The sequence below is a fragment of the Mesoplodon mirus genome (genome assembly GCF_964341445.2).
Source record: "Mesoplodon mirus genome assembly, chromosome: 19".
NCBI classification, from domain to species: Eukaryota; Metazoa; Chordata; class Mammalia; order Artiodactyla; family Ziphiidae; genus Mesoplodon; species Mesoplodon mirus.
In genome coordinates this window covers 218,000-285,574 of record NC_138995.1, presented here as the reverse complement: position 1 = coordinate 285,574, position 67,575 = coordinate 218,000, and the positions used below count along the sequence as shown (strand labels likewise).

Here is a 67,575-nt window from a genome sequence, read left to right as displayed (position 1 = left end):
TGACAGCTGCCCTGGACGGGCAGAAGGGGCCATGGGCTCATTAATGTGGTCACAGGGACCAGGCCTGCCCCGAGCATCTGCTCCGAGAGTCAGGGGTCACTGAGGGGAAGCAGGGCAGCGCGAGTCCCCCCATGAGCGTGGGGGCGTGGGGATCCTGTCCCGGGGCTTCCTTCTATGGCTGGACCCGCACTGATCACGCAGACGCAGGTTCATGCCCAGCTGCAGCCCCATGGGTGGGGGGCAGGGCAGAGGCAGCGGCCCGAGTGCTGGACAGTGGCGTCCGCAGAGATTTTTTCCTGCTTCAAGTGCAGTGGCCCTTGGGTTTGCTCATTACTTTTTATTCATTTTGCCTTAATTTCCTGAACTCTTGTTTGTTTTTAAAACTAATATCTGATCCTTTTTAACAGTGCAAAAGAGAGAGTGGTGGATTTGGGGGGGAGGGGGATCGTTTCTTCCTTTTCAACCGCTGCCCTTTGCAGTGACCAATGGAAGCAGTCTAGTGGTTCCTTCCGGTCTCCCTGCTCTGGAAAATCTCCAGAACCAAACTGGATGCACTCACAGCGTGTGTGGGAATTTGCCTGCCCCGGCGCCCAGCACCTGCCCTGTGGACAGGCAGGCAGGCGTTCCCTGGCCATTTTTGTTTCCAGCTTCCGTACTGGTTGTGGCCTCCTGGTGGAGGGAGAGCAAACTTTTCTCGCCCGTCACCAGCAGTAGCTGACTGGGGTGGGCAAGAGGGGCTGCTTCCCCTGCTCGGGGGCGGGCTGCCCGCTCGGGGGAGGGCCTGGCTGCGGGTGGGGATGGGAGTGGAAGTTATGGAGGGAGGTCAGGGCGATCGGGGCCAGGAGAGAGCACGGCTCTCCTGAGAGGTGACATGGCAGCATTTATGACTCGTGACAATGACCACTGCGTGTTGGGCGCTGCACCTCTCGAGGCTGCGGTGGAGTTGGGTGTCGCCCTTCCCCCAAGGATAAAAAAAAACGCCTGGGAGGGACAGGGCAGGAGTTTGAATCTAGGCCTGTGTGGACACATCAGGATGGGCAGGGAGACCCCAGCTCCCACAGTGGGGCGAAGAGTCTGGGGACCCCACCCTCCTCCCCTAGGGGGCAGGGCCGTCCTGGAGCCTTTGTCTGAGCCCAGCCTCTCGGCCGCTGGGCGGGGCCTCGGAAGGGCGGGCCCTGGCCATGACAGCCAATGAGAAGAGGAATTTCCTGGTTTCCGCACCCCACCCCCACCCCCACCCCCGCCCCTCCCAGTTGGGTCCTGTTGGTGCTCGCTGTGCACTGGCCAGGGAGGGGCATGGGGTCCTAGAGGGGCTTAACGCCCCCCCAGTCGGCCAGCCCTCCCTCCCGGGAACCACTGCACCCCTCTTGCTTTGGGCTCCTGCGCGCGCCCCGCCACCTCCCCCGCCCACGAGCGTAGGCGCCGCAAAGGTCAGCACTACGGACAGCGCCGCGGCGCATGCCCGCAGCTCGAGACAAAACCGTAGGGTCTGAAATAGGAGCCCTGGCCTGGACCCTGGGGTCCACGCGCCATCTGGCAGTTTTCTCATCTGTAGTGATGATCATAATTATTCTTTAATTTATAAAATAGTATTTTGTTATTTATTAAATGTTATATGATCTGTATATATAATCTACTAAGTTTTTATTTTAAATTACAATTCGTATTTGTTTTAACTACAAAAGCTAGTATTAACATATTCTCCTTCTAAAAAGTTGAAACATTGCAGATAAGGCTAAAGTGCCCATGTAAGCACCGCACCCCTCTCGGTCCCTCTCTTCAGGAGGACAAGTTATTTTCCACTATGGTAGTCCATCTTCTGTGCATATGCACCTATGTATAAAACATATAGCATCTGCTGTGAGATTTTTGCTTTTACTCTGTATATCATTGCAATGTGCCTTTTCCCCTAAGAGTGTGCCTTGGAGATCTGCTCATACCAGTGATGATCTTTTATTGCAACACAGTATTCCAAAGTGTATAGATTTTTTTCAAGTATCTTTTATTTTATTTATCAGTGAATATGACTTTACAAATTTAAGTAACATCTAAGGCCTTTTAATTTTGTGAGGCCAACATTTGCTGACTGCTTTTATGTGTCAGGCCTTGAGTCGACCACTTGAAGTGGGTGTCATATTATGTCCACTTTACAGATGAGAAAGCGGAGGTCCTGAGAGGTGGAGTCACTGGCGCACACTGCCCAGTGCTGGGGTCTGCACTCACTCTGGCCTGCCTCCTGGAAGCCTGTGCATGCCGCAGCGGGGTCCAGAGAACTTGGCATAGATGTGTTCGTGGCTCGGTGGCGGAGTCACTCTCTCCCCCTCCCACACTTGCCATCTCAAGCTCATCCCTTCTCTACAGGGGCTGTGGCTGTCTCTGAAGCCAGAGGTCTGGCGTGTCCCAGGGCTGTGGGAACCAAGGCCCCCGGCTCACACTCTCCTGAGGAGGGCATGGGGAACCAAGCAGTGGGAGGAAGCTCTGATCAGGCCCTGAATGCCTCAGTGACACCTCTAATTACAGCGTTAATACACACTTAAGGCAGAAAAAAAGAAGAAAACTTATTAATGACAAAAACACACAAAGGAGGAAGAAGTCCAGCCCCCACCCTTGCTGAGAGCTGACCTCTGATAACAGTCTCTCTGGGTGAAATGCCAAGATTCTTCTGTACATTTTATAATAATGACAGTTCATACTTTTCAGGTTTTAAAATTTTTTTAACTAATCTTTTTTTTTTTTTTTTTTTGAGAAGTTAACATGTGTGTGCACGTGACAAAAATTCCGAAAGAACCAAATGGTGTGCAGTGCCAAAGCCTCTCCCCCAACCCAGGACCACTCTCAGGCATGGCTGCCGGGAGCAGATTTTTGAATGTCTTGTCAGAGACATCTATATATAGATACGCACATGAAAACTGATTTCTAACTGCTTTTCTCACTGAGCAGTCTTTTCCCCAGCACATGACCCATATGTAGAGGCCCTTTGCTTCTTGGGGCCTTCACACCCGTTCTTCTGAGTCACCCCAACCCTGAAGGGCAAAGGGGAGGGGCACTGGTAAGTCACACGGTGTGTGACCACGATCTCCGGCCTGCATGGGCAGCTGTGCTCTGAGACAGCCTGGAAGTGCCCCTGGGGCGAGCACTGTGCAGCCTTCCCTTCACCCAGGGCGGGTGTCTTTGCTTGCTAATAATCCCACACGGCACTCACCACCCACAGGCTCTGTGCAGAGTAACTTGCTTTATTCTCACAACAACCTGGCTTCATCATCAGGCCCACTGAACAGATGAGGCCACTGAGGCACAGAGAACCTTCAGGACCTGCCCAAGGTCACGCAGCTGGGAAGGGGTGGTCCTGCCTTGCCCCAGTCCTGAGAGAAGCGCGGTAGGTTCCTGCCCAGGGCGAGCAGGGCAGGAGGCCGTGGGGAGAGTGAGCCCTTGAAGCTGGGGCTGTGCGATCTCAGCTTGGACAGGCTGGGTAACCCCAGGCAAGTGATTCCCCACTCAGGCTCCTGTGGTTCCTGTTGGCTGAGGCTGCTGATGTGCTGGACGCTGCCAGGCCCTGTCACTGGACGTCTTTGCCTCGACACTGAGGGGCACGCATATCCTGGACCCTACCTCCAGCACTTACCTTGTCTGTGCTTCAGCCTTCTCATCTGAAAGGAGGGAATTAAAAACGAAACACCCCAAGAGGGTGTTTATTACTCATGGAGAAGTGGACTGTCCAAGGCTCCCGGTCACCAAGTGCAGAGCTGGGTCTGGGGACCCGGGTCTGTGTCAGTTGAGCCCTGAACCACCCTGAAGGCTCTGGTCTCCATGGACATGTATACTTATTAGGACAATTTTCTTACAGATGACAGAGCTAGGGGCTCTTTTTCAAAGTCACTCAAAGGGACTCGTGCAGGCTTTGGGTCCAAGCCCCTAATTTTGTACCAGGGCTTCAAGGCTACGGGAGGGAAGGGGCCTGGTGGGGGTCACGACCACCTACTGACCCCTCCGTTCCCCCTGCAGTTCTGGGAGGTCATCAGCGACGAGCACGGGATAGACCCCAGTGGCAATTATGTGGGGGACTCGGACCTGCAGCTGGAGCGCATCAGCGTCTACTACAACGAGGCCTCTTGTGAGCCCCCATCCTGGACCGAGGGGTGGGGTGGGGGGACCTTGACTGCTGGGTCCCAGCGTCTCTGCCCTCCTTTCGGTTGGCTGGCAGGTGCAACCAGAGACTCACAGAATAAAGACAGGGGATCCTAATAACCCTAGCGAGATTCAAATGTGTTTAATGGCCGTGAGACATACACACAGTCTGGTGGAATGGCCAGGGCTGGGCAGGGTCCCAAAGGCCCCTTCAGGAGGCCCATGGGAGGGTCCAGAACAGGGGTTACCTGGAGAGGTCGGGCAGGGGCTACTCAGCAACTGGTGCGAAATGGTGTCTTTAGTGAACTGGCAGAATATTAACCTGCCCACGTAGACATGGGATTTGGTCCTGGCTGTCCGGATGTCAACCATGACTACCTTTTCACACATGGCTCCTGCCTCTCTGACCCCAGAGTCTGAGCTCTTAGGGTGAGAGCACGAGGCTGGCAGTCCGGGGCAGGACTTAGGGGGCAGGAGGGGCGCCTAGCTTCTGTGACCCACGTAACCCACCCCTCTGCCCTCAGCTCACAAGTATGTGCCTCGGGCCATCCTGGTGGACCTGGAGCCTGGAACCATGGACAGCGTCCGGTCTGGGGCCTTCGGGCACCTCTTCAGGCCTGACAACTTCATCTTCGGTAAGTTTCCCCTGCCCCAGCCTCTCCTGGTGGACCCCACTGCTGGCAAACCCAGATCAACAGAAACAAGGGCAGAGTCACCCCTGCCTGTGACCCTGCAGAGCAGACCTGATCTCCCCAATTTGCAGCTTGGGACAGAGTCCCAGAGAAAGGGTTCTGTGCAAGGAACAGAAAGCACTTGTGATTTCAAGCAGAACGATGTGTGAAACAGAGGCTTGAGCTCACAGGATCCTTAGAGAGACACCGGCTCACGAGCACGCAATGTTGCTGTGGTCAGGTCAGCTGTCCTCACGCCCTGAGTCTGGTGGCAGGGCCCTGGGTGCTCACACAGTGACAGGAGGAAGGCCACACCCCACTTCCACCCCCCAGCGCTCAGCACCCCAACTGATGGGCGTGCCCCTCCTCCCGACCCCGGGCTGTGAGGGATGCTGGGGGTTGCAGTTTACCCTTCCAGCACAGCCGGCCAGAAGGTGGGTGGACTGGAGGGGAGGGCTGATCGACTCCCCACACGGTGTGGCTGGTGCTAAGAGACAGGGAGGGGTTGAGAAGGTGCGGGCAACCCCACTTCATGGAGGGTAAACAGGCACAGGGCTGCGACCGCGGTTGCCCTCAGGCAGGTACTGGAGGTCTGACCCCGTCCGTGTCCCCCTGCCCCCGTCCCAGGTCAGAGTGGGGCCGGCAACAACTGGGCCAAGGGCCACTACACGGAGGGTGCCGAGCTGGTGGACTCGGTCCTGGACGTGGTGCGGAAGGAGTGTGAGAATTGCGACTGCCTGCAGGGCTTCCAGCTGACCCACTCGCTGGGGGGCGGCACGGGCTCGGGCATGGGCACCCTCCTCATCAGCAAGGTCCGCGAGGAGTACCCCGACCGCATCATGAACACCTTCAGCGTGGTGCCCTCGCCCAAGGTGTCGGACACGGTGGTGGAGCCCTACAACGCCACGCTGTCCATCCACCAGCTGGTGGAGAACACGGACGAGACCTACTGCATCGACAACGAGGCGCTGTATGACATCTGCTTCCGCACCCTCAAGCTGGCCACGCCCACCTACGGGGACCTCAACCACCTGGTGTCGGCCACCATGAGCGGGGTCACCACCTCCCTGCGCTTCCCGGGCCAGCTCAACGCCGACCTGCGCAAGCTGGCCGTGAACATGGTGCCCTTCCCGCGCCTGCACTTCTTCATGCCCGGCTTCGCCCCGCTCACCGCCCGCGGCAGCCAGCAGTACCGGGCGCTGACGGTGCCCGAGCTCACCCAGCAGATGTTTGACGCCAAGAACATGATGGCCGCCTGCGACCCGCGCCACGGCCGCTACCTGACCGTGGCCACCGTCTTCCGGGGCCGCATGTCCATGAAGGAGGTGGACGAGCAGATGCTGGCCATCCAGAGCAAGAACAGCAGCTACTTCGTGGAGTGGATCCCCAACAACGTGAAGGTGGCTGTGTGCGACATCCCGCCCCGCGGGCTCAAGATGTCCTCCACCTTCATCGGGAACAGCACGGCCATCCAGGAGCTGTTCAAGCGCATCTCGGAGCAGTTCACGGCCATGTTCCGCCGCAAGGCCTTCCTGCACTGGTACACGGGCGAGGGCATGGACGAGATGGAGTTCACGGAGGCCGAGAGCAACATGAACGACCTGGTGTCCGAGTACCAGCAGTACCAGGACGCCACGGCCGAGGAGGAGGGCGAGATGTATGAAGACGACGAGGAGGAATCCGAGGCCCAGGGCCCCAAGTGAAGCAGCCGAGGGGGTGGGACGCGGCCGCGGCCGGGACCGAGAGGCCTGTCCCCTGAGCCATGTAGCCACTGACACACCCCTGCCCTTTCCCCCACCAGGCCCGCTCATGTCACCCTAGGGCTCCCAAGTGTGTGTCCTTTAGTATTTACAGCATCCCCGCCCTGTGTGAGTCTTCTCAGCTGTCTTCCGCCATAGGTCAAATCCATTTTGTGTGGCCTCTTTGTCTCTCTGCTTTATTATCGGCTCCAGGCCTGATGTTTTATGGTTTGTTTTGTTTTTTTTTTACTGGTTTGTGTTTATATCTTGGGGGGGATACTTAATAAATTTATTGCTGTCAGATACCCGTGCCTGGTGCCGGAGATTTCTTCTTATTCTGGAATGTTGGGGCCAGAGGGGTGAGGAGGGGCAGACAGGGAGGCCCGGTGGCGGGGGCAGGACAGAGCATCATTGTCTCCGAGTGGGGGCCGAGATGGGCCTCTGCTTGGAAACTGCAGCTGTCCCAAGGTGCAGCCCCTGGCAGGGGAGCTCCTGGTGGCGGTGCAGGAGAAGGTGGCCATGGCTGCAGGAAGCCCAGGCGTGCTCTCAGGCGACCCGGGACAAGCCCCAGTCCCCTCCAGGGTGACTCGTGCTGCAGAGTTTTCCTCTGGCTTATCCAGGTGCTAGACGTTAGAGGCAGGCAGCCGAGACCCAAAGGGGAGTCAGGAAGGGGGGACCTTGAGGACTCCCCCGGAAAATGTGGTGTGTGGAGGGCTGGGACTTGAGCCCTGGGGAAGGGCGGGTCGGGTCAGTGAGTTGGCACAGCACCCCGCGCAGCCGGGCCGGGAGCGAAGTTCTGGCCCACGCGCCCCCTGGCGGTCGTTTCCTCTGGCCGCAGGGCGCCCAGGGTCGCGCTGGAAGGGGAAACCTGGCCGCCCCCTCCTCGTATAGGGAGAGAAGTAGAATCCCAGAGGCGCTGCCTGCCCGGGGCCCAGGTGAGCCTGCGCAAAGTTGGACGGGCCCAGACCCTCTGCCCTCGGCCTCCCCACACCCCACCCCTCGAAGCCAGGGTCTCATCAAGCCCAGCCCCCCCGGGACCCCCCTGCACCCCACCCTTCTGTGTGGATACCCGGGCAGAGAGAGGCCGAAGGGGCTGATCTGGACCAGGGAATGGAAGCCCCGAGAGGGCCGGCATCCAGGGCTCTGGCAAGAGCAGATGCTTCCAGGCGCCTGCTCCAGGCCAGGCCAGCTCTAAGCCCGTCGCGCGGCTGACCCTGAAGGGCTGTGCTCGCCCACCTCACACGCAAGGCGGCCAGGTTACAGTGAGTGTGACTGCTGTGTGTGAGGGTCTGGGCCCTGCACTGGGCCCTCCTCTCTGGGTGGCAAAGGCCCCGACTCCACGTCCACGGCAGCTTCAACAGGGCTGCGGCCTCCATGTACTGCGGGGGAGGGGTGTCCACAGCTCAGGTTCTCAAGGGGCTCAGTGACCCCCAAAGACTTGAGTCCCCCGCCAGGTGTTGACAAAGGTGCTCCCGATAGCCAGGTGCTCATGCTGGGTCCCCCGATCCACGGTCTTCCCGGGCTCTCTCCTGAGGGGTGGAAAGCTGGGCCTTGTTTAACCTTTACAGTGAGGCCACCAGGTTTCCAGGCAAGAAACGAGGCTCAGAGACGTGCCCGTTGGCAGGTGGCACAGCCGGGGTTCCGGCCCAGGCTGTGTATCTCTCCACTTTGCTTAAAGTGGCCACAGATCCACTTCCCTCCTGAGCACCTGCACCTGTGAGAACTTCTTCCTGGCTCGGGTCACTTAGATGAAGCTGGCCTCCTTGGGCCGCCCTGCCTTGTCCGCCTAGACTGCAGCCCCGCTCTAGCACTCACAGTGGCCTAGGACGCCTCTGTTGCTCCCCGGGGTTACCCTCCTGCGGGGGGGGGGGGGCTTGGCGCCACCTTCCTCCAGCCCTCCCTCCTCTCCACCTGCTGGGTCCCTCGGCCCCGTCCCTTGAGCCTCCGGCTCCCTTTCTTATGAGGGGCCACTTCGTTCTCTCCTGTTTCCCTCAGTCCTAGCCTCACTCCTGCCCCTACGTCGCAGACACTGTGGAGCAGAGACAAGCCAGCCCTGGGCTCTGCGTGCAGTCCCGACCCACAGCATCCCTGAGCGAGGTGAATGGCTGTGCTTTATGTCAGTGCATTTCAGAGCGGTTCGCTGTGCACCTGAAAACAGAAACACATGTGGAAAGTGGCTGGAACAGCATGTGGCCCATAACAAAAGCCCTAAGTGTTAGCTCTTACATGCCTGTTATTGGTGAGGCGAGATTATTTGCAGGGTTGCCTGGACAGGAGGGGGCAGGAGAAGCCCGCTCAGGGGCTACTCAGTCTCACCTGAACCTCCCAGAAGGGCTCTGATGGCCCAGTGCCATCCAGTATTGACACCACTATTGGATGGCCTTTGGGGCCACCTACCTCGTTGGCTGTTTTGCCTTCAGGTCCGCCTGTCCCTTTCAGCCTGGGTGATGGGGCCAGGGGCATCCAGACCTGGGCACACTCCCGGCCCTGGCCCTGCGCCCTCAGCCTGGCATGCAAGGATGCTCAGGGGCCAGGAGATGGCCTCACCCCCAGGGACAGGGCTGCCAAAGCAAATACAGGACGCCCTGTTACATTGGAATTTCAGATGAAGAACAAATAACATTCCACTTGGGGACATGTTTATACTAAGCGATTATTCCTCAGTTACAAAATCTCGTAATCTGAGACAGGGGTCCCTGGCAGCCCCACAGCTGGGCCCGTTCTGGGGGCCAGGCAGCCCTGAGCTTTTCACCCACTAGGTCACACATCCCGGCACACTTGTGAGGCAGATGCTTCAGAGGAAGAGGCCGAGGCCTGGAGACAGGCAAAGCTGCCCAAGACCCCAGCCTCCAGGGGCAGGGACACAATTTGAACGGAGGATGCTGGAGCCGAGTCATCATGGTTCCCACCACCCCTGGGGGACAACGACAGCTTGAGAAGGGGGGCAGTGAGTGTGGAATGGAGGTGACCGTCCACTCTGCCCCTCTCCCTGTGGCAGGGCGCTTCCCCTCTCTAGGGCACCTTCCCCAGCTGCAAAGAACACGTCCGCTCATATTTTAGGAGTTGGAACTCCATATAGATTCAACTGAAAGAAGACTTAGGCTCTTAAAATTCTTTGAAAACGACTTGCTTAGATAATAACAAATGAGTGGGTACACATACGAGTGCTATAAAGCTCCGCACATCGAGGCCACCACATGCAGGGGCTGCTGCCAGCACAAGTGTGGGGTCCTCCCCAAGAGAGGATGGGCCAGGGCACCAGGGCTTTGGGGGAAGGATGGAGCCAAGCAAAATTGAAGGGAATCAAGTCACCGTGGGCTGGGTGTGATGGCATCCACCTCAGACCAGGACTTCGAAGCTGACTAGGATCCCGTTTCCTGGGGAACTACAGAGTTCAAGTATTAATATACATGGGACATTGGTGTGGATGCTTCCATATGTTTTTCTATCTTCCTCTCTGAGGGTTTTAGAGGAGGACTGTATTCTCATCCATTTATAAGGCCAGCTGAGAGTCTCCCCAGGATTCCTCCACTTTCCAGCACCTGTCATACACCTAACATGCCTTCCAGCCGCCCTGGGGAATACAACGGCATGATTGTCAGAGGAAAACTAGAGAACAAAGATGAACACGGTTGTGCTAACACTAGAATCGAGCCAGCGTGTCCCAGATCAGGGGCTGCCTGGGGACAGAGGTGGGGACAGGGAGCGGGGATGGCAAGCGGGCAGGAGGAAGCCTTTCAGGAGGAGGATGGATAGGGTTACCGTCTTCATGATCGCCATAGTTTCTCAGGTGTATGCGATTGTCAAAACTGATCGGATGGTGCACTTAAACATGAAGCTTGTCGTATGTCCATCACACCTCCATAAAGCTGTTAAGAAAAGAAACTTCCAACAGCTGTCATCTCACCGCAAATCAAAGGCAGTGTGTTTACAAGGACCCGCAGCCCCTCGCCTCTCCTGTTTCCCTCCTCGCCCTTGGCCGTTCACCAGACTCCGGCCGCAGGAGCCTGCCCTCTGTTCCGCTGGCACGCAGCCTCTTCTGGCTCCTGGGGGCCTTCGCAGGTGCAGCTCCTGAGCGCTGTTTCCCAGCTGTCCGGCGGTTCTCTCCTTCTTACCCTGTGGGTCTGGAGCACGACGTCCTCCTCCCAGACCTTGTTTGCCACCTTGTCATCCTGTTTATTTTCTTACTGTGCTTCACATCTCTTATGGATTTGCATCTTTGCTTCTTGTCTGTCTGGCTCCTTGAGTTCCGGGGCCGTGTCTGTCTTCTCCCCGCTCTGTCCCAGGGGGAGTGGGCCCCTTGCCAGGTGGAACATTCTTCCTCTCAGGGCCAGTCTCACTCAGGACTGGCCCTTCCTCAGTCCCTGTAAGTAAGCACCTACGTGTCTAGGTACTGTTCTAGGCCCCAAAGAGTGAAGAAAGCAAACAAAACCCTTGCCTACAGCCTTTATTCAGTGTCTGGTGCGGGGCGGGGGGTGGAGGTGGGGTGGAGACAGACAAAAATCAAGTGAAAATGTACAAGACAGAGGACATCAGACAGTGGCACGAGTCATGGAGAGAAACCCAGCAGGGGCCCCGGAGAGCAGTAATTATACTGGTTCCCACAGACACAGACTTCTGCAGCTCCCGCCCCATCTCCACTGAGCAGCCCTTAGTCTCACTGTGCCTCAGTTTTATCCTCTGTGAAATGGGGTGGAATTGCATTGCTTCCCTCCCTCACCAGCTGTGAACATGGGTGGAAGGAAGCACAGCCATCTGCTGCTTGCAGTGATTCCCTCTTCCTTTTTTCCCCCTCAACCACTGGGGTTTCAAAGAAAATTAGGGGACTTCCCTGGTGGTGCAGTGGTTAAGAGTCCACCTGCCAATGCAGGGGACACGGGTTCGAGCCCTGGTCCGGGAGGATCCCACATGCCATGGAGCAACAAGGCCCGTGAGCCACAACTACTGAGCATGCGCGTCTGGAGCCTGTGCTCTGCAACGAGAGGCCGCGATAGTGAGAGGCCCGCGCACCGCGATGAAGAGTGGCCCCCGCTTGCCACAACTAGAGAAAGCCCTGGCACAGAAACGAAGACACAACACAGCAAAAATAAATAAATTAATTAATAAACTCCTACCCCCACTATCTTCTTAAAAAAAAAAAAAAAAAAAGAAGGGCTTCCCTGGTGGTGCAGTGATGGAGAGTCCGCCTGCCGATGCAGGGGACACGGAGCAGCTGGGCCCGTGAGCCATGGCCGCTGAGCCTGCACGTCTGGAGCCTGTGCTCCGCAACGGGAGAGGCTGAAACAGTGAGAGGCCCGCGTACCTCAAAAAAAAAAAAAAAAAAAAAAAGATTAAAAAATATTTATTTATTTATTTTGGCTGTGCCGGGTCTTTGTTGTGGTATGCGGACTCTTAGTTGAGGCATGTGGGATCTAGTTCCCTGACCAGGGATGGAACGGGAGCCCCCTGCATTGGGAGGGCAGAGTCTCATCCACTGGACCACCACGGAAATCCCGGAACCCTATCTTTTAAGCAGCTGTCGTGGATGCCAGAAGAATGTTGCTCCTTGTGGTTGAGCAGGCACTTCTGCCGATGGGGAGGTTTGATCGATGCATAAACGCAGATACAGATGCACAGCGGGGAGAGAGGAGGCCAAAGGGCAGAGAAAATTTTTATGTTTAAAATTTTCTTGTCTTGCCATAAAACATGAATTTTATTTCACACCGCCTTGAAAAGCTGGGATGAAGTGTCACCCGTTTCCTGGAGCGGGAGGTGGAGGCCTCCGGGCCGGGGGCGGGACGCGCAGACGCCGCCTGTGCTATGAGCCTCCCGGCCGCAGGAGGCAGCAGCGGGCGGGGCGGATACAATGTATCGAGGGCGGCGGTGGATACGATGTAACGAGGCCGGCCCGGCGCACACAATGTAGCGAGGGCTGCGGCGGTCAGGTGAGCGGCGGAGCGGGCGCGGGCGGGGGTCTGGGTGGAGCAGACGGGGACGCTCGGGCCGCCGCGCCCCGGAGCTCGGAGAGCCCCCTCTCCCGACGCGGACCCCGCGGCGCAGGGGGCGAGGGACCCGCCCGAGGCCCCGGCCCGGGCGCAGAGCAGGATTCAGACCCGCGGGTCCTCACCTGGGGGCAGAGGGGTTTGGAGACCTCAGCCGCGCCACCCACTCGAGCAGGGTTCAGCGGGGAAGGCGGCCCCCGGCAGATGACACTGTCACTGCTTCCGGCTGTCGACAGTCGCTGTCTGTAGGATCCGTGAGGCCCGAGGGGTCGCCGTGGCTGTGCCGCCCTGCGCTGGGGCTGGACCACTCCGAGCCTCAGTTTCCTCATCTATGAAACGGGCGGGCGTGGTGGAAGAGACCTGCCCCTGTGCGGAGCCAGTTAGCGAGGGTCCCCAGAGTGTATGTTGTTGTTGTTGTGGGTGAAGGTGGGGGAGGCCCGTTTTGGGGCGGCGTCTCCCAGACGCCGGGGTGGCTGCTGCTAAGCTTCAGCCGCGAACAGTCCTTCAAGGGACAGTAACCCTGCCCCTGCGGGGTCCTGGCGGGCCTCCTTCCAGGTGTGAGCAGTTAGGATGTACCATCGGCCCTACGCCCTCCGGGGAGAAGTCCAGGGGCCTCTGGTGGCAGCCGGGGTGATAACTAACAGGTCCTCTTGGTGGCCGTGCCTCCTCGAGAACAGGAGAGGCTATTTCGGGCACATCTGAGCTTCAGCCCCATGTTCCTCCGGACCGCGAGAGGTCCTGGGCTTTGTTCTGAGCTTTCCGTTCATTGCAAAGCCGTGGAGTCCGCAGCCCCCGTGAGAGGAGGCCTCTGGAGGAGGGTAGACAGTGGGGTAGCGGGTTTCCTGCATGCCTCTCAGCGCCCGCCTTCCTGCGTGCTCCTCTCTGAGGCCAAGCCTGAATTCCGGATGCAGAGCTCTCTGGGGGGTGAACCTGGTGGGGTGGTGAGGGTTGCTGTCGCTTTCCTCAAAGTCAGCTGCCGCGCACTGCATCTGCCAGGCCCCTGTGTCGGGACATCATCTGTCTGCCCTCGGCAGCTCCCCTCCCACACCCCCAGATACGCTCCTCCAACTTGGCCGGAGAGAAACTGGGGCTGAGAGAAGTCAGGCGAGCCCAGTCATTCACTCACCTGCAGCCTCTCTGCCAGGCCTGAGACTGGCACTGCCCATAAGGGGGTTAATGAGAGATGCTTTCTCCAGGAGAGCCTGTAGCCCAAGGAGGGCTGCTGGGAAGAGTGGAGGTGTTCCTGCCTTTGAGCTCCTCCGGCCATATTTTATTTTATTTTATTTATTTTTCTAGGTAGGGCCTGAGAACCTGTGCTTTTTATTTATTTATTTATTTATTTATTTTTTAAATTGAAGTACAGTTGAGTTACAACGTTCTGTTAGTTTCTGGTGTACAGCAAAGTGATTCGGTTAAATATATAGATGTAGATAGATATATTCTTCTTCATATTCTTGCCCATTATGGTTTATTACAGGATGTGGAATATAGTTCCCTGTGCTATACAGTAGGACCTTATTGTTTATCCATTCTGTATATAATAGTTTGCATCTGCTGACCCCAAACGCCCAATCCAACCCCCCATTCCTTCCCCCTTGGCAACCACAAGTCTGTTCTCTATGTTTGTGAGTCTGTTTCTGTTTCGTAGATAAGTTCATTTGTGTCATATTTTAGATTCCACATATAAGTGATATCATATGGTATTTGTCTTTCTCTTTCTGACTTATTTCACTTAGTATGATAATCTCTAGGTCCATCCATGTTGCTACAAATGGCATTATTTCATTCTTTTTTTTTTTGAGATTTAAAAGTGATTTCTTTATTTCCAGTTCTTGCTGAGTTCATTTCTCATGTACACTCTTTAGGAAATAAAGGACAAAGTAGGACATTAAAGTACATTAATGAAGACACAGCCGTGTTTACAACACACACCCATGTTGTCACATCCTCTTAAGTGCTGTATGTTTCCCATGCTCAGGCGTCACCAGACAAATTCCGTTTGAGTCTAAAAAAGTAAAATATCACCCTGTGGTCCAATAGATGGGTGAAAATAAAAATGCTTTTGCAATTCCCTGGGGACAGGACAGGGTTATCTACTGGTTGAGCCACAGCATCCAGGCTGCAGAGGTAAAGAGAGAAAGGGTGGGGTTGGGTGGGATGCCAGAAACCTGAGAGGTGAGGTGAAGGGGTTACAGGAAATACCTCCTGAGGGAGGGAGTCTCCACTTTCAGACTCTTTTTTTTTTCTTTTAATTGGAGTAAAATTGCTTTATAGTGTTGTGCTAGTTTCTGCTGTACAATGACGTGAATCAGCTCTATGTACACCTATATCCCCTCCCTCTCGGACCTCCCTTCCATCTCCCCCTCATCTAGGTCGTCACAGAGCACCGAACTGAGCTCCCTGTGCTATCCTGCAGGTTCCCACTAGCTATCTATTTTACACACAGTATTCATGTCAAACCTAATCTCCCAATTCATCCTACCATTCCCTTCCCCTCCCCGTGTCCACACATCCATTCTGTATGTCTGCATCTCTATTCCTGCCCTACAAAGGTTCATCTGTACCGTTTTTCTAGATTCCACGTATATGCGTTAGTGTACAGTATTTGTTTTTCTCTTTCTGGCTTCGCTCTGTATGACAGACTCTAGGTCCATCCACGTCTCTACAAATGACCTAATTTCATTCCTTTTTATGGCTGAGTAGTATTCCATTATATATATGTACCACATCTTCTTTATCCATTCGTCTGTCAGTGGATATTTAGGTTGTTTCCGTGTGTTAGCTACTGTGCATGGTGCTGCTGTGAACATAGGGATGCATGTATCTTTTTGAATTATGGTTTCCTCCAGATATATGCCCAGGAGTGGGATTGTAGGATCTTATGGCAACTCTATTTCTAGTTTTTTGAGGAACCTCCATACTGTGCTCCATAGTGGCTCTGACCATCTTTTAAAACGCTGGGAGGTTTTGGGGGAGAGACCCCTGGGGTGGCTCCTGACCCTCCAGTCTCTTGGGGGTGGGCTGATCATCAAGTGATGTCAGAGACAGTTTGCTCTGCAGCGACTGTGGGTTACAGGCTTAACTGCCATGCACAAGTGCTTAATCCTCACCCCCCTCCCACCCCGCCCCAGGAGGCAGGCGTGCTCCCTTATTTATGGGCAAGAAAATGCTCTTCACTGGGAGAGGCAGCATTAACTCAGGCCTGTCTGATTCTTAATGTAACGGTGCTAAGGATAAGTTGCAGCTGGTGTTTATTTCTGGCCAAGGTAGTCAGAACTTTGTATTCACTAATCTTTAACTCTACACAGTGGGTACTAGTATTATTCCCACTTGAAACATGAGAACTCAAAAGCACAGAAAGCTTTAGGCATTTGCCCGAGGTCACACAGCTGGAGCTGACAGAGCTGGGATTTGAATAGGGCCAATTTGTCTGCTGACCACAAGGCTGTTAGGGTGATCAGTCAGGATCTGTTTTGGCTGCAAGAGACAGAACTCCTCCCGGTAACCGTTGTTTAAACCGAAGTTTATTTCTGTCTCACCTGAATGAAGCCTGGGGGTGAACAGCTCAGGGCTTCCTCACCCCTCCGGAAGAAGGGGTTAGTGAATATGGATCTCACTTGTTAGTGAACAGCTGGATCTCCCCTGCGCTCCGGGGGCTTCCTAGGGCACTGTGGCCCTTGCCATCTGGGGTGGTGCTGGGCATCAGGGCCTGAGCACCCTGTGTGAGCTGCCCAGAGACATCAGGTCATAAGGGAGACTGTGACTTGGGCCCATGGCCTCTGTGTCCCGCCCTGTTTTGACCTAGGGGCAGCTAGTCAATGGGTGCCAGGTTCCACCAGGCTGGAACTTCCAACCCACATCCCACCACAGAGACCAGAGAGGCAGGTGAGGCCCCAGGGTGTGTGTGAGAGTCCCTGCCCAGGTACAGGGCAGCACTGGGTGGGGTGGCCCTGGGCCATCCACTCTGGCTCAGTTCTCCTTTCATGGGGTGGAGGGCAGATAGGAGTCATAGGATTGCCTTGTATAATAACAAATTATTTCAGATGGTAACCAGGTATAAGGAAAGCAGAACCAACATCCATGCCCTTACTACAAAGTTTTAACAAACATCTGTCCAACCTTCTGTGAACTCATTTGGCCCTGAAGCAGAGAGAGGCTGGGGGATGTGGACCCGCTAGTTAAGTGGGGGGACCTGGGAGGGAAACCCACCAAGGTCCCTTCCTCTGTCTCAGGAGCACCAGCCCCGTGTGTTCGCGGTTTGCTGAGCTCTGGGCAGGGGAAAGCAGTGCCAGGCTGTGAACCAGGCACTTCCTGCCTGTTTCCTTGGGTCCCGAGGTGTGGGGCTGGGCCGCATGGGGCATCGGTGCAGCGCCAGCCTGGCCCACACGGTGACTACACGGCGTTCGTGGGCCCTCCCCGTGGGGCACCGGGAGGTGGGCCCTGCCCAAGGCCACACTGCAGGGGGCAGAGCAGGCCTGAGCCCTGGCATCAGCACTGACCCTTCTGCTGGGGGGGGGGGGGCGGGGAGGGCGGGTTCTGGATGCTCTGACTGGAAAGGACCTTGGGTCCAGGGCCAGAAGGGAGGAACGGAGTCCTGGCAGGTGTGATCCTGGGCGCCGCACAACTTTGGCTCCTCGGTGGACAGGGAGGGCATGGCTCTACCAGGGCAAGTGAGGCAGGTGGGATCAAAGGGCCCGTGCTGGAGGTCTGGCTGGGCACGCCCTCCTGGCCCTGCCTGCCCCATCAGCGGCTTGGACATCACTGCTCTTTCTGAGGGGGTTCCAGCAGTGGGCGCCGGGGTGAGGGGGCTCGGCTGGTTTGGGGAGGGTCTGAAGGGGGAGGCCGTGGTGTGGGGATGTTTGGCCCGGACCCTCCTGGGGAAGGGGGAGGGGCCAGGCCTCCCCTCCGAAGCCCCAGGCACTCAGAAAGGGGAGGGGACCGCGGCAAGCCCGGGAGCCAGACGCCCACCTCTGCCCCGCCCGCCCGCAGGTGGGGTGCTATGGAAGATGACGAGAAGCTCGCCCGGTTCCGGCAGGTCCACCTCAATCCTTTCAACAAGCAGCTCGGGCCCTGGCAGCATGAGCAGGGGCCCGGCAGGGAGGCCCTGCAGGCCGCTCCTGAAGGTGGGTGCTGGGGGCTGCTGTGCGGGTGGTCTGAGCCCGTCACGCCGGCGCCCCCCTACAGGGTTCCTCCCGTGGACACGCGGGGGCCCCCTCTTCTCTGCAGCACAACCCGCTTAACCCCTGTTGCATCCCCTGGGGAATGAACACTCCCCAGGGCAGGGATGTGTGCCTGTCTTGTCACTGCTGTGTCCCAGGGCCCAGCGCACAGCGGGTGCTCACTTGGAGAACGCTTGGGGCGTGAACTCAGCGCCAAGATCTGGAGGGTGAGAGGTCAGCAGGATGTGAGCCCCGAGACTGCGGATGGAGCCAACGGGCTGCCGGGGGCCCCGGGGGCGTGTGTGCAGAGGTGGCCGGTGTCCACACGGGGTTTCACGTGTTATGGTGTGTAGCGCTCCAGCGGCCCTTCTCGAGCCCGCAGATGTACACACGAGGCATGGGCCTTAGAAATCGGCATGTTGCTGTGATATTTACTGTTTTTGCACGGCACTCTCCTGTCTGCACAGGTTCCTTTGCAAATGCAAACAGGGCTGATGCCAGGGCAGGGCCCTGCTTCCCTCGCCTCCCGTGGGCTCCACAGCTTCCTCCTGGGGGTGGCAGGCTGACTCGTCTCTCTGCCGCCCTCCCCAGAGGCCCTGCCCGAGCTGCCCCCGGGAGAGCCAGAGTTCCGCTGTCCTGAGCGCGTGATGGATCTAGGCCTATCCGAGGACCACTTCGCCCGCCCTGTGGTAAGGTTCAGGGTCTGCGGGCAGGGAGGGGGACGAGGTGAGCCCCCAAAGCACGAGGAGCCGGCCATGCCCACCTCAGCAGGGGCTCCTGGGCCTGGAATCTGAGGCCCATGTGACACCTGGCTCCCACCCCCAAAACGTGTTTGTGGGCCTGTGGGGCGGGCCGGACCTGGGGTTGGGAGCCTGGGCTGCTGTTCTCCTGAGCGCCGTTCCCTCCCCTCCGCACCCGGGTCCTTGAAGCAGATGTGAGAGTTAATTCCACCTGGAGTCCCACGAATCCTACAGTCACGCTGTAGGGTGAGGGAGAGGGCGGGAGAGGGGAAGCCCCCTGCCCACACCCGCTGCCCACTCAGCTAGGCAGGGCCGCTCTTGTCTGTGCTATATTTTGTTCCATGGAAACCTTGCTGTTTCTTGTTTGTTTTTTGTTTGTTTTTTAATAAAAGGGCTCTAATACTTTTTTTTTAAAGTTTGAAAATCTTCCCGTTTTATGCAAACTATCTCCAACTTTTGAGAGAAACGTTATAGTAACATTCAAATATGGTTTTTAAAAATTCACCTGGAGACCCCAGTTCTCTTTTGCTGTTCATTTTTGTTGTTCATGTGGCCTTTAAGCTTTGCACTTTGTTGCTACAGATACCTATTTCATTTATGTGTTTTGCATCTTTATTATAACATTTCTGAGCCCCTCCTACGGGCCACACACTGGTTTCCAAGAGAAGTGTCACCTCCTCTTTGCCTGGAGGCTCAGTGTATGGGGGGAGGAACATGGCTCCTGAGGGCAGTGACACTGCTCTCCTGGGGCGAGATCAGCCCCAGCTCTGAGACCTGGCCTGTCTCCCTGCCCCGGAGTCTAGGGGCTTTGTTGGGCCCCGCCCCCGGTCCACCTGTGAGGTGCTGGGGCCAGGGGCGGGTGGGTGCCCGGGGTGTCTCTGAGCTTGGTGACCGAACCAGAGGCCACTTCCTCTCCTTGTCGACAGACGAGTGTCATTTCCCTGCTTTCATCCAAGAGGAAGTTCTGTAGAAGTAAGCGAAATAGCATAGCCAGAAAAGCAATTGGATTTCTAAAAGAGGGAAGTTGTGTTTTGAAAAACATCCTGAATTAGGTCTCTAGAGGTCCATGGGTGGACAGGTCCAGAGAGGGGGCAGGTGGTGTGGTGTGGCTCCTGCCTCTGCTGCCCGGGTTCCCGGGTCTTGAGCAAGTCCTTGGCCACCTGGGCCACCCGGGCAAGCAGGGCTCAGGGAGGTCTTCTCTGGGCCTAGCTGCCTATGAGGCTGGGCCCGGCCAGAAGGGAGAGCACGCAGGGGGCATCTGACTGTCACTGTCCCCAAACCCGCCCCCCCCACCTCCACCCGAGCAGGGCCTGTTCCTGGCCTCTGACGTCCAGCAGCTGCGGCAGGCCATCCAGGAATGCAAGCGGGTCATCCTGGAGCTGCCGGAGCAGTCGGAGAAGCAGAAGGACGCCGTGGTGAGGCTCATCCACCTCCGGCTGAAGCTCCAGGAGCTGAAGGTGGGTGCCGGCCGCCCCCGACCAGGCGGCTGGAGCTGGGCTGGGGCACGCACGTCCGGAGGCCGGGCCGCCTCGGGGGCAGAGGGGCTGAGGTTCCACCCTCCGCACCTGACTGGCTGAAGCTACCCAGGCAGGCGGGACAGAGATGGGCCCTCACCCCAGGTGCAGCCTGTTTCTCTACTAGTCTGATGGTGACCGCAATCCTGGGTCATGTGTCCACCCACTGGAGCAAGTGGGTAAGTTAATCCCACCTTGAACCACATGACCCAGAGGAGGGGGTGGTCTGCCGAAGGTGACAGCAGAAGGGCTCGCGGATCCTGGAAGCCAGACGCCACAGGGGTCCGTCATGTAGTCCTTGAGACTATGCCCTGTTTGGCTGGGGCCCCACCGCATCCCTGCACCGGTTCCTGAGTCCCTGGAAATATAGAAAGTGGAATGTTCATTAGAATATAGGTAAGGCCATGGCACGAGCTAAGACGCCCCAAAGTACAGTGGCTTAAAGGAACTGGTTGTGTAATTTTACTCATATGGGAATGTTGTAGGTGGCCCAGGGCCCATCTGGCAGCTGTTGGTGTCGGAGACCCCAGGTCCTCCTTTCTCGGTGCTCTGCCAGCCCCTGGCAAGTCCATGACAGCCCCCCCCCGCCTCTGGGTCTGCACCCAGCCAGCAAACACAATGTGGGCAGGGCAGCAAAGGCCCTTTCACTCCTGCTCACGTGCCGCCGGGGCAGCACCTAGGTACAAAGGTGGTCTGTAACCTGGGTGGTCCTGGCCTGACCAGTCACTGTGTTCTGTTGTAAGGGAAGGGCTGTGGCACTGGGGTAAATTTCACAACCTCTGCTACACGTGGTACCTGGGGGGCGTAGTCAAGGGGCTCGTGTGACGGGAAAAGAGCTGCCACCTGGCTCACCTGTGACCCTCCCTGGCCCCCTCCCCAGGACCCCAGTGAGGATGAGCCCAACATCCGAGTCCTTCTCGAGCACCGCTTCTACAAGGAGAAGAGCAAGAGTGTGAAGCAAACCTGTGACAAGTGTCACACCGTCATCTGGGGGCTCATTCAGACCTGGTACACCTGCACAGGTGGGCCGAGACCGGACTGCTCCTTCTGGCCTGGCACTCCAGGCCCCAGGGGAGGGGGAATTCTCTGCGGTGTTTTTGGTATTTACTGAGCCCTGAGGCGTGGGGGGGATGGGAGGTAGAGCGAGGGATGAAAGACCCAGATGCCTGCCTTCACCAGGCTCACATCCACTAGCCATGCGTGGCTATTCGAATTTCAGTTAATCAAAGTAAATAACTAGTTGCTCAGTTGTACCATGCACATTCCAAGTACACAATAGCCACATGAGGCTGGTGGCCACCCGTTGGACAGTGCAGACAGGACGTTTCCATCACTGCAGAAAATTCCATTGGAGGTGCTGTTCTGGATGAAAAATCAAATAAATAAATGGTATGTTAGACATATAGTAAACAAGAATAAGGAAAGGGACTAGCATGTGTTGGGGAGGGGGATGGGTGCTACGTTAGGGTGAAATGAAAAGGCATCATGTGACATTTAATAAAAAACTTGGAGGTTGGGGGCACACCAGGAGTATATCTAGGAAGGAACATTTCTTCAGGGGAGCTGTCTGTGCAAAGGCCCTGTGGTCAGTGTGTGTCCGGTGTCTTCGAGGAGGAGCAGAGAGCAGTGTGGCTGGAGCACCGTGTCGGGGAGGGGGCATGGTAGAGGTGGGCTCAGAGGTGGCTAGAGCCTTTTGCGTAAGTGCACTGGGGCCACGGGTGAGTGCAGGACATACTTAGGTTTTAACTCCGGCTGCTGAGCTGAGCGTGGCCTGAAGGAGGGAAAGTGATGGACTGTGACTAGGGTGGGGCATTCGGATGAGAAGGGGCCAAGTGCAGCACTAGCTGAAGGACTGGGATGACGCCTCAGTAGGTGGAAAGATGGAGGCACTGAAACCTGAGCTGGGAAGACTGGGGCGGGATTGGTAAGGAAGAGCTGGATTCCACTCAGACAGCTTGGGTTTGAGCCCTTTAGGCACCCAGATGGGAATGGCAGGCAGGCCTCTGGCCCTTTGAGTATGGAGCTGGGGGGAAAGGTCTGCACGTACCTTCAGGGCAAGACTTGGGTGGGGACTGAAGGGACCTTTGACATTTGGGAACCTGCAGTGGTGCCTGGAGGGGCTCTTGCGTTGGTCTGGGAATTGGAGTGGAGGCCCCTGGGGGTCCCGGCAGCTGAAGGTCAGCCCGGGCTGCAGGGTGACCACCCTTCTAAGAGGCACGTTGTTGGGCCCCCAACCAGGGTGTTATTACCGCTGCCACAGCAAGTGTTTGAACCTCATCTCCAAGCCCTGTGTGCGGTCCAAAGTCAGCCACCAGGCCGAGTATGAGCTGAACATCTGCCCCGAGGCAGGGCTGGACAGCCAGGATTACCGCTGTGCTGAGTGCCGGGCACCCATCTCTCTGCGTGAGTGCCCCGGGGAGAGCAGGGCACAGGGCCGAGGGCAGCTGCCTGGGCCAGGAGCCCTGCCAACAGCTGTATGAGGAAGTTGGGTGCGTGCAATGGCTAAGGGTAGCGTGACGCCGGTGGAGCGAGTCCTGCTCCTTTCCTGGGGAAGCGACAAGGGGCTGCTATGGGTTCCTTTTCACTTCCCACCCGGGCAGGGTGAGGTTGCAACGTGGGTCCCCTAGGAGTCCCTGCAGGGCTGGGCTGCACTCAGCCTCCCAGGTGTGGCCCCATTGTCACAGAAAACCCACCTCGATGGGGAAATCCCGCAGCCGTCCTCCACAGGCTGTGTATCCGGCCTTCTTCCGAGAAACATACTGCCTCTGGCAGTCGCCTGGCGGGAGTTCTACTATTGTCCCATTTTACTGGCGAGAAACAGGGAAGCAGGGTGGCCTAGAAGACGATGAGTCGGGTGTGGAGGGTGGAACCCTTGGCCCCGCTGGTCCTCGTCCTGTGTGCCGTGGGCGGGGCTGGGGGAGGGACCTCGCAGGTCTCGCAGACTGTGTAACGCTTTCCCTCTCCACAGGGGGCGTGCCCAGCGAGGCCCGGCAGTGCGACTACACCGGCCAGTACTACTGCAGCCACTGCCACTGGAACGACCTGGCTGTCATCCCAGCGCGCGTGGTACACAACTGGGACTTCGAGCCGCGCAAGGTGGGCGGGGAGCGCAGCGAGGTGGAGCGAGGGGCACGGCCCTGGGGTACAGCCCTCGGCCGCTGGGGATTGGGGTGGGAGGGGGCGTGGCTGGGGCGTGGCTGGGGGCGGCGCGCCCGAGGTGCCGCCTTCCCGCCCCCCGCAGGTGTCCCGCGGCAGCATGCGCTACCTGGCGCTGATGGTGTCGAGGCCCGTGCTCCGGCTCCGGGAGATCAACCCTCTGCTGTTCAACTACGTGGAGGAGCTGGTGGAGATCCGGGTGAGGCTGGGGAGGGGGCGGGCGTGGGGCGGCGACCCTGCTCCGCCCGGGGGTGGTGGCGCGGAGAGATGCCGCCTGCTTAGCTGGGCCCCGCCCCTGCCCTTTAAGTTAAAGTCGCTGAAGCAACTGTCCAGCCACAATATGAGATACAACGCAAGGATCAGAGGCAATTTGAATTTTTCTAGTAGTCACATTAGAAAATGAGAAGCAGGTGAAGTTCATTTCAGTGATGTAGTTTATCTAACCCAGCCTATTGGAGGACATTATGGAGACAAACCGCACTGTTTCTCTTTCTTGCACTAGTCTTTGCGTCCCAGTGTGTATTCTCCACTTAACCACGTCTGTGTGCTCAGGTGCTGGACGCACCTGAGAGTGGTGGGGGCCACTCAGCAGGAGGCCGGGGTGGGGCACGGGCAGGTGAGGGTGCCTCAGGCTGGTGCTGAGAGGGGTGGGGCTCGAAGGGGAGCGGGCTGAGGCACGGCGGGCTGAGCTGCCGAGATCCCGGGCTGAGGAGGGGTTTGACTGGTCAGTCTCCGTCGATGGAGGCAAGCTCAGATGCGCCCGAGGTGTGTGTGCACGTGTGGAGCTGGGCTCGGGGGAGAGACTGCGGACAAAGGAACCTCAGGGTCCTGCCTGGCCGGGAAGCTGTGGCTTGAACTTGAGCTTGGCTGGAGCGCTCAGATCCGGGGCCGCGCTGGGGGACGGGAAGGTACCTCCTGTCCCCTACTGACCCAGAGCGTAAGGTGACATGACTTCCTACAGAGCCAGAGCAGGGCCAGCCCCGCCCCCACAGACACGCCAGGCACAGCCCCTGCCCCCACCAGGGATGCCCACCGGCCCCTCTCGTCCACAGAAGCTGCGCCAGGATATCTTGCTCATGAAGCCGTATTTCATCACCTGCAGGGAGGCCATGGCGGCTCGCCTGCTCCTGCAGGTCAGCCCGCCTGCCCCGGGGGTTGGGGGGGAGGGTGGGGGGGAAACAGACCAGGGCCGTGGGGGGATGGCTTGATGCCTTGCGTGTGTTGTACTGTTAGCAGAAGGTCTCCATACTGTCCCCGGGAACACTAGGTCTGCCGTAAGCAAACAGGCATTGTACCCACAAAAACCTGCTCTGATTCCATCCACGTGAGGGGCGCTGAGAGGCGCGGGTCTCATCCTGCAGCCTTCATGGGAGTCTCCATGGAGTGGACCAGGCACGGGCCAGCCCAGGAAGGGCGGACCACAAAACACTTTTCAAGGCTCACCTGTTTACTTGTCCTGCAAATACTCACTGGGTGCCTGCTGCAGGCAGGCAGTGTCTGGGTCCCAGGGGGCGGGGGGCAGAGCGGTGCCCTTCGGGCTGGGCAGACAGGAAAAGGAGGAAGCAGCGTGTCGGGGTGTGGCGAGGTGTGTGGACGAGATACAGTGGGGAAGGGGGCCCAGCTTCCGGCGCGCCGGGGTGTGGGCAGGGCGAGGGCCCTGGCGTCACGCTGGCCGGGCCCGCAGCTCCAGCATCGGCAGCACTTTGTGGAGAGCGATGAGATGTACTCCGTGCAGGACCTGCTGGACGCGCGCACGGGCCGCCTGGGCTGCTCGCTGGCGGAGACCCACACGCTGTTCGCCAAGCACATCAAGCTGGACTGCGAGGTGGGTCCCCCCGCGGGCCAGCTGGGGAGGGCGGGGGGCGGCTCTGGCGGATGGGCCCTCCACCCTGGGAGCGGGCACTGACCATCCCGCCTCGCCGCCAGCGGTGCCAGGCCAAGGGCTTTGTGTGTGAGCTCTGCAGAGAGGGCGACGTGCTATTCCCCTTCGACAGCCACACGTCGGTGTGCGCCGACTGCTCCGCCGTCTTCCACAGGTCGGTGCTCGAGACCCTGACCCCCGACCCCCTCTGATAGACGCGGGGAGAGGGAGGGAGGGAGGGAGACACTGGGGCTTGATCTTCGCCGCCTGGTTTCAGTTCTCTTTGCCTTGATCCTGAGATGTGGACTTAGACCCTGATGGTGAGACTCAGCTGAAGTTCTGCTGGGAAGAAGCCCCCGTGGGCTGGGGAGGGGTGCGCAGCCCAGACCCCGCGGGTGCGCACGTATGCGACTGGCTTCCCTCCTCCACCGGGACTGAGGTTTAGCTGAGGCCAGGGCTTCCGAAACTTCTCAGCTCTTGTGATTTGTTTTCAAACATTCCCTAGGCCGCGAGAAATACCTAACATTTTTGTTTATTAAGTACTCAGGTTCAAACAACTTAAGCATTTATGTCCTAAAGACTTGTGGATGTTTAGAAGAATGATACACATAAATCAGAAGAAAGATATTTGAATTCATTAAGCACAGTTACCCATAGGCGTGCGCCTGCTGGGCCCACACGGCTTCTTACACTGGGCTCAGATGGGACCCCGCCACCCGTTTCAGTCCACACTGGTTTTTCCTGGCACTTGTGTTCCTCAGAGCCACCGCCGACCTCACAGGTCTGCAGAGCTGGGCTTGCGGTTGCAGTGAGTATAGCAGAAGCTGTTGTTAAAACCGTGAGCTCCCTCGAGCTGGCAGTTTGCATGGTGTCTGTCCTGTGCAATACTGCTACGCCCCCTTCAAACATTTAAACTGCCGTGGGGACCGTGTGCACCTCCACAGAGCCCTGAGTGGAGGCTCTGCACGGCAGTGGGCACAGGTCGGGGGTCACTGAGCTCTGAGCAGAACCCTCCCCATCACAGGGCCACAGGCAATACGTGTGGAGCCGTTAGGAAGGGCCCGCATACAGGGACAGGACAGCAGGACTGGCGGGCATGCCTGGGTGCAGCCTTCTGCACTGACCCTTTGGGAGAAACTCTGCTTCAGTTTCCGCGTCCGTCCGGGGGGATACTGGGACATGACTTAAGGACCTTGTGAAGACTCGGTGGTAGAAGTCTACATGCAGAGAGCCGTGCCCCTTCCCGGGCTGACCCTGTCTCCCTGCCCCCAGGGACTGCTACTACGACAATTCCACCACGTGCCCTAGGTGTGCCCGCCTTAGCTTGCGGAAGCAGTCACTCCTCCAGGAGCCTGGTCCAGACGTGGACGCCTAGAGCAACGGAACCCCTCGTGGGCCTGTCTGGGGCCCGCCCTGCCGGTCGTTGTCAAAGTCAAGGCGTTTCTTGTGCTCTGGAGAACCTAGGCTACAGCCCCTGGACCTCTTCCCAGCACCTCGGGGATGATGGTAAGCTCTGGGGGATGACTGGCCTCGTGGGGCACCACAAGGACCACCATCCCCTAGCGCTTACCGGGACTTGGGGCAGCCATGCCTGGCTGTTTTCCGGCTGCTGTGTGGGCCAGGATGTGCACCCCCTCCCCGAACTGCAGAGCTCTAAGGGGAGGGGAGTGGGGAAGGGATTCTTCTCATCTCCCCTTGGCCAAGAGCCCCCCACACCCTTGGGACCAAGGCTGCTGGGCCTGGGCCACCCTGGAAATCCTGGAGGGCTTCCGGGGAGTGGCCGACAAGACTGAGGATGCCAGCTACACACTCAGCCTTGGCCTGAGTTTTATCTGCGGTGGATGGTTTGGGTTCTACGTGGAGGCTCCCTCCCCCAGCCCCTTGTCTCTCTGGGGACCTCTGGTTGTCCCTGGCTGGGGCTGTTCCTAACTATCTCCCAAGGGCCCTGCCCCTGCCTCCCACCAGGCTTCTCTCTCTGGGTCCTCCTCTGGCGGGCCGGTCCACGGGTTACTGGCTTTTTGTACACAACGTGGAAGGAAGGGGCCGTCTAGCTGTCACCGCTGGGCGGACTGGGCGCCGCTCCTGCCTTGGCCCAGCCCAGCTCACCCTGGTGCTCCAAGCTGGGGGGCAGGGGGTCCCACCCAAAGAGGCTGCCCGGCTTCCAGGTGTGGAGCAGGGACTGTGCCCCCGGGGAGGTCAGGGTTAGGTGAGAGGGCTGGTGACAGCAGGCTCGGGACCCCGTGTGACGGGCAGCTGCGTCCTGCCACCACGGTGCCTGCCTGCAGAGGCCTTGGAGACCCCGCCCGGGGGCCTTCTGTTTGGGGGCCTGAGGTCAGGCACCGGAAACCTTTGCTCCAGCAGAGGGAGCCCGGGATGCAGGACTGACCCCCAGCTATCCAGTGGGGGAGCTGCGTTTGTGGGGACCCTTGGGAGACCCTGCCGTCCAGGGGAAGGCCCGTGGGAAGAGGACGTCTCAGGATACGGCTGCGCAGTTCTTCCTGCCCTCCTCTCCGCCCTGGAGTGCGCTGACTGTTGATGCACAGGTGGTGGGCGGTGGGCAGGGGACACAGCCACCGGGGCGTCCATCACCTTTGACTGGGAAGCCCGAGCAGAGGCTCGGCCAGCAGAAAGGCCAGCCTAGCTAGCTGGCGGGCCGACGCGGGCGGTGGGTAAAGACAGCGCCACCCCCTCCTCACCCCTCTGCACCCCAGGGAAGCTCTGTCCGGTGGCTTTAGGCGATCCCCTCCATCTGTGCTGAGCACAGTGGGAGGCTGGCCCCCATCGGGACCCCTTTCTTCTCGGGGTTGAGCGGGGGTTAAAGGCTAAATGCCCTCTTCCTACACCCCAGATCTGCACACGTCTCACCGCAGCGTCGCATTTCTGTCATAGGGATATTGGCTGTCCCTGAATTTCCCGTGTAATCAGCACGTTATTCCAGTTACAATCACTGTGTCCACAAGAAACGTTCCTGGACTGCCATTGGTTGGGCAAAGTTGGCTCTTTTTTTTTTTTTTTTTTTCAAACTACCCCCATTACCTCTGCCCCGTCTCCCCCTCCTGGATGACAAATTCTTTCAACAGAATCACGTGTGGGTCTTTGTGAGTCCAGCTCATGGTAGCAAGAACCCACCAAGGAACCAGTTAGCATGGGCAGGCCCTCCCAGGAGGGCTGTGTAATGCGCTGCAGCCCGTCTCACTAAATCTGTGTTCTCCAGACCGTGGTGTGTGTGCTGAGCTGGGGACAGGGCAGGGTTTGCTTGACATACGAATCAAAAACAGGTTTAGTCACAGCCCACAGCCCTCCCCATCCAACGGGGTCGACTGTAATCTGGGCATCGTGCCTAGGCCTCAGTGTGCTGACCCCTCTAAGAGGCACTAAAACACATCCCTGGTGGGGCTGTTTGGGTGCCAGGAAGCACCGGGCACAGCCCGGCACACGGAGAATGCTCAGTGAGTAGAAGACACATCTCTGCACAGCCGTCCCGGTGGAAAGACTCGTTAACACAGGTCCCAGGTCTAGCACCTGGGAGCCTCTCGCGTCTTCGCAAGCTGGGCCCACTGACAGGGCCCTTGGACTTCAGGAGAACCCTACACCCCCTCCCAAATTACATTCAGACCTCTGTATGTACACTTCTCTAGAGAGATGAGCCCTGGTTTTGACCAGGATCTCAAAGAAAACATCAGGAATGTGCTTGAGAAGGTGCCTTTATCCAGCTGCATCCAGACAGGCTGGTGGACAGCAGCCCTATGGCCCAGGAGACCTGAGAGCTCGATGGGGGCACAGGCAGAGGGTGGGGGAAAGGCGTGAGAGGGGGTCCGTGGGCCTGGTGCTGGCGCCCCCAGCTTCAAACAGGTAAGGCTGCATGTGGGCATCACAGGATGCAGCCTCCACCCACCCCCTTCAGGTATGAAAGAGTACTTTCTTTTAACCTTTTAATTTTGACAAATTTAGGCTTACAGAAGTGTTGCAGAAACACTCCCAGGTACCCACCTCCTGGGTTCCATCAATGTTAACGTCTTGCCCCGTTTGCTTCATCCTTTCTCCACACTCCCGTGAACCATCTGGCAGTTAAGTTGCCCCTTTGCCTCTAAGTAACTCGTGTGTTACTCCCAAACAAGGACGTTGCCTTACACGGCTGTAGTGCGGTCATAACATCAGGAAGTTGACATTGATTTGGGACCGTAAAACCTACAACAAACCGTATTCAGATTTTGCCATTCAGTTGCCATGTCGTTTTAGCCTTTAATCTGGAAGGGTTCATGACACTGACATTGAAAACCACAGGCTAGGGAAGTCCCTGGTGGCTCAGTGGTTAAGAATCTGCCTGCCAATGCAGGGGACACGGGTTCGAGCCCTGGTCCGGGAAGCTCCCACATGCCGCGGAGCAACGAAGCCCGTGCGCCACAATTACTGAGCCTGCGCTCTAGAGCCCGCGAGCCACAAGTACTGAGCCTGCGCTCTAGAGCCCGCGAGCCACAACTACTGAGTCTGCGAGCCACAACTGCTGCTACTGTGGCAGCACAACAACTGAAGCCTGTGTGCCTAGAGCCCGTGTCCTGCAACAAGAGAAGCCACCGCAATGAGAAGCCCGCGCACCGCAAGGAAGAGGAGCCCCCGCTGGCCGCAACTAGAGAAAGCCCATTCGCAGCAACAAAGACCCAATGCAGCCAAATAAATTAATTAAAAAAAAAAAAAAAAGAAAAAGAAAAGCACAGGCTAATTATTCTGAAAACTTTCCTTCAGTGTGGGTTTTTCTGATTGGATTTGGGCTTTGCACTTTTGGTGGCATTTTCACAGATGTGATGCTGTGTCTGTAGTGTGTCATCTGTCCTACTCCTGGAGATGCTTTGGTCCCCGTCTCCTGTGTCCTTTTGACACGTTCCTGGCATTCTTTAGGCATTTGCTTCCTTTCCAGTATAGCAAGGTATTCCAGGCTTATTCTGTAATTACCCCAGTCCCAGCCCTGGAACCAGTCATGTTTCTGAGGAGCCCCAGAACCTTCTGGTGGAGCATGGCACTCAGGAAACAAGATGTGGTCGTTGGTTACACTCATGGCTGGGGTAGGAAATAGTACCCCATGTCCATTTCCTTATTGGTTTATAAACATATTAAAAACCATGAGTTTACACCGATACTTCCAACTTCAAAACAACACAAGAGTCATTCTTTCCCTTCTTCATATTTGCAATTCCCTTGACAGTGAGAAACCTGGCTCCATTATCCATAATATACTTATTTACTCAATCCTAGAGTACACACAAAGCACCTTTGGCATTGCTCACCTATGCTGGTGAAAAACAAGGCTGCTAACAAGCGTTTAGTATTTCTTTAGGTTCTTTTTTGTCTCTCGTCTGAGGGCATAAGTCAAAATAAGGTGTTTAAAATTCACTTCGGTGTTTCTCCCCCTTGTTGTGGATATGCAATTCGTGCGCAATACAGTTCCGTTCATATACTCCAGTGTTTTATTTCCCTACCCTTGTTTACTTTTTTTGTGCAATATATTAACATGGTTCCCCAATCAGAACTTCCCAAAAGGTACAAAAGTTACATCTCCGCCCCACCCCCATAACCAATCTCTTTAGTCTCCGATTTCTCCTTCCTGGGTTTCTTTTCGTACAAGAGTAAGCACGTGTGTATTTTATTTCCCCTTCTTTCTTCCACAAAAGGTAGCACACTCTACTCTTGGGTGTTGCTTTCTTTCAATTACTAATATATCCTGAAAACCACATCAGCTGAGTTCTTCTTTATTCTACTACTACGGCAGCTATCATCATCTACAACTGGCTTACGTTCCACCGTGTGGAAGTGCCATTTTATATGACTATTTCACTTGAGACTCTTCAGGCTGTTCCGTAGCTTTTGCAGTTACAAACAAGGCTGCAACAAATAATCTGTGCACATATATTTTCTTTTGTTGTCAGTGTATCTTTAGGGTATAATCCTACAAGTGGGATTGCTAAATCAAAAGAAATATATGTTTTTACTAGTGTTCAATGCCCCTCGGTAAGGGATGTGCAAACCTGCACTCTCACCAGCAATGAATGAGGGTGCCAGTAATGCCACAGCCACCCCAAGAGAATGTGCAGTCACACTTTTTGATTATTGAATGATGAGAAATGGTATCTGTGTAGCTTTCACTTGCATTTCTCTTGAGTGAGGTCAAGCTTATGTTTCAGGATCTAGTTTACTTATTTATGAATTCTATCTTTTGCCCACTTTTCTATTGGATTTTTGGTATTCTCAATCTTTAACAGTCCTTCACTTATCAGGGGTATTAGCCCATTATCTGTGAGAAATTTTCTTCCAGTGTGTCATTTGCCTTTGACCTTGTTTGTAGTGTTTTATCCTCATAGAAAAGTTTTGTTACCTTTTCATATGGTTAAACTGATTAATCTTAAATCTCCTCTGGATTTTGAGTCCTAGAAAATCTTCCCCAACACCCACGTCAAAGACATTCATCCATGTGTTTTGTAGTACTTGTTTCATTTTTTCCATTTAGATCCCTCATCTGTTTGTTTATTCTTGTGTATGCTGTGAGTTATGAATTAACTATCTTTTGCCAAATTTTAACCAGCTGTCCTGGGCTATTTAAAAAAAAACAAAAGCCTATTTGTATCTATTTCTGGACTTTCTATTGTATCCTACAGGTCTGAATACCTCCCTGATTCAATCACAGAGGTTTTATAGTGTGTTTTAATGTCTACCAGGGCTAGTCTCCTTGTAGTTTGTTTTAAATAACTTTTCCTGGATTTTCTTTCATTCAATCTTCTTAAAGCACATATCTAAGTAAAATTTTAATGCCATAACGGATGCTCTTAAGTGTCAAAATGAAAATACCAGAAGCAGGGTTTCCAGGGATGTTAAACACCTGAAAGCAGAGGCGTGGTTGGGCCTCACCCAGGAGGTCACCCCGTTGCGTCTGGTCACGCACCCTGAGTCGCCTAGGAGAGCTGCTTTGAGCGCCACTCCTTCTCACTGTACAGGTCCCTGTAGCAGCTTATTGCATCATTGATTGCTCTCGTAACTTTCAGGTTCCACGCATCATCAGGGCTGTTACTGGTAAGGACCTGCAAGCCGGCCTCAAAATGTGAGAAGGCTGCTGACAGCTCCCGTGTGGTTAGTTGGCGCAGGGCAGGTGCAGCCTCTTCACCCTCCTCCTCCTCTCTTGCCGGTTCCTGCTCCAGCTGCATCAGCTCCTCATTTGAGAGACCCTCCTCGTGGGACTGCAGCAGCTGTTCCACGTCAGCTTCTCCCACCTCTCCGAGCGCCACACTCTTGGCAAGGGTCACGATATTTTGCTGAAGCTGGGCAATGTTGTCTGTTTGGCAAACACTCCGGAACTGAACACACTCGGGCCAAATCTTCTTCCACACGCTGTTCATTGTTGCTGGCCTGAGCTCCTCCCAAGCTACTGCAATGTTGTCCACAGCATCCATGATGCTGTACTTTCTCCAAAACTCCCTGATCTCAGCTGTATCGTCCCCATCTGTTGCTTCTAGGATGTGCTCAAAAGTCCTTCTCAGGTAATGAGCTTTGAAGGTAGAGGCCACACCTTGACCCATGGGCTGGATCGAGTCAGCTGTATTGTCATGAAGATATTCCACTCTTACATTATCAGACAGATCGCTCAAATTTACTGGGTGGCATGGCGCGTTGTCTAAGATGAGCAGTGCTTTGTTGGTGAGATTATTTTGGGCACAGTATTTTTCAACGGCAGGGCAAAAAAAGTATGTGAACCACTCATGAAAGATGCTCCTGGTCGCCCAGGCCCTTTTATTGGAGCGCCAAATCACAGGCAAATTGGGTTTGGAGTACCCCTCCAGAGCCTTGGGGTTTTCTGAGTGGTACACCAATAAGGGCTTCAACTTAAAGTCCCCAGCTGCATTGCCACCAAGAAGCAGCATCAAGCGATCTTTGGATGATTTAAACCCGGGCTCAGCTTTCTCTTCTACCGAAATAAACGTTCTTTCAGGCATTCTTTTCCAATAAAGCCCTGTCTCATCTACATTAAAAACTTGCTGGGGGGTGTACTCACCTTCTTGGATGATGCTTTTCAGGATTTCTGGATATACATCCTCCTTACCAGGGGCCGTGCTGTTCGTCTTGAAGTGGGGCAAACAGTGGCGTTCCTTGAATCTCACAAACCACCCTTTACTTGCACTGAACTTTGCTGTTTGAGAGCTTTCCCCTTGTTCACGCTGTAAGTCATCGAACAAACTCTTAGCCTTCTCCTGAATAACGGTGACGCTCAGGGGCGCGTTTCGCTGGCTCTGGTCTTCAAGCCACACACGCAACAACCGCTCCATGGTCTCCATGACTGCACTTCGGTGGCGAGTCAAACGGGAGGCTCTCAACGGAGTAGCTATTTGTGAACTCGCTTTGATTTTTTCTTTGTTATCTCGGATTGTCGCCACTGTAGAGACAGCAAGGCCTAAGGCCTTTGCGACCTGGCTGAGCTTTTCACCCACTTCAAACCGTCTTAACACTTCTAATTTCACGTCGAGGGTAATTGCTTTCCGTTCCCTTTTGGCACTCGGGATGGCCGTCGCATATCGGGGCCTTTTCCCAGGCATCTTTGCCTCCGTAATGTACTAAAAGAACAGCAGTCCCAGGTGCGAGAAAGCCTGTGGTTATTCTATGCCCTCTTGCAGAACTTAGGGAAGAGAAAGTGGGGCTTCGAGGAGGCACAGGCTGCCGTCCCTGGAGACGTGGAAGGGTCAGCACAGGCCGGCCCACGACACTGCCCAGGATCAGGCCGCTTCATTCTGGGCTCCAGGGCGGCCAGCGTGGGCCTCCGGCGTCGATCAGAGCGTCCACATCCCTGGACAGCACGCGTGGGTTTCCGTGACGCAGAAACAACTCCGTGAGCGGCAGTAGGCTGCACAGCACACGCAGCCCCAGTGCTGTGCTTCCTCCCGGAACCGATTCCCAGCGCAGCGCTGGGACCACCAGGAGCACTTCGGGCTGGGCCTAGCGGGTCGCCGTTCGCTCTGGTGAGCCGCTTCCCATGGAGGACCCCGGAAATACCTGCCCTTGGAGACGCCGGATTTAAAATAAATCTAAAGGCGCTGGCTGTCCCCTCAGCACCTGGTCCGCGTCGGTCACCGCGGGCCAGGGCGGCGCGCAGGTTGAGATCCAAGTCAGGCCGTAGACTAGACACCTAAGGAGAGGTCCCCGCGTCGTCGCCTTGGCCTCACCGCGCCTGCGTCAGGCACCCGGAGGTTGGCCGGGGGTGTGGCGCCCTATGACCTATTTGCCGCTGCACTGGGCGTGCGCGCGCCCCAGGGGCGCGAGGTCGGGGGTGGGGGTTGTCGCAGTGGCTGGTGGCGGCGGCCGGTAGCAGGGTGGTGGCCGTGCCGCTCGCCGTGCTGTGGCGATGCGGCGGACCGCCCAGCAGGTGAGCGGGGAGGCGTTGCCCGCCGGTTCCGGACGGCAGGGGCGGTGGCTGCGCTCGACGCCGCGGTGACGCCATCCAGCTGCGCCGGCCGGCGCGGGGACCGGGTGTGGGAACCGGGGCACCGAGAAGCGGGTGCGCGGCGGCGGCTACCACATCCCCCGCCAGCGCGGGGGAGCGGGGCGCGGGAACCGGGTGCGGGAACCCGGGCACCGAGAGGCGGAGGCGCGGCGGCGGCGACCACACCCCCGGCCGGCTGGCCCCGGGGCTCCAGCCCATCCCCGCGGCTGAGCAGGCTGACGCTCGCCCGAACCGGTTCCGTCTGTCCTCCGAGCCCCCTCCCTTTTCTTCGAAAGTTCCCGCTGCCTCTCAGCGCCCTGCCCACTGCCCGCGCGTCCTCATTCCGCTCTCCCAAGAGCCGCGTGGAGCGAATTGCGTTCAGGCCTCGCTCCGCTGCGAACCTACCGTGTCTTCTAGGGCGCTCGCTCCGACCGCGAGGTGGTTTCCTCCTGGGCTCAGCGGTGATATGACTTCTGCACTGTCTCGCAGGGTTGCTCTCCGTTTTGATGACGGACGTGAAAGAGTTTTGGCAAGTGCTATGTGGTTTTTATTCGAACAACATTCGTCGAGTCCAGTTCTGCCACTCTAATCGTAACTAACATTTTTTGAGGGCTTCCGTGCTAAGGGCTTTACGGGGACTGTCTCCGTTAAGTCTTATACCCGTCCTTTAGGTAGGAGCTGCTCTAACTCTATTTTATAGGCGAGGAAACGTAAGGCTACAGCTGGTCAGCATATTCGCTTTTAGATACTCCTGTATTGTACGCCTTCCCGTGGGTTAGATACGCTGAAATACACCATATTTTAAGGTTTGTTTTTGTACATCCCAGGGAGTAGTGATCACATTGAATTCTTTTCTGAGAGACTAATGTGGAGCCTCCGGATTTTGATCGGAGAAAGTTATCTTGGTTTTCAGACAGTATTGAAAGACAGTGAACTTTCCCCTCTCATCTCTGTTCATTTCGGAGCTGGTGCACGTCAGTTTCAGGTTGTTTCCGGCAACATCAGTGAAAGCAGAGCCTTTCACCTGTGGCCACGTGGCCCTCAGCATTGCAGGGGGCTGTTCTAGTTGTTAACTGGATGGAAGGCAGTAATCGACGGGGTGCAGCACAGGTGTGTCATGAATTCCATGGACCTCAGTGGTTTTAGTTATGAAGGGAGGAAGTTGCATGATCTTTGGGTTCCTCCCCACACTGAGCTGTTCTGTTCATCTGTGGAGTCTGCTAGCCAGGGCATGTCACAGGGAACAGGACAGGCAAGGCCTTTGCCCCATGAGCTGCTGTCCTTTGAGGCCTTGGTGACCTGTAGGCTGAGGGGGGCATGTGAAGGCTGGAGATGAAGTAGCAGACTGCTTTATAGTTAAAAGATGTGCCCTTTTAACTATAGTCAGCACTCCTCAAGGGGAAGCTTATGTTCTGGAAGTTTTTATGAGTTATTTTTTCATTCAGTGAGCTTCCTACATTGTTCCTGCCACACAAGACAACAGATGTGTAGGTAGCACGTTAGGCGGTTAGATGAGGTATGAAGGAAGAGGAAGCAGAGCAAAGGAAGCAGGAAGCGAAGAGAAGGGGTGGAGGAGGATAAACGTCACGTTCTCTTAGGTGGGGTGATCGGCTTCTGAAGGAAGTGTGGGGATTGAGCAGGAGCTGCGGGCAGATTCCCAGGCGCCTGGTGGGGCTGCACCTGTGTGCATCTGAGGCACACACCAGGGTCACCTGATTTGTGATCTTACAAAGAAAGGACCGTGGTACCTTGGTTGTTAAAGGGAGACTGTGGTGTGCACAGCTTCACGTGTTGGCTTTGCATATCCAAACACCAAGAATGGATGGTAGACCCCTGTCTTTGAGAGCTGCATCTGACCTAATGTGGTCCCCTAACCAAATCAGAAAAAGGCTAAATTATAAATTAAAATAAAGGAATTGGATATTTTCTCAAGTTTTGGAGGCCTGAAGATCATACTTTGTCCTTCTAGGGCTGGAGGCCGCCTGACAGCGAGACTGGCCGCCAGAATCCTCGTCTCACGCCTCCAGCTCCCAGTTACCTTACCTCAGGCGCTCACCAGCCTCTCTGAACTTCTGCGTTCCCACCCCGTAGGGGGACGGCAGCACCTGCTTCCTCAGGGTGGGCACTGAGGAGCGGAGGAGGTGACCAAAGCGCCTGGCACCCAACCAGGGCCCAGGACCACCACCTTCTGTGCGCCTTTGCCTAGACTTCCCCTCGCAGTGACAGCCTTTGTGACATCAGGTTCTGGTCCCCTTGTGCGCGGTGACTTGCTACGGTGGGGAGGTGACATTCATGGCGCAGAGGCTCCAGGAGCCTCGTCGCTGTTAACCGCCATGTCTCCTTCCAGAGCTTCCCTGTGTGCAGTTTTCCCTGATTTTAGTATCTTTCTCATAGCTTACCTTACTTTTTAGTGCTCTGTGGCCTTTGATAGGGATGTGTGAATAATTTGGCTTATGAGCAAATTAATAATCGTTAGGGAATGAGTTTGCGTGGGGGAATAGCCTGCCTCACCGTGAAAGGTGGCACGACTGAAATAATGCAAGTGTCGTCACCTGTGGATGCAGTTTCACTGTAACAAAATACTGGGAACAATCCAGATCTCTGGTTAGGTTGGGGTTTTTGAATACAGTTAGTAGTAGGTTAGTGAGTGTGCTTAGAGCTTGTTTTTCGTTTGGTGGCTTTTATTGTGCTCGTTCTTGCTGTGGTGGCTTTTGACCTGTGACAGTGAAAACCGAGGTTGTCTCTGCTTCTGTCCTTAATTGATGTTCAGTATTGTTAGCAGCTTACGGTAAAAGCTGTTGCTTTCCTCTTGGAGAACTCTAGAAAGTACAACGTCTAGGAAAAACATTTGCTTTCCTGACAAACATACTAACCTGTGGCTGATCAAAGATAAATCATAATACTCTTTGGTTTTTAAATTTCATATGATTTTAATGTTAGAATAATGTTTGTTTTTGAGGCTGTAAAAATTTCAGTGACTAAAATTGCGTCAGGCAGGAAGTGATTAGTTTTGTTTTTTGGTTTTTTTTTGACAGCTGTAGCTATAAACATTCTTCATGGGGCTCCTCTGGTGGTGCAGTGGTTAAGAATCCGCCTGCCAATGCAGGGGACACGGGTTCGAGCCCTGGTCCGGGAAGATCTCACATGCCACGGAGGAACTAACCCCGTGCGCCACAACTACTGAACCTGTGCTCTAGAGCCCTGTGCTCCACAGCAAGAGAAGCCACCGCGGTGAGAAGCCTGCGCACTGCAACAAAGAGTAGCCCCACTTGCTGTAACTAGAGAAAGCCCGAGTGCAGCAACGAAGACCCAATGCAGCCAAAAATAAAAAAAAATTCTTCATGTATCTGTGCATTACATTTAGTTTCTTATTCTCCTGTTTGAATCATATTTTTAATGAGATAAAGCAGATAAAGGCCTTAGGTTTACACCCCAGCCCAAATCCTGGTCCCTTTGAGCCTGTAACTGCCACTGTGAGAAGATGCCCCATCAGATTGCAGAGGAAGCTAATTCTCTTTCCCATTTCAGTGCCTCCAGGGAATCCGCTTTCAGCACTTGGCTCTGTGGAAGAGACAGACGTCAGTTTCCCAGTGGCCGTGTTCAAAACCACCCAAAGGTACCTGTCTTCCTCCTACCATCGTTGGCAGCATAAGGTCACAGGAACCGAGGCTAGTGTGGCTTCCTTGGTGTCCTGCGTCATGGGGAGTGGGGACAGGGCGCATGATGGCTCAGGAGGCCCGGACCTCTCGTTTTCTAGCTTCCATGTTCAGTCACACTTAGCTCTCCCCATTTCTGGGTTACCTGCCCCACGTCTTTACAGTTTTGATATATCAGTGTAGGTGGTGAAAGAGAAACTCTTCCAGGAGGAAGTTGCTGCTGGGTGAATCTTTGGGGATGCATGGGAACAAACCTTTGTTTCTGCACGTCTGAGGGCCAAGCTGAGTCTCACGTTTGGAAAGCAGAGCAGAGATCTCGTGTAGACTGCAGTTAGTTTGGGGCACGTGTGCCCCCGAGGGCGGGCTCTGGGCTGTGCTCAGCGCTTCTCGGGAGACCCTGTGTGGAGGCTTGCAGTGCAGAGCAGAAGGCAGCTAGGACGTGGCGGTGCATGCTGGTCTCACCAAGCTGAAGTCAGGAAGAAAACCCTCTCCTGCGTTGACAGTATGGCTGCTTTTGTGAGTGTGGTGTGTGCTCTTAAAGTACCAGAACCTCATCATTTTGTCCCAGTGGGTTTGAGAAGTTCTTTAAGAGGAGTAGAAGAAACACAGACTTAGAAAACCAACAGCTCCAAAACAAAAACAAGAACAAAAACAAAAACAAAATGGTAAAAGGGACATTTGACAAATCAGATCGTCAAAATTTTACATTTGAGAATTTTTTAATTCTTTAATGAAGTTAACTAATTAATGTATTTTTGGACACACGTGCAGCATGTGGGGTCCCCGACCATGGATTGAACCCTCGCCCCCTGCAGTGGAAGCACAGCGTCCTAACCACTGGACCGCCAGGGAAGTCCCCACTGGAGAATTTTTGAAGCGTTCATTAATTTTGAGCCAGGCTGGGGAGGTGAGCGGCAGGTGGCCCGGGCGTGGGTGGTCCTGGTATTTCCTTCCCGTCACTTGTGCGTGGACGTGGCCTCACTGCCTCCCTTTGTCTTTGGGGCTCAGCGCCTCCATAGCTTGTGTGGATCTGAAGCCTCGACAAATCTGTTTGTGAAGTTACGGCATAGTTTGGTGATGTGGATGAGTGAAGTGAATATTCAGCGGGTGTGTTTTCTCCTGGGGAATGTCTCCTGCTCGGGTAGCCAGGAGCAAGAAGTGGAACGCGGCCCATAAAAGCTCGTTGGGAGGAGTGCTTACATGATTCGCTACAACCGTAAGACTTCTTTGAAGACTCATGTTTTGCCTTTAATGTTTATGCAGATCTTCACTCTATCCTATAATATGTTTGGCTGTTCCTGGGGTCATTCTGGCCTTCGGGCTTCCCTGGCTTTGGGTCGGGGTTGCTGCAGTGGTGCCGTGTACGTCGTGGGGCAGCTCGGGCTTTTATCCTGGAACTTGTGTGAATGTTGTGCGCAGGCCCTGTGTCTGCTGTTGTTGACTGGCTGTGGAGGGATTGCCTAGTGGAGGAAGTGATTTTTGTCTCAAGCCTCTGTGTGCCTACCTTTTCTTTACTCGGGGGGATGATTTTTATTTTTTTAATATTTATTTATTTGGCTCTGCTGGGTCTTAGTTGCGGCATGCGGGATCTTCATCGCCGTTTGCTGGATCTTTCTTAGTTATGGCACTCGGGCTCCTTAGTTGCGGCATGCGAGCTCTTAGTTGTGGCATATGGGATCTAGTTCCATGACCAGGGATTGAACCCGGGACCCCTGCATTGGGAGCGCGGAGCCTTAGCCACTGGACCACCAGGGAAGTCCTAGAGAAATGATTTTTTTCTGAGTTTTGGGTTAGTTTCCTAAGATCTTATGGAAAAACACATTCCTGTGTGTGTTCTCCACTTTCAGCTCTTTACTTCTGGTTTCCCCATAAAGCGATTCTGCAACAGCTCAGCTCAGTTCTGACACTCTACCTGGAGTTGGCATCAGATTCCACCCACGGGTTAAGGGTTCAGTCTTGAATTCCGCCCCCCAACACCCACTTCAGACGCCAATCACAAATCCAGGTTGTCACCTGCGCTTCTGACCAACTGGTTGTAAGTCAGAGGTTCCCGTAACCCCCTTCTCTGGTCCAGTTAATTTGCCAGAGTGGCTCACGGAACTCGGGAAACCGATTTACTTACTGGACGGCTGGTTTATTATGAAGGACGTTATAAACGAACAGCCAGACGGAGAGGTACACAGGGCGAGGTTGGGAAGGGTCCCGGGGGGAACGTGGGGTGCGCCCGTGTCCAGCACGTGGACAGCTTCCTGTCCACCGATGTGGAAGCTCTCTGAACCCGGCCCTTTTGGGTTTTGTGGAGGTTCTGTTGCACGGGCAGTGTTGATTAAATCACTGGTGATGGATTCAAACTACAGAGGTCGTGGGACAGGGGAGCTGTAAGTTCCAACCCTCCAGGCCCCTGGACCCAGCCCCCTCCTCGGGGGCTTCCCAGAAGTCATCTCATTAGCGCGAACTCTGATGTGGTGAAAGGGGCCTACTATGGACAGCAAAAGATGTCTTCTTTCTTCTCACTTAAGAAATTACGAGGCTTTGGGGGCTCCTTTCGGGAAGACCAAATGTATATTTCCCATTAAAAAGCAAACATCGCACAGGTCACACAGAGGTAAGTACCTGTCAGATGCCACGTTAGCAGTTATTTGCCTCTGTCTTATATTCTTTCCCCTTGTCGTTTCTGTGTACGCTAAAATGCCTTCTGGAAATTTTAATTGGAGGTGTACTTGATTTAGTTACATGGGGAGAGGAGGGTTTTTCCTTGGATGTGCCCAGCTCTCCAGGACCATTCGAGCCACCTGATCCTTAGATTGCACTAGGAGGTAATGGGGCCCTTAGAGCACAGATGGGCATGTCCTGAGTAAGACCCATCCCCCCCAGTACATACTTGGCATCTGACGGAAGGGTGGGGGGCTCTGGGGGTGCTTGTGGGGCTGGACTGGTGTAATTTCAACTGTTCCTGCTTCACACGTGCACGCTACAGGAGGAGGCTTGGGGACTGGACCAGTCATCTAGTCTGTGGGCCACAGGTGTTCTGAGGGGAGGGGGTCGTGTCTGAGAGTTGGTGGCATGAGTGCCAGCCTGTCTCATCACTTATTTAAAAGTAACACCTCCTAGGGAATTCCCTGGCAGTGCAGTGGTTAGGACTCCACGCTTTCACTGCCGAGGGCCCGGGTTCGGGGAGCTGAGATCCTGAAAGCCGAGAGGCTCGGCAGCCCCCCCCGCCCAAAAAAAGACAAAAAACAAAAAGACAACTGGTGATGCAAGGTGACAACTCACACGTGGGTACAGTCACTCATGATTTCAAAGAGTGTGAGAAACTGTTTTAAATGTTCCTTCTTGTCTGGAAACGTGTGGGGTTGACGTGGGCCCACAGTCCCCACCACCGGGGCCGTGCCCTGATCCCAGGAGGGCACGGCAAGCTCTCCTGCAGCCCTTCCGAAGGGCACGCTGCCACGTTCCACTCTGCCCCTTGCCGCCCCAGCCGCGTCCCTTCCGCTCCAGGAGGCACCCGTTCTGGGGACATTGTGTGCTGGAAAGCATTTCCCTGTGCTCTGAATCCTCCTTCTCTGGACAGTTAGATATGATTGTTTTCTGAGGTCAGAGTTTGTTTTTTCTCTTAGGAACTAGTGAACCAAAGGATGCTGGTCCTGGACGGATGGAGAGAAGAGAGGAGGAAAGCGGGACGACTTTGCCTGGTGGAAACGGTCGCAGAAGGTTTGTGCGTGTCTGAGGACCAGGCCCAGACGGCCTGTCACTTTTCCGAAGACGTAGTCCCTGCAGGCTCGGGCTTCGGACAGCTTTTCTGCTTGTGTTGCAAAGATTCTAAGCAGTGGATTCAATTTCTAAAACCGCGGAGATTTCCATCTGAATTTTTAAAGACCCAGAGAAGCGATCACCTCAGGGATGCTGGCTGCTTCTCCGGGGTGGCCCAGGGAGCCGCAGCGCTGCTGTGGTCTCCGATGCGGGCAGTGGGCAGGTTTGGCCTTGCACATGGAGGCCGCAGGGAGCGGGGTCAGGAGGGAGGGTCTGGGCGACCTCTCCCACGTCTGTGAAAGGAAATGGCCGTTTTCATGCAAGAAGCACCCTCATTTACCTGTAACATGTGTCTGTGTTCTATTTTTCCACAGGGAGAGGTTCCCTGGGTGACAAGGATTTCCGCAGTCTGGCCGTTCTGGGGTCAGGTGTTGCTATGAGATTTCTCTACTTCTGTTTCCGAGATCCTCGGAAGGAAATCACCTGGAAGCACTTCGTGCAGTATTACCTGGCGAGAGGTCTGGTGAGGGACTCACACACTGCCTGCTTGGGGTGAAGGTGGCCGGTCAGCCTCGGGGTGCAGACGCGCGCGGCTTTCCTTTCGCCAGTGACTGCGCCGCCCCACGCCCACGCCCGTGTTCGCTGGGTGGACGTCTCTCTTTTTTTTTTTCCGGTACGCGGGCCTCTCACTGCTGTGGCCTCTCCCGTTGCGGAGCACAGGCTCCGGATGCGCAGGCTCAGCGGCCATGGCTCACGGGCCCAGCCGCTCCGCGGCATGTGGGATCCTCCCGGACCGGGGCACGAACCCGCACCCCTTGCATCGGCAGGCGGACTCTCAACCATTGCGCCACCAGGGAAGCCCCGGACGTCTCTTTAACATCACGGCCTGACTCATCTTGCATTAGCTTTGGCTTCTGACACTTGGTTCTGTTTGTTTATCTTTACACTTCATTCTCGAATTGGATTGAGAGCTTTCCTCCTCTTAGGGCGCCCCTGCCCTGCTGGCTGGCCCTGGACGGGGCAGAGCCGGCGCTGTCAGCGCTGGACTCTGACTCACACCAGCAGAGTCCCCCCGGCTTGTCCTGCGAGATGCTCAGGCTGGAGTGTAAACTTCCCCAAGCACAGAGGCCTTGCTTCCCTGTTGCCCTGAACAGCGCACGATGAAGGTTGGGCTTTCCCTCTGTGTGGTGATGTCATAAGGAGTTCTTGTTTTCCACCAGGTCTGTGGCTGGGGCCTGTGTTGTCTTCTGTCCTCAGGCTGGGGGCGATGCTCCCTGTGTAATGGGGGAAAGGCTGCTGCAGCCCCTCTCCACTAAGGACCTGCCCCTGTAAGTGTGGCCTGGGCGGGGTGAGGGTGGGGTGAGACCAGCGTCCTGTGCCTGCATTTGGGACAGGTTCCAGAGTTTCTTTGACGTCTGACGTGGCTTACAGAGACATGGTTGTTCCAAAACGGCCTGGAACACGTAAGGGCGACGTGTTCCCTCCCCAGCCCACCTGATGCAGCCCTGCGCTCAGCTCCTGCAGTGCCTGGTGGGGCCCGACTCTCGCCTGGCTCAGTTAGACGAGGACCAGGTCCCGCTCACTCGGGGGAACTTTCACGTAAGCTGGGAGAGTCCAGCACGTGAACGTGAGGGCTGCATCCTCTCCCAGCCCCACCTGAGCTGTCTGAGGAGATCCCCTGATAATATCTTCAGGTGTCACAGAAACAAGTCATCTTATGCACAGAGGTCCCTGGCCTGGAACAGACGTTCTTTTGTGAAGGGGTTGTTTGGGAACAAAAAACTACAATATTCCAAAACCTCGGTTGCAGTCTTCGGTTTCTGGGGGATTTTTTTTTTTTAAATGTATGTACATTTTGTTTCTTTTTTTTTAATATATATTTATTTATTTATTTATTTATTTATTTATTTATTTATTTATTTATTTATTTATTTATTTATTTATTTATTTATTTATTTATTTATTTATTTATTTATTTATTTATTTATTTATTTATTTATTTATTTATTTATTTATTTATTTGGTTGTGGCACGTGGGGTCCTTGATTGCAGCACATGGGCTTCTTAGTTGTGGCATGTGAACTCTTAGTTGTGGCATGCATGTGGGATCTAGTTCCCTGACCTGGGATCGAACTCAGGCCCCCTGCATTGGGAGTGCAGAGTCTTAACCACTGGACCACCAGGGAAGTCTGAGCAATCTTCATTTTAAAACAGCATTGCTTTTTTTCCTGATTACAAATGTAATACATGCTTGCTGCAAAAAACTTTGGGGAAATAAATAAAAGTATAAAGAAAGAAATCACCATCTGCTAACCCAGGCTGGCCTTTTGTTGTGATCCTCCTGGCCGGTCTGAAAGCGGAGCTGCTCCCTCTTTTACACCCTCCGTCTGACTGTCCCGTTGCACACTCCAGCAGTGGTGCTCCACGCTGGGGGAAGTGGGAGGTGTCAGCTGGGCAGGGGTCCCGCAGGGCAGGGAGGATGCACCATGCCCTCGCCTCCATGAACCTGAGAGCTGGTGGGGCCTGGCTGGCTGGGGCTCCGTGTGTTGGCAGAGAAGCCAGGGCGGACAGTCAGCTGGAGTCCTGTCTGCCGTGGTTTCAGCTGTGTTTCAGGCGTGTGCAGGAGTCGGGTGGTGGCGAGGTTCCACACTCGGTCGTGTTCTTGCCGTGCAATCCTCAGTCTTCCCGTTGTTTCCAGGAGGAGCTGTGGTGTTTCCAGTGGTTATGGTGGTGTTGACAGCAGACTGTGTCCGAAGTTCCCCAGAGGGCGTGCGCCTTCTGGGCAGCAGGCTGTTTAGGCAACAGCAGCTAGCAGTCCTTGGGGCTGCACTTTCATTCTCGTCGGCACTGTTTTCTTGTGGTGCCTGCTGTCCGACCAGGGATCGAACCTGCAAAGCCCAGAATCCTAACCACTAGGCCGCCAGGGAACTTCCCTCCTTCGGGATTTTTAAGCCAGTTTGGAGGCTTAGTGCTCAGATGTGCCACATTTTAATCCCTCTTCTTGCACTGGTTCCTGTTTATTAAAATAATCCCAGGCTAAAATTGTCCACGTTAGTAGGAAACAAAACCAAGACCTGTCCTGCGGAGTGTGAGCTGCCCTCGGAGAGTGGCGCGGCCCCTGTGTGTGAGGCTCGTCTGAGGAAGAGGCCCAGGGTTGCTATGTCGTGTCTTGCCTGGGACCTCAGCTCTTCTGACTGGTCGTCTCTTTTCTAGGTGGACCGGCTGGAAGTCGTGAACAGTTTGTGCGTGTTATTACTGCCCCTGGGACATCGTCTGAGGTGAGGGCTGGGTTCAAGGCCGGTGTCCTAGATGTAGATTTTGGTTTCAGCGTAAGGTGTAGTTTTCTGGGAATTCCCTCATGGTCCAGTGGTTAGGACTCCGAGCTCTCCCTGCCAAGGACGCAGGTTCAATCCCTGGTTGGGGAACTAAGATCCTGCAAGCCTCGCGGCCAAAAAAAAGGTATAGTTTTCTGTTTTTTTAGAGAAATGCCTTCCCTGGTTTCACTTTCCAGCACCCACTTGTGCTCGTTTGTTTTGGTGACACGACAGGAACAGTCTTCCAAGTAGCGCAGGACCCTCATAAAGCTATAACTGTGCTTCAGTTTTGCCAAGTAACACATGACAGCTGCCAGCTGAGATCTGGAAGGGGGAAGAATAAAATGACAGAGGAAGGCGACGTCAGCTGTCAATGGGCATTTATACTTTGACCTCAACCCTAAGCCTGTGGTTTGGGGCCAGGACAGGTGGCCTGTGAGAGCTGCTCCGGGCTTTGCTGGGAGAGGTGCTGGGGAGGGGCGGCGGCTGTGGGGGGCACCCCCTACAGCGCCTGGCACCTTGGTCTCTGCAGAAGTTTGTGTGGTTCAACATCAGCAGCATGGACACCTTCGAGCGCAACCTGGAGACCACCCACTGGGAGCTGGGCATCGAGGTCCCGGGGCAGACAGCTGTGGTCTACACCACCGAGAGCGATGGGTGAGTGGGTGCAGCTGGGCCCGGTACTGGCCACGCGGCGCTTCCTGCTGTGCCCGCTCAGGCGTGTTACAAGTGTTCTCCGATAGTCACGGTGTCTGTGGTGGAAGATAAATTTGTTGGCTCGGTTTTTATTGAGGAAAGAATTGATCAGGGAAATGTTTAGCTAGGCAGCCTGAGGACTGTGTGCAGTGGGCCGGGAAGGGCTCCGCTGTGGGGAGGCCGTGCTGGGTCTGGAGGGGTGAAACTCGATTTCACCCACAGGTGAAGTTGAGCAGGTAGGTGTGCGTGGATGGGGGAAGCTGCATATACAGGTTAGCACATTAAAAAGCAAACTGTTCCCTTTTGTGTAGCAAAACCAAGTTCTGGAGCCGTCCACTGTTCACGGCCTGGAGGCAGTGTTTCTGGCCTGTCTCTCAAGGGAATGTGACAGATGGTTTTCTTGGACTTTCTAGGTCTTTCTTGCGAAGCCTGGTGCCCACCTTTCCCCTGATCGGAATCCTCCTCTATGTCGCGAGGAGGGGCCCGATGGGGGCTGGGCGTGGCAGGCGAGGAGGGGGCCTCTTTACCGTTGGCGAGACCACAGCCAAGAAGATCATGAAGAACACCGTCGGCGTGCGCTTTGCGGACGTGGCTGGTTGCGAAGAAGCCAAGTTGGAGGTCATGCAGTTTGTGAATTTCCTGAAGAATCCCAAGCAGTATCAGGACCTCGGGGCCAAAATTCCAAAGGTACTGATTTGAGAAAACATGGTGATGCTCTGAGCTTCGCCCTGGTTCACTGTGGACAGAGCTGGGACCGTGTAGCTTGTGGTAATGATGCTGCGTCTTGTTAATCACAGTGGGGAGTGGAAATCCTCTTATCTGATCAGCTGTTTGAAACTATAAAACTGGAATCATAGGGACAGTGCACGCCCACCTGGAGTGTGTTTATTTCACCTTCAAGCACAAACATACATCTTTGTTGGTGTGGTGTCTCATTTAGAGCACAGGCCTTCCTTTGAGTTTGGCCCCAGTGATCAAATTCTCTGTCAAATATCCTGCACAAAGCACTTAACGTCTATAGTTTTGTTTCTTTAAAATGAACTGAGAACGTAGAAGCAGTCTGAGTGCAGGCTCCTATATTTTTATGACTTTTTCTTACTCTTTCAGTTTTCTATCCATTCAATTTGGCAGCATTTTTTCTTTAACAGTTTGCCTTTATTACTTTATTATCTAAAGCCTTCAACTTTGTTTTCAAAGAAACAACTTTCTTTACTTATTATCAAAGTATATAATTAAAATAAGTACACGGAATTCCCTGGCGGTCTAGTGGTTAGGACTTGGGGCTTTCCTTCCCATGGCCCGGGTTTAATCCCTGGCTGGGAAACTAAGATTCTGCAAGCTGTGTAGCATGGCCAAAAAAAAAAAGAAAGAAAGAAAAAACCATCAAGTACAACTCTCGTAAATGGGTTTGGGATCAGATGCAGCTGTCTCTCGGGAAGCCCACGACCCAGTAGTGGGACAGGTGTGCGGTGTGGACGCAGGTTGGGGTGCTGTGCAGAGGAAGTGGAGCTACGGTGATTCTGGCCGCTCCGTCTACCTGCAGGTGTCTCTGGGTGTCGCCCTATCGAGGGCCCGGCTGAAGCTGTGAGTCCTTTTCCCAGAAAGGTTTGCGTCTCACATAGAATAGATTCACAGATCCCTCGAGGCATCCCTGGGCCCTGGACCAGGCTACGAGCTCTCGGGTGGACAGTGCTCACCGCATGGACCTTCCTGGTGGCCCCGTGCGTCCCCCAGAGTGCCCTGAACAACAGGAGAGCATGACTGACCGCTGGGGCTTTGTGGGCAGGAGGTTTGCGCTTCTGTTTGACCACCTGGTGAGAGCTGGCTGGAAAGCCGGGTGTGGGGGGCACAGAAGGCACCCTGGGTCCCATGACCCCTGCCTTGAGGAGACCCTCTGTGAATCCACATTCACGGGGACGTGGGGCCCTGACGCCTTGTGGTTTTGAGTTTTGTGGCTCCCTCCTCCCTCCCTTTATGTATTTTATTTTTGTCCTTAAAGACTTAAAAAAACAACCTTAGAGTCTCCTCTGAAAGAAGTAGACGTTAACTCACACCCTCGACTACCGGTGGAGCAGCGTGAGCCCCACTTAACTCTCTCCTCGTTTCTCAGGCGTAATGGTAAGCCCGGAAGGAACACTGAGCTGTGTTCCTGGGGCGTGAATTGTGAATTTCAACCTTAAGTAAGCGTAGAAAAAGGCGGGTTGTCGATCAGGAAGCACAGGTGCCAGTGACCACACACAGGGGCCGCCTTCACAGCTGCCGGTGGGCGCGCTGGACAGAATCACGTGACCAGGTCTGGGGCGTGCGCTCTTGTTTGTCCTGGTGTGAGTTGGTGTGTTTCACAGGGCAGTTTGGCAAAGACCATTAAACATCAGACCGCGAGATCCAGCGAGCTCTGCCCTGGGAGGGTTGCCTGAAGAAATAACCTGCTCGGCTGTACTGGGGGTGTGGGGGGCTTTCCCATGTCTGCAGCGTTTGAACGTTTCATGGTGAACGTGCGTTCATTTTACAAGCAGAAAGTATCACACCAAAAGCAAACCTCAGCCGACCCGCGTGGAGCAGGCCTAGAAAACGCCTGTTCAGTAGAACGTGACTTTCTCCTCGGCCCCATCTGTGCCCTTTCAGAACCAGGCATTGCCTTTCTGTTTCAGGGAGCCATGCTCACTGGTCCTCCTGCTACCGGCAAAACGCTTCTCGCCAGGGCGACTGCGGGGGACGCCAGCGTGCCCTTCATCACCGTGAATGGGTCCGAGTTCCTGGAAATGTTTGTCGGCGTCGGTCCAGCTCGGGTAGGTGGTTGCGCCCTTGTCCTTGCCCTGGGCTTCGTGTGGGACCCTGGCAACAGGCGCAGAGCGCAGATGTGCAGCGGGAGCCGGGCGGGCAGGCAGAGCAGCTGAGATGAGAGTCGAGTTCCAGAGGCGAGGGCTCAGCTTGGTGAGCGCTTTAGTCCTGTGTTGGTACCAGTGGCAAAGCAGACCCTGCGTGGACTCCTGTTTCAGGTCCGTGACGTGTTTGCAATGGCCCGAAAAAATGCTCCCTGTGTCTTATTCATTGAAGAGATTGACGCGATTGGCAGGAATCGCGGCCGTGGGCACTTTGGGGACCAGGGCGAGCAGGAGAACCCCTGAACCAGCTGCTCGTGGAGATGGGCGGTGAGCGGCTGCATGACTGTCCGCCAGGCCTTCCTGTGTGCGGGACCTCCCCGGGCGAGAACCCCTGCTTGCTCTCTTTTGAGGAAGGCTGTTTTCGGCACACACGGTGCAGGAAGCTGCCCTCAGAGCTCAGCGCAGGACGGGCCGACACCCAGGCTCCTTCCACGCTGGCCTCTGACTCGGGGAGGTCCCAGCTCAACGTGACAGCCCAGCAGCCCTGCCGAAGCTTCGCGGGAAGAGTCTAGGCGTTCTTATTAGTTTCCAAATTTGGAGAAGCTTTCGTTGGACCTTTGGCAGGTCTTGTCCTCACTTTGGCTTTGGAGGTGTGTTGGGGTCCCCGACAGGACCCAGGGTTTGGTGATTCGCCTGGAGGACTCCGTGTTTAGTTGGATTCAGGACCACGGTTGAGTGCAGTGACAGGATACAGCAGAATCCCAGGGAGCAGGAGCCTGGTGGCCAGGGAAGCCGGCCACGGTCTCTGGAGCCCTGGAGTCACAGGATGCAGCTCCTTCCCTGGCAACGGGCTGGGTGACACTCGGGAGTGGGGTTTCCCCTGGGGGCTGGTCACGTGGCAGCCTCTGCCCAGCATGTGCCACGATCCCAGCCTCCCAGGAGCAAGGCAGGTGCTTCGCAGAAACCACACGTCCGCACGCACAGTTGAGGCGCAGGGAGCCCCTCTTATCGGGGCGGTCCTGAATCCCAGGTCCCAGAGGTGGCCGAGGGCCCCCGTGAGCAGGCCTTTCTGCGGATGAGTGCTGGGTGAGCTCAGGCCCTCGCCGCCCCATCTGCCTTCCAGTTGGGCTCCCTGAGCCCAGCAAGCCGTCCAGGGCCTGGGTGGAGGCAGGTCTCCGCAGCGGCCCAGGGCCCCGACGGTGGAGGCTCTGCCTGGCCCCTGCAGCTTGCCGTGTGGTGTCAGAGGCTGGCCGTAATAGACCAGTAATGAATTAGGATGGGCGTCCGTGGCCTGAGGAAGGTCTGGTTACCCACCAGTGCATGTGCGCCTCAGTCAGCATTGGGGGCCGCGGGGACCAGAGCCACTGGTTGCCTTCTGAGACGAATCAGAGCTAGCCCTGGGCGTGAGTGTCCGCCCCACACTGAGCAGCCCGTGCAGTGGGCTGTGGGCCCGCAGGAGAAGCAGGCCCAGCGTGGGGCTTCCAGGGTGGGCGGCAGGGGTCCTGGGAAGACGGCACCAGCTGCGCAGGGGAGGAGCCCTGGGAAGAGGAGAGACCCCTGCTGCCTGGGCCCCCTCCTTGGGCTCACCTGCTTCTCTCATGTCCAGGGTTCAGCTCTACCACAAGCGTCATGGTGCTGGCCAGCACCAACCGCCCCGACATCCTTGACCTGGCCCTGACACGGCCCGGCCGGTTTGACCGTCAGATTTACATTGGTGAGTGTGCTGGTTGCCTGGGTGCTGAGGCTTGGCTCTTCCCTCCTTTGGGTTAAAAGTTTGGTTAGATCTTTAGCTGTGTCTTTGGAGGAGATTTTGATCGGGGTCCTAAAGCCGTTAATACAGTGTTGTGAAACGGTGGAGGTACGTGGGTGCCCCCCACTTTGGGAAGAACAGGTGTACTTGGGACTGGGGGAAGGTCACTGCAGTCCATGCAGGTGGGAGCGAGGTGACAGACTTGGATCCTTCAGCTTTTACTTTTTGTGCGCCGTTAGTGAGACAAGCATTCACCCTGGCCCTTTCCACTGGTGAGGAGATGCTGGGATTTTAGGACTTGAGTCCTGCACGGACCCCGTGCTGCCAGGGCGGCCAGAGTTTGCTTGTGGTTGGGTCCCTGTCCTGGGATGGATTTGCGTGGACCAGAAGCTCCACGGTCAGGAAGTTCTCTGATGTGTTGAAGAGCTGAACGTACGTGACCTGTGGGTCGTTTCTGCCGCGGGGAGCTCCCTGGCCCAGGTCAGACAGCCGAGTGTGCAGCACAGACACGCAGGGGAGGGCCCTTGCAGTGAAGTGGCTGCAGGTGGCCCCGCCCTGACCCTCAGTGCCTCTCTCTCTGTTAGGCCCCCCTGACATCAGAGGCAGGTCGTCCATCTTCAGGGTCCACCTGCGTCCACTCAAGTTGGACGAGAGCCTCAGCAAGGACGCCCTGGCGAGGAAGCTTGCGGCCCTCACTCCAGGCTTCATGGGTGAGTGTGGCCAGCTGGGCCGTGCGGGTCTGGGCATGTCGTCGGTGGGTGGTGTCTGGTTGTGCCATTTGGTCCTGGCATGTGCTACCCTTGTCTTTAGAACTTTTGAGTCTGATGGACATATCGGAGGCCTCAGAGATGATTAGCCCCAAGGCTGGCTTGTGCCTGTTTGAACTCCTGCCACCCCGGGAACATAGGGCAGTGATGCCTCATCCCCTTGGCATGCTGCCCATTGAAGGGGTCATGGTTCAGCACTTCCCAAATTGGATGACAGACCTGAGTCTACACGTCCAAGGAACTGAATAAACTCCAAGACGTCCACACTGAGATACAGTGTAATCCACGTTGGTCAGAGGTAACGAGAGACTGTTGAAGCCAACCAGACAGAAGGGACATCTAGTGGGGCCGGGTCTTCAGTGAGGCTAACAACCGATTCTTCTTGGAGACCATGAGGCCAGAAGGCAGCGGATCTGGCAAAACTGTTGTTCAATAGGGGAGGAGAAATAAAGGCATTGCTAGATTGTTTTTTAAAGTTGAGGGAACTTATTATATTTAAACCTGCCCTCCAGGAAATGCTGGAGTCCTTTGGGCTGAAATGAAAGGGTGCTGGCCAGTGACTCAAAGCTGTGTGGGGAAATAGCCCTGGGAAAGGGAACTGCATAGGTAAACGTAAAGGCCAGCATCCTGTGTGTTTTTGGTTTGCAGCTCCTCTGTTTTCTCTTTATGATTTAAAGGGCAGGTGCTTAAACCCATAAAGACATGTCTGTGTTCATGGGCACACGACGTAAAAAAAAAGGAACCTGTGAGGGTGGGCGGGGCTGTGTAGGAACAGAACCTTTGTACATTGTTAAAGCTGGAAAGGGAAAAACTGGTTCTAACCTTCCTGTGGAGCTGCCAGGGGACTGAAGAGCCAGCACAGTCTGTGCAGAGCAGAGATGGAAGACACACTTCCCTAATGCAGAACTTACTACAGAGCTCCAGTAAACAGAATGGGGCTGCTGGCGCAAGGGTGGGCATAGACCAATAGAGGAGAACTGAGAGCCTAGATGTGCGCTTGTGCCTCTCGGTCAGTTGTTGTTTTTTTAAATTTATTTTATTCATTTATTTTTGGCGCGTTAGGTCTTCGTTGCACGCGGGCTTTCTCTAGTTGTGGTGAGCGGGGGCTACTCTTCGTTGCAGTGCGCGGGCTTCTCATTGCGGTGGCTTCTCTCGTTGTGGAGCACGGGCTCTAGGCGCACAGGCTTCAGTAGTTGTGGCTCGCGGGCTGTAGAGCGTAGGCTCGGTAGTTGTGGCGCACGGGCTTAGTCGCTCCGCAGCATGTGGAATCTTCCCAGACCGGGACTCGAAACCATGTCCCCTGCATTGGCAGGTGGATTCTTAACCACTGTGCCACCAGGGAAGTCCTTGGTCAGTTGTTTTTGTCAAAGGTGTGAAGACCATTTGATGGGGAAAGAACAGTTTGTTCAATCAAATGCGCTGGGTCAACGGTGTCCACAAGCAAAAGGACGAAACTAGACCTTAGACCACATGCAGCGGTCGAGTCAAAATGGCTAAGAGACCTAAACTGTGGAGCTAGAACTATAAAGGTCTTAAAAGCAAATCTCTGTGACCTTGGATTTGGCAATGGTTTCTTAAAGCACAAGCAACAAGTGAGAAAACAAATTAGATTTTTTCAAAATTAAAATCTTTTGTGCGTCAAGGGACATTATTGAGGTGGTGAGAAGACAGCCCACAGAATGGAAGAAACTATTTGGAGATTATGCATCTGGTAGGGGTTTATAATCCAAAATATTTAAGGAACCCAATTTAAAAACGGGAAAAGGATTTGAACATTTTTCCAAAGAAGGTATACAGATGGCCAGAAAGCACATAAAAAGGTGCCCAGTGATATTAGGAAAATGCATATGAAAACCACAGTATGATATCACCTCACACCTACCAGGATGGCCATAAAAGGCAGATGGATGAGTTGCCAGGGGTGTAGGGAGACGGCCGTGCTCGCATGGTGCTGGTGCGGATGTAAGATAGTGTGGCCATGGGGATCCACCTGGCAGTTCTTCAAGAAGTGAAATACAGTTACCGTATGACCCCAGTTCCACTCCTCGGTATCAAAGAGAATTGAAAACATTTGTTCACAAAAAGGCTTTACACAGATGTTCACAGCAACATAATTCATAATAGCTGAGAGGTAGAGGGCACCCCAGTGTCCAGCGGTGCGTGACTGGATGGATGGGTGTGTGTGGAGTGGGTACAGAGGGCCAGCTCTACTGGCCACGTTATATCAGGGACTTGAGCGTCCGTGGAGTTTGCCATCTCCTGTGGAGGCCTCGGGGCGACTGTGCATGTGATGGAACCTCATTCAGCTGTGAAAAGGAATGAAATACCAATATACACGCTACGATAGCAGATGAACGTGAAAATGCCGTGCCGAGTGAAAGAAGCACACACAAAAGTCCACGTGTCGTGTGATTCCATTTACGTGAAACGTCCAGAAGAGGCAAATCCATAGAGATAGAAAGTAGGTTAGTGGTCGGCTGGGCATGTGTACAGGAATTAGCCACATACGTCACATCCGTGATGGAAATGTCTGAAATGAGATCAGGGCAATGGTCGCACATCTTGATAAATTTACTAAAAGTCTTTGAAATGTACACTTAAAACGGATAGATTTTACGTTAAATAAATCATACCTCAGTAAATTGTTCAACCAAAATACTGGCTGAAAGCAACGGTGACTGACATGGCAGGTCCCATTTCCTTCAAGTCCTTGACCTAGTTTAGCTCTGGTCCCTCTGCTGGAGATTTTCCTCTAACAGCCCGCCCTGGGGCACTGATGGGACTGTTTCTCCTTTTCCGGGTCGGGTGCTGATATTTCTAATGTTTGCAGTGAAGCGCCCCTGATCGCCGCCCGCCACTTGAGTCCTTTGGTCCGGGAGAAGCTCTTGGAGCAGGCGGTTGAGAGGGTCATCGGAGGCGAGCCGGGCAGTGCTGAGGGGCGGTTTCCAGCTCTGACCCACAGCGGGCCCACCCTGGGGCCCCAGCTTCACTTCAGTGAGCTGCAGCCGTGGACAGTTTTCCAGACCAAAATCTGGGACTTGGGATCTGCCAGCGGCTTTCGTGCTCTTACTCGAGCAACATTTAGAATTTCAAAGAGATGTAACCTCCAGGGCGCTGCTTCAGACCCAGGTTCGGGTTCTGCCCGTGGCTGAGAGGCAGGTTTTTTGCGTGCTTCCTTGGGAAGCTTCAGCGTGGGGCAGAGGTCTCCCGAGTGCCCTCCCGTGGACGGAGGTCAGGGAGGTGTCCGTGCGGCCAGCAGCTGTCCTTCATGATCCCGCCCCACAGCTGTGAGAGCCAGCCCGTCTCCAGACAGCAGGTTGGCAGGGCTGCTTTGTCTTTGCTTCACGTCTTATTGAAGTGTGGCATGCACAGACAAGTGTCAGTAACCCAAGGCAGTCGCCGCAGCTGCTCGACGCTGTCCTGGGGGCGCCGCTGAGCTGACCAGCCCTGAAGGTGAGCTCACGCGGGTCGTGGTGCCTTCTCTGTGCCCTGTTCCCTGCCTGCGACTGGGTGTAGGCGGCGTAGAGAATGCTCCTGGTCTCCCTGCGTCCCGCCTCACTGCCAGTCAAGCCACAGAGAGTAGCTCGCCCCCTTGGCTACATACGGGCCCCCAAAGGCACCTGCCGCTTGCACGGTGGGGTGGGGCTTCGGCAGAGCAGAAGGCAGTGTAGCGTCTGGTATGGGGGGACAGGCGCCCAGCAGGCCTGAGCAGTGTGCGTGGAGCGGACAGGCTGTCCTGGGTGGACAGAGGCCCTGACTGGCCCCCAACATGCCCACAGTGCAGAATGGGGCCTTGGCGCCCACCTCTCCGCTGTCCGTTTGTCCTCTGCCTCTTGCCACGAACTTGGCTTGCAGGTCTCGAGAAGAAGACACAGGCCCTGCAACCCAGCGAGAAGATGACGGTGGCCTACCATGAGGCTGGCCACGCGGTGGTGGGCTGGTTTCTGGAGCACGCAGACCCCCTGCTCAAGGTTGGCCCTCCCCCTGCGTATCTGCGGTGTGGTTCAGGGCCCACTCCCCTCCCGGGGGTGCTGTGTGGGCACGGTGCATTCCAGGTGGCGGCCCTCTTCACTCTTTGAGGATGTAATGGTCTAGAATTTGTTACAAGATTCCTTGAGGGGTGGGTGGGCAGAGACGGGGGTGCTGGTTCCAGGAGGGGTCTGGATGCTGGCCACCTGACACCTGGAGGTTCCATGTTAAACTCACCTCACTCTAAACTTTCCCCTGACGGCACGGCTCCTCCACAGCAGCTTCCTGGGACGGCGGGACAGAGGGGGTTTCTGTGTTCATCCTTGGGGTGACCTGTCAGCGCTGGGGCCCAGGGTTTCCTCTCCTCCTCCGGGATGCCCGGGGACCCTGGGGGTAACAGGGCGCGCCTGCCGTATCTGGCAGGTGTCCATCATCCCCCGGGGCAAGGGGCTCGGCTACGCCCAGTGCCTGCCCAGGGAGCAGTACCTGTACGCGCGGGAGCAGCTCTTCGACCGCATGTGCGCCGTGCTGGGTGGCCGCGTGGCTGCGTGGCCGAGCAGCTGTTCTTCGGGCAGATCACCACGGGGCCCAGGACGACCTGAGGAAGGTCACCCAGAGTGCGTACGCCCAGGTAAGGCGGTGGCCGTGGGGGCTGGGAAGGGGGCTCAGGGCACCGTCCGCCAGGCTCACGCCCGCCCCTCGCCTGCCCCAGATTGTGCAGTTCGGGATGAGCGAGAAGCTGGGCCAGGTGTCCTTCGACCTCTCCCAGCCTGGCGAGGTGCTGGTGGAGAAGCCGTACAGCGAGGCCACGGTCCAGCTCATCGACCAGGAGGCTCGGCGGCTGGTCAGCTCTGCGCACGCGCGCACCCTGGACCTGCTGATGCGCTGCCGGGAGCAGGTGGACAAGGCGAGTGGAGCCGGCCCGTCCCCAGGGTCGGGACGGGGGCCCTACAGGGCGCTGATCGGACCGCCTCACGTGGCCCGGTGTGCAGGTGGGCAGGCGGCTGCTGGCCAGGGAGGTGCTGGAGCGGGCCGACGTGGTGGAGCTGCTTGGGCCCCGACCCTTTGTGGAGAAGACCACCTACGACAAGCTCGTGGAGGGCACGGGTGGCCTGGAGGAGGACACGTCCCTTCCCAAGGAGCTGAAGGGCTGGCGCCGGGGGCTGGAGGAGGGCGGCACGGAGTGCCCCATGCAGGAGAGCCCAGCCCAGCGCCCCTGCCTGGAGAGCAGCCTCCGGAATCTCCAGAGAGCAAATTAAAACGCGTGATAATCACAAATGGGTGTTTTCAGGTCAGGGTCCTCTGAGCCCACGGGGATTCCAGCTCCCAGAACGTGCCCTTCCACCGAGGTGGGGGCTGGGACCCTGTTCCCGAGTCAGGGGGGAGGGCAGCGGCTGAAACTCACCTGCCCCCTGGGGGCCTGCGTGTAGGACCCCCTGGGCCTCCCCCAAGGTGGGTGGTGGGCTCATCTGCTGGGGACAGCTGCCCAGTGGGGGGACATCGGTGCTGGTCACCTCACCTGCCCTGGGGAGAGACGGAGAGGGGGCTTTTGGCCCAGTTCAGAAATCCTCAAGGCCTGGTGAGGTTCAGAATTGAGGAAAGGAGAATACTAGCCGGGCGCCAAGCGAGCAGCGGTCAGCGGGGTGGAAGACCAGTGAGTTCGTGGAGGGGCCTCGCCACTTCCACAGGCGGGGTGTCTGGGGGGTACCCCAGTGCAGCCACCCCTGTTCTCAGGGTCGGGGCCTTGCCAACCGTGCGTCTCCGGGAAGCTGTGTTCCTTGTGGCCCGTGTTGTTAGGGTCCAGGAGAGGGGGCTCTGGGTTGCTCCACGTGGTAGGACAGCCACCGGGGGTCGTAGCTAAGCTCTAGGGCTGAGCCTTCCATTCCCCGGTTGGTCCTGGAGCGAGACCAGGGCCCAGCCCCCAGGGAGTCGGGGTGAGTGGACATGGCCCCGCGGGTCCCCAGAGCACGGCCAGGGCGTCGGAGTTGTCAGACTTGTGTCAGTAGCAGCAGCTGCGGCCTTGGTGGGCGACGCGGGCTGAGTGTGCGAGCAGGGGCACCGCCCCACGTGCCCGCCGCTGCTGTCCCGGCCGTGGCCACACGCTGGGCCTCGGGGGTGAAATTTTCCAAATTGTTTGGTATGTTTGCCTCAAAAATAGAGTTTCCAACTTGGGACAAACACTTCCCACCTTGTCGTTTGTGAAATGTGTATTGCTGAATTTCTGAGATCTCCGGGGCTCGCCCTGTGATGCAGCCTTGAACACTCAGCCTCCGTGTGTTGAGCTGCTTGGCGTCCTGCAGGGGCCTGTCCTGGGGCTCCTTCTGATGGAGGTGGGGTGCTCTCTCCTTGACCCCAGGAAGGACCCACGTTGTCCTGAGCCTGGGGGTCTGTTCCTTGGGAGACTGGGTGCAGCCCCTCCCCGGGTCCAGGGCACTCCCCTGGTAACAGCACCCCTGCCTGCGTGCCCCACGCCTGCACCCCCTCCAGTCTCCTCAGCCCCCCTTCACCTCGCACCCCGTCTGGGCCATCGCCCCACCTGGGCCGAGGCCTGGCCAAGGATCTCGGATTAGGGAGGCTCAGCCCCACAGGAGGAACCGCCAGGCGCGGGGCACGCGGGCTGCATCTCATGGTGGTTAAAACGGTCAGGGTTTAGGCTTCGTCCTTGGTCTTCTGCTCACGGGCGGACCGGACCCTACCTGGCGGCTGCCTCCCCAGGAACCTGCCCCAGGCTGGGGAGAGCCTCTCGGGAGTACCTCTGCCTCTTCCAGCCTGGGCTTGTGGGGGCAGGGTCTTCGCTTCTTTAACGCCTCGAGAGCCAGGGCGCTTGGCCCTGAAACGTGACCCAAATGAGAGCCCAGGGTGTGTCACAGTGGAACCCCCAGTGGCTTAGCTGGGAGAGGACCAGAGCGCGGAGCTCCTGGAGGCCCCTAGAGCAGCCACCCCCGGCCCGCACGCCTGAGCTCCCACATCAGCTGGAAAGGAAGAGACTGGTCAGCGAGACTTAGGACAGGGTGCCGTTTTAATCCTGCTGTTTGGAAGTGCGATCTGCAGAAGCCTAGCAAGAAGGTGGGAACTCGGCGCGGGGGAAGACCTGGGGGGCGGGGGGCACGGCTGCCCTCACGGGATCCCTTTTACGTGAAATTCTTGGTCGTGTCCGGAAGACACCTCCGTGGTGCTGCCCCTCACGTGCCCCTCCTGGTGCACAGGGCGACCCTTTTCCTGGCGGGACGTGCTGTAGCCACGCCCAGTGGGCCCAGCATGTGCCCAGGCCTGTTTTCCTTCCCCAGAAATGTTTCAGTGGAGAAGGGGTCAGGGCAGGAGGCCTTGGGGACTAAAAGCAAGCTTACACATTTATTTTAAAAGTGTTCTTGGACTCGCTGTCTGACTGGAAGCCGGTTCCATCCCTTAGTATGTAAGCGTCTGGAGCAGCCGAGCCTGGCGCCCCTGAAATGGGGGCCAGGCACTGTGCCCAGGTCCCCTCACGTCCCCACGCCCCTCGGGCTGCTGCACGTGTGTGCGTGCCTGTGTGCGTGTGTCTGGTGGGCTGCAGGGACTGTCATGGCAAGGACGGGGTGAGGGCGAACCTCGCCTGCCCCTGCCCTGCCCGGCGATCTGAGGCAGTCGTGACATATTTGGTGTTCCAAGCTCAGGAGGTGGGTCTGGCTCTCAGGCAGGGACCACGACAAGCAGGGTGTTAGGGTCTGGGGGCTCTGGTGCCGACACTTCCCGGGCGGCAGGAGGGGCGCAGGGTTGGAATCAGGCGGTTAGGGCAGCAGGTGTCCCGCGGGCTGGAGCTTGGCACTGCCGTTCAAGACTGGAACCCCGAGCCCCCCGGGGGGCTGCAGAGCGCCTCTCACGGGCAGATCCCTGCTCACCGCACCCCTACCCGCAAGTCTGGTGACAGACGAGAACGCCATTCCTACAGACAGAAGTCTCGTCTCATCCCTGGGCCTGGTCCCTGATCCAGCGACCAGGAAGAGCTGGACGTAAGGCCACTGGGCTGTGCTTATGCGGAGGCGCCACGTGGGGCGGGCAGCGTCCATGGGGCCACGGCTGCCCGGACCTGCCCCGCCTGGGCCCCGGGCCAGCCGGCCTAGTCCTTCTTGGGCCTCTCCACGGTGAGAAACGTGTCCACAACGGCAGGCTGCCGCTCGGGGTCGCCGAAGGGCTGCTTCTCACGGTTCTGCTCGGCCCTGGTGCGTGTCCAGGAGGGGGAGCGCAGACAGCCGGCCCTGGGCAGCGGGTGCAGGCCTGGTGGGAACGCGGGCTGGGGTCAGTGTGGCTTGGGGTCCCAGGTCACTCCTTCAGCTACTGGGCTGGGCCCGTGTGTGCCTCCAGCACGGCATCGGGCCACACGTTGGGGTCCCCTGGGCACCAGCAATGTATACACGTGGGTCTGGGTGCAGCCTGGCCAGGGGCTTTCCTATTGTCCCCAGGAGGGTCCCCGTGCAGCTGAGGCACCCGCCCTGGGGGTGAGTCTGGCCTGGAGCAGGTGCCACCCACTCCCTCCCCCCACCCCCGCCTGCATGGGCAGTGAGCCGGGAGGGGGGAAGGTCCCTGGGCCCCCATAACCGCGGTGGCTCCTGTGCCGTTTCTGCGGCCTGCGGGCTCCAGCGCTTCCTGGGAACTGAGCTGAAGAGGAGCCAGGACTGGTGAACACCACCCACTTTGTGCTCTGCCTACTTGGGATTAAACCCGAGTAGTGAAATCTGCTTTCAGTGGGACTGTGGCTGTGGCCTTATGTTGGCATTTGAAAAGTGAAATTAAGGAGGGGTAGAAAAATCCCTTAGAGCCGGCAGATAGGCGTGTGAAGTGCAGAAGTGGTGCCATGTCCGCAAACACTTAAACACGCGCCAGGAAGGAAATCATTTTCCAAAATGGGTCTCCAGGGAGCAGTGCTGGGTGGCCTGAGGCCCCAGGACCTCCCGCAACCCCCTCCAGACCCCGGCAGCAGCCCCACCTGCGGGTGAGTCGCTGGCCAGGTTCTCGTCATCCGAGTCGGCAAAGACCTCGGCCAGCTCCTGGTCGGACATGTCAGTCAGCTCGGTGAGGTCCAGGAGGTCGAAGTGCACCTCCAGGGAGGAGACGCTGCTCAGGGGCTCTGGGGGCAGAGGAGCGCGTCAGCGGGGCCAGGTGAAGGCCAGTGCGATGGAACGAGGTGGGGCTGACCCATCCCCGGCGCCTGCTCCCCGGGGCGCACCTGAGGCCCAGGGACCCGCCCCTGGTCCAAGGGAGCACGCCAGGACAGGTGGGCTGTACTTACGCCGCCTCTCTGTGACCTGCAGGAGACCCGGTGCCGGTACTGGGACGCCCACCTCCTCCTCGGCCACAGGTGAGTGGCTGCTGGTCCCCGTCCCCGGAACGGGGGTGCCCAGGGCAGCCCTTGGCACCTCGACCTCCTTAACTACCCCTGCAACAGAGAAGGCGTTACCCGGGAGGGGACTGCAGTCTCCCACCGCCACCCCCAGGACGCAGGCTGGGAGGACTTGAGAACCTGGCCCATCGAGCCCTCCCTTGAGGCTCTGGGCAGTGACCACAGTGGCCAGGGGTGACCTTGGGTCAGGAAGCCCGACGAGGGGCAGAGGGCTTCTCCGAGGACGCTGCCGTTCCCCGTAACCCTGATTTCCAGACCCTTTGCCCTGATTACTTTGAGCAGGAATGACCACAGGTCTCGCGGGGACACTTGCTGGTCCTGTCGGAGACCCCAAGACACCCATACTGTCACCGGTCTCTACTTTCTGGTCCAACCTACGGTCGGGGGGGCGGTTGTGCATTTCCTTGCCCTTTGGCGCCCTTTAATCCAGAATGGCCCCGGCTCACCTGTCTGTCCCATGTTGTGTTTGAATCCACATAACACGTTCTCACATAAAATGATTCCCCGACGGTGGACACAGCCACTCCTCTCCACCGACCATGCCTCCGGACTGGGAATGTTACTCCAGGGTTTTTTCTATGCAATTCTTGTTTTTATGTAACGGCTCATTTCATGTTATTTTTTGTCGGGTGAGAGGCGAGGACTCTCGGGGATCTGCTTGGTGGAGACTGTGCCACCCGGGGGCGGGCCCTCCACCCCACGGAATGCTTGCTGTCACCAGGGCAGACACTGCTCCGTCCACACCTCCTACCAGCTCCTCTGGAGTGTTCCAGGGCCCTCTGCCCCACACGGCCAGGGGTCCCAGTCATCTGGCAGGCACGTGCCCTGAGACAACGGGACCCCTTAGCTCCCTGGCGTCCCCACTGCTGCTCTCTCCTGAGCCCCCCTCCCCCGACAGAGACCCCACCTGCCCCCAGCTGGGGGACCCCCAGCTGAACCGGTGCTCAGTAAAGAGTGAAGAATGCCCTCCCGCTCCCTCAGCAGTGTGGCCGCCCGTCCCAGGGGTCCAGCGCCGAGAGCTGGGTGTGGACAAAGCCACAGGAGCAGCTGCCAAGGGGGGGCCCAGCAGGGGGTCCCAGTGCCGACAGCTGCCAGTGAGGGGTGGGCCTGTGTGGCCAGCAGCCCGGTGGGCCGCGTGGGTCTGGAGGGTCCCCGGCTCGGTGGGATTTGCAGCTGCAGAGCTGGCTGGGTCGCCCCTGGCTTCTAGGAGGGAACCGCTCCCTGGGAAGTGTGGCTGAGGGGAGGTGGGCCTGCTGAGTGGTGGGGCCTGCCTGGCTCTGCCCTGGGCTGTGTCATCACTCAGGGCCCAGGGCTGGCCCACTGGCCTGGGGCTGCGGATCCGGTTTCCACCTTGCTGCCGCATTTGGAACGTGGTGTCTGAGCATCCTTGGAGGGTAGGGTTACACTCCCTGGTGTCCCGGCCCGCCCAGCCCAGCAAGGACACCTTCCCGACCAGAGGGCACGGGAGCTGGGGGTGGGCCAGGAACCTCTCCAGAACATCAGAATCCCTGCTGAGGGTCGAAGGCCCAGGAAGCCCTTGGGGACCTTTGCTCTGCAGGAGCGTTCTGCTTCCTCAAGGTGGGGTGGCCCGGCGGCCTGGGTCCCCCTCCCCAAGGGTGCACGCATGCCTTGAGTGTCTCACTCTGCTTCCACGTGTGTCCCATCGTGGTGGGTGACTGGCTGGCTGGGGGCTCCGGCTAGGTGCTGCCATTTCTCTGGAGCCTCCCGATGGGGCAGGTGGCTCTGGGTTAGTAACAAGAAGAATGACAGTGGCTCATGGTTTTCTGTGCCAGGCAGAGCTCCAGCAATATGTTTTTCAGCTAACGTCACAACCAGCTACGAGGAAGGGACAGGGAGTCTTGTCCAGTAACACCGAGGGCTTCAGCTTGTTGAGCGGGAGCTCTCAGCCACCACCTGCCGGCCAGCAGAGGGAGGGGAGACCCTGACCTTGAGCCCACAGGGAAGCTAGGCCCTGACCAGGTGGAAGGGGACTTAGCATAAAAGGTGGGGCAGAGGTGGGGGTCTCTGCTCATAATGGCCCTCTCTCACCTTATCTAGAAAAGAAAGCGCTCTTCACCTGTGCATCCGGCAGATTCCTGAACGGGACTCGGATGAACAAAATAGGTGATTCCTACCCTCTTGAGGTGGGGCAGGGCTGGGGGGCCCTGGGGGTTGTGGTCCCGCTTTGCGGACAGGTCTGAAGGAGGGTGGGAGCTGGGTGATAGCTGGGGAGAAAGCACCATCAAAGGCCCTGAGGGGAGCGTGGCTGCCTCTGAGGAATGGCCGGGGTGGGTGAGGGCGGGGGACACCAGTGGGGGGACACCTCTGGCTGCTCTCTGAGTGAGCTGGGAGGGTTCCGAGCTGAGTGGGACAGCCTCTACCTGCATGTTTATGGGATGGGTTGCAGTCCAGGTGGGAAGGAGGCAGTCCACAGGTGCTGAGATGGGGACAGGGCAAGGAAGCAGGACCTCCTTCCCCATCCGGCCTTGGGTCAGGGGGCTGGGTATGCAGATGCGCCTCATTATAGATCCTAGGATCCAGGGGTCCCAGACAGCCCAGGACAGACCTCCAGCCCCTACAGGCACAGTGGCCTTTTGTACTCATTGTAAGAAGCACATTTTATCAAATTTCAGCATCCCTGAAACAGCACACCATCTAGTCGATGGTGTCACAGAGCCAATGGAAAATGGTAGCGGTGAACTTTTAAAGTCACCTTATGTCTACTTTTCTATTCTTTTCATCTCCCTTTGGCAGTCGTCTGGTCTTTATTTTGTAAATCCTGGTGTCCTAGCCTGTGTCAAAGCTGTGCAGGGGAGGAAGAAAAAGCAGAAGATGCAACTTCTGGCGTCAAGGACACTGATCTTTTGGCTGGAAGGATGTGAAGGAAGCAGGACCTTTGCTTGGTCCTCGTGCACAGCAGGTACACCATAAACGCTGGTTGAATGAATGAGCCCAGGACCCCACCCCAGAGTCACTAAGCGGCTGTGCTAGGAATCACCTGGGTCTGTCTGATACCCGCTCGATAAGCCCTTGTAGGAAGAAGGGAGAAGCTCTTCACGAGTGAGACCCCCTGCGCTTCCTGGGGTGTGAAGCGGAGTGACCGATCACACAGGCAGGCACAAGGGCAGGGGTCCTTGGCAGCCGGGCCAAGCCGTAGGCTGGGTGGGTTCAGCAGACCCCAGGGTTGCCCAGGCCAGGGCAAAGGTGAGCGGTGTTTCTGATGCCCCAGGGTCAGCAGTGGGCCAGCAGCCTGGCAGAGCCCCCAGTGAGGGAGTGAAGCCCTTGGCCCCTGCAGGGGGCCTGCTGCCCTGCCCTGTGGAAGCAGCACCCGCGTGGGGAGACTGGAACTGGGGGCCCAGGACCTGGTATGAACGGATATGATAGCGTTACCCGGTGCTACGCTGCTGACCTATTTTCCAGCACATTCGTGCCAAGAACTTGGCCCAAATCTCAGGTTCCCTGCTCTGTGCCCAGGGCTTTGCCCCAAGCATGGAGGAGGTGCACTGCACATACCCAACACGAATGAGTGAAATAATGAAGTGAATGAGTGAATAGCATACAAACCAGCATGGCTGCAGGGAGGGAGGGATGGGCGGCGTCCCCCATTTCCCCAGCCTCTGTCCCTGGAGTCAGTGCTCCTCCTTGGAGCATTTTGAGAATGCCGGCTGGGCCCCATCTAGGCTCAGCCCCCGCAGGGCAGGGCCCAGGCCTCTCTGTCTCCCAGTCAGACAGACTTGGAGGTAGGTGGGCTAGAGACTTGGTCTCCCAAAGGCACCTTCGAGAAGCACACCCCATCCTCTCCCCTCCATGTCTGTGCCCTTTGATATTAAGAAATTACTGTTAATTCGTTTAGGTGCAAAAATGCTGTTTTAATTATAAAAACCTTACCTTTTAGAGGTAACTTCAGAGATACTTAAGGATGAAACAATATGTCTAGATTGGCTACAAATGACTACTGAAGGAAGGTGGGTGCAGGCGGGTGAGCAGCCGGCAGGTGGCACGGGGTGAGGGGCGGGGGGGGGCTTTACCATACTGTTCTCTCTACTTGTGTGTGTGCCCCTCTCTCCACAGTAAGTTCCAAAAAAGTCAGCGAACTCAGAAAATGACAGTCACAACTACCCACGCGTGATGCCCCCATGTGGGCAGGACGTGGCTACGGGGTAAGAAGCGTGTGAAGCCCACCTCCCGCTGCTGTGGCCCAGCCCCACCACGGTGCCTGCACAGAGGAGCTTCCTGGTAAATAACATGTCTGAGCACTGAATGAGTTAGGTCTCTGGGGCTCCAGTAAGTGACGTTCCGAAACTGAAGGGTCGTTAAGCTCCCCTCCCTCAGGCCTGCCCTCTGCTCCCTCTCTGTGCAGGCAAGGGGGGGCCTCCACTGAGAGAAGGGGACACGGAGCTCAGAGGGGCCTGGCTGCTTTGCCGGCATCGCCAGCCCTTGATCTCCAAACCTGCCCCATCAAATCCTCGCAAAGCCGCCACCCGGAAGCCCTGGGGTCCTCGTACTGCCAATGAGAAGAAAAAGCTGGGTCCCTCCCACAAACGACAAAACAAAGAAAACCCACACCCACTAGCCCCTGAGTGTCCCTGGTGGTGCTCGGAGGGCGCGTGACGTGGGCCCCTAGACAGCCGTCTGGAATGCACCTGCCCAACTCACCCTGCAGACAGAGCAGTAGGTGGACCCACTGCTTCAGAACACCTCCAGGGCCAGCATTTTGGTCTCCGGAGCAGGCCACTGGTGTGGCTAGGGGACCCCCAGCGGGCCCCTATGTGGTCAGGGAGTGGCTCCCTGGTATGGGACCTCCAGGGAACCCCGGGTGCATCTGGGGCCTGGCCAGGTGGGTGGAGGAGCCCGGCAGTTTGCATCCAAGTTCCGATGGCACAGGAAACCCCTCCTGAAAGGTTCCTGGGAGGTTCCTAGGAACCTGTCCTAGGAAAGGTTTCCCTCCCACCAGGCCAGGGCCAGAGTAGGGCCAGACTCCATGGGGAGAGACCCCCGGTACATCTCTACCGTCCCGACAGCTGGCAGGGGCCGTGAGGAGGGGTCACTACGTGCACACCTGCCCTCCCAGATGTGTAAGCTCCTGGGCCTCGCCCCGGCAGCCAGCAACCCCTGCCGGCGTGGGAGCCCTCGCAGTCGGAGCCAGGTGCCCCCCCCCCCACCCCCGCTCCGAGCCCCTATCTCAGCCTGGTGCCCCGAGGATCCCGGCCGCGGCCTCCCCGCCCTACCCCCAGGGAGGCTCGGCTGGGCCGAACAAAGCAGACGCGCAGCTAGGAGGGCAGCATCCCCCCCACGCCTCGCTGACCTGGATCCCGACTCTGGCCCTGGCACGCCCCATCTTCCAGATCCCCGGCTCCGCTGGGAGGGGGCTCAGGACCAAGCTCTGGGCCAACCACTCAGGAGCGCGCCAGGCACCGCTGCCTGGGTCGGGAGCGCGGAGGACGAGGGGGCGGGGACGCGGTCCGTGCGCCCCCCGCCCAGCGCGGGGGCCGTTCCGGGCGGTGTCCCCGCTCGTCTTCGCGGGAGCGGCGCACTAGGCTCCCCCCGCTTCGGCCCGGCGCAGGGGGACTCGGAGCTGCCGGTGGGTCTTCACGGCCCCGGGGCGTGGCCGATGTGTGGGCCCAGGGGGAAGGGGCTGCGGGCCGCTGCGGGGAAGGCGCAGCTCGTGGGCTCCCGGGGGCTGGGGCCGCACTCACCTCCCGGGCTGGCGCCCTCCGGGGGCTCCATGCGGCCGGCAGGGCCTGGGAGGGGCGCACGCGGCGGCGTCGTCACCCGGCCCGGGCGCCCCTGCAGCTGCGGCGGCGACTCGGCCCCGGCTCCCGGCGCAGCGCATTGGGGCAGCAGCCGGGGGGCCGCGGCGGCGGGGAGGAGCCCGCGGGGCGGGGCGCGCAGCTGCTCCGGGGCCCTGTTTCCCCCCCCCACCCCCCACCCCGTTCTCCTTCCCTGGCCCCGCAGCACAGGTGCAGCCCCGCCCCGCCCCGCGCGCGCCCCCTGCCGGCCCCTGCCCCTGAGGACCCCTCCCACGCGGAGGCTGCCCTCTCCTGCAGACCCACCCCGACCTGGCCGCGTCCCCCAACGCTGGCCCGGGCCCTGCGGCCCCTTGCGCGCGCCCTCATTCAGCAGCCGCGCCGACTTCCGTCCGTTTGTTCACCCCCGCAAATTTGTGGGGCGTCAACTACGTGCCGGCGCTCTGCGGGGTATGGAGGGGCGGGCCTAACACCCTAGGGCCCTTAGGCCAAGAATTGCGGATTGTGATAAATGCTATGGAGAGACACGGCGAGGGGCCGGGAGGGGGGGCGGCGAGATCGTCTAAGGGCTAGGTTGGGGGCAGGGGCCGGGGGAAGGGAGGTCAGGAGAAGGAGGCGGGCAGAGAGGTGGCCCCCCCGGAAGGAAGGCAGGCAGGGTCTGGGCGTGCTGAGAGCACCAAACGGTTCGATGGAGCCCCACTTCCAGACGCTGGACCCTGCACGAGGCCCTGGAATGCGGCTTTGTGCCAGGCCCTTGGTGCATTAATTCTCCCGGGGAATCCTTAGAAGACGGGATCCTGATTTTCCAGGGGAAGCTGAACACAGGGTAGGCAGCCGACCAGGGTGCCACAGCCGCGTGCTGGAAGCCAGAAGATCCAAATGCAAGCCCATGGTCTTCACAAAGACAAAACAAACCAAAGAAAAGCATCAGGGAGACAGTTTGTTCCCAGCTGGGCGTGGAAAAATCCGCAGAGGAGGGAGGTGAGTGTGAACTTGGTGTTTGCGGGAAAGGCATCCTCCCAAAGGCAGGTTGTCCATATACAGCTTCAGCCGACGCAGGGCCTCACCACCTAGTGCAGCCCCAGTCACACGGAGCCCATGGCCTTTGAAACAGTCAGTCAGTGAGGCAGGCTAATAGTTCCCATTTTTCTTTCGTTTACAAAACAAAAACAAAAACTGCTAAAATGATCTCATGACCCACGAGGACAAGCCACTGCCGTTTGCACTCTGTGCCACTCCAAGAGGTAGGTCAGCCCCTTGGGGACAAAGCTGAGCTACAGGGTGGGTGGTGGGGACATAAGGAGGTCAGGACAGTAGGTGGGCACTG

The 67,575-nt window shown here is 56.9% G+C and overlaps 3 protein-coding genes and 1 pseudogene across 11 annotated transcripts in view; 3 read left to right on the top strand and 1 right to left on the bottom strand.

The window, feature by feature from the left end:
• TUBB3 (tubulin beta 3 class III) overlaps nucleotides 1-6,690 on the top strand; it is an 8,190-nt gene extending 1,500 nt beyond the window's left edge. The window contains exons 2-4 of the mRNA XM_082607893.1: nucleotides 4,003-4,111; nucleotides 4,650-4,760; nucleotides 5,424-6,690. Coding sequence (XP_082464019.1) covers nucleotides 4,003-4,111; nucleotides 4,650-4,760; nucleotides 5,424-6,499 — 1,296 coding nt within the window. The 3' untranslated portion in view covers nucleotides 6,500-6,690. The remainder of the gene's footprint in view (nucleotides 1-4,002; nucleotides 4,112-4,649; nucleotides 4,761-5,423) is intronic.
• Nucleotides 6,691-12,374: 5,684 nt separating this feature from the next.
• Nucleotides 12,375-28,430, top strand: DEF8 (differentially expressed in FDCP 8 homolog). Of its 8 annotated transcripts, none has more exons than XR_014292259.1 (12): nucleotides 12,375-12,459; nucleotides 17,506-17,639; nucleotides 18,267-18,364; nucleotides 19,723-19,872; nucleotides 20,810-20,951; nucleotides 22,168-22,332; nucleotides 22,898-23,025; nucleotides 23,171-23,284; nucleotides 24,047-24,218; nucleotides 24,821-24,910; nucleotides 25,012-25,121; nucleotides 26,219-26,335. XR_014292259.1 is itself a non-coding variant. In XM_082607888.1 (12 exons), the coding sequence occupies exons 2-12, from the start codon at nucleotides 17,516-17,518 to the stop codon at nucleotides 26,319-26,321; spliced, it is 1,305 nt and encodes a 434-aa protein (XP_082464014.1). In that variant the 5' UTR covers nucleotides 12,375-12,459; nucleotides 17,506-17,515; the 3' UTR covers nucleotides 26,322-28,428. The 8 variants fall into 8 exon arrangements, 6 of the variants coding, with proteins under 6 accessions (XP_082464014.1, XP_082464013.1, XP_082464015.1 ...); XM_082607888.1 differs by having other exon boundaries at nucleotides 24,138-24,218; nucleotides 26,219-28,428; XM_082607887.1 differs by having other exon boundaries at nucleotides 24,138-24,218; nucleotides 24,770-24,910; nucleotides 26,219-28,427.
• Nucleotides 28,431-34,354: 5,924 nt separating this feature from the next.
• LOC309795505 (mitochondrial inner membrane m-AAA protease component AFG3L1-like) lies at nucleotides 34,355-57,269 on the top strand (annotated as a pseudogene). The gene is made up of 14 exons (XR_014296228.1): nucleotides 34,355-34,929; nucleotides 37,929-38,016; nucleotides 41,674-41,767; nucleotides 42,181-42,329; nucleotides 45,020-45,084; nucleotides 45,653-45,777; nucleotides 46,230-46,503; nucleotides 48,468-48,605; nucleotides 48,816-48,968; nucleotides 50,248-50,355; nucleotides 50,976-51,101; nucleotides 55,014-55,129; nucleotides 55,551-55,758; nucleotides 55,840-57,269. The product of XR_014296228.1 is annotated as a mitochondrial inner membrane m-AAA protease component AFG3L1-like (transcript).
• Nucleotides 57,270-58,998: 1,729 nt separating this feature from the next.
• DBNDD1 (dysbindin domain containing 1) lies at nucleotides 58,999-66,228 on the bottom strand (the record flags this gene model as incomplete). The annotated part of the gene is made up of 4 exons (XM_082607908.1): nucleotides 58,999-59,378; nucleotides 60,088-60,228; nucleotides 60,391-60,537; nucleotides 66,198-66,228. The coding sequence occupies 4 exons, from the start codon at nucleotides 66,226-66,228 to the stop codon at nucleotides 59,221-59,223; spliced, it is 477 nt and encodes a 158-aa protein (XP_082464034.1). The 3' UTR covers nucleotides 58,999-59,220.
• Nucleotides 66,229-67,575: the final 1,347 nt, after the last annotated feature.

What these genes read in the sequence shown, in the direction of transcription:
- DEF8 (XM_082607887.1), top strand. Translation starts at nt 17,516, where the DNA reads ATGGAAGATGACGAGAAGCTCGCCCGGTTCCGGCAGGTCCACCTCAAT. An exon ending in TGAAGCTCCAGGAGCTGAAG is followed by an intron (nt 19,873 to 20,809) that starts GTGGGTGCCGGC and finishes CCCCCTCCCCAG; the next exon opens with GACCCCAGTGAGGATGAGCC. An exon ending in AGGAGCTGGTGGAGATCCGG is followed by an intron (nt 23,285 to 24,137) that starts GTGAGGCTGGGG and finishes TCTCGTCCACAG; the next exon opens with AAGCTGCGCCAGGATATCTT.